Source organism: Centrocercus urophasianus, unplaced genomic scaffold (genome assembly GCF_019232065.1).
Source record: "Centrocercus urophasianus isolate 14NV4802_14NV808 unplaced genomic scaffold, USGS_Curo_1.0 seq_27, whole genome shotgun sequence".
In the NCBI taxonomy this organism is placed as follows: Eukaryota; Metazoa; Chordata; class Aves; order Galliformes; family Phasianidae; genus Centrocercus; species Centrocercus urophasianus.
Window position 1 is genome coordinate 61,041 of NW_024884833.1, and position 68,524 is coordinate 129,564.

Below are 68,524 nucleotides of genomic sequence, written 5' to 3' on the forward strand. Positions count from 1 at the left end.
CGGTAGATACAAAGAGATAGAGGAAGGGACAGTTATTTCAGGATGTTCTTAAAAGAAGTCTAGTGTGTTTACCGTAGGTGAGGTAAGATGACAAATCTCTATACAGTGATCAAGTATTAACCTATTTATTACTAACATAGATAAAGCAATTTCAATAAAGCAGAGCAGACCAGCTTACCATAAGGAGAGACTACGTACAGTTCTACTCTTCCACAGTGCAAATGGTATTATTCTCAAACAGCTCGTTGTTCTGAGTGTGTTGTTAGCTTCGTATGTAACAATCCTATTCTTCAAACAGACACCTCTAAATTCTCATTAACAACTTTTCTATTTTTCAGTTTCTTGACCCCTTGTTGTATTACAAGGACTTCTACACATGCAGAAATTAAAAATACTGTGAAGGTTTCCAAGAAAGGCACTGTCTCTGTTACCCTACTAAATAGACCTACATCACTCATATCACTAATATAATTCACTGAATAATGCCTAGCATTATGTGTAAAGCTAAAAGCAGCTGCAATGAAAGGCTGTTGTGCTAAGCTGGATCATCAAAAAGTTCCATGCAACAGTCAAAATCATACTGATTGTACTATTTTTATTTCTTAAAAAGGTAGTGAAAGATACACTGCTACTCATACCACACTGACTGTTTTAAGAACTCTATAACTAGAGGGACTTTTTCCTTGCTGTGCTAATGTGGCAGAAGCATAGTTATTTTACTACTTACCGATAGTATTCTAGAACGGGTTTTGTTTGTGCATCGTAAGCCTGCAGCCTCTTGGTAACCGTCTCTGGCTTATCATCATCTCGTTGAACAAGGGGCTCTCCAGTAATGTCATCAATGCCCTAATCATAGTTTAAAACCAAATGCGTTGGTTAAAAGCAAACACTAATGTATATTTCTGTTTGTGTATTTTTTCATTTAAATTATGATCAGATTTCAGGTAGTCCAGGTGTAGGTTTCTGCTTATAAAGATAAAAGCTACCATCTCTATCTTACCTGGAATATAAGAAGTTGACTTTCAAGTAAGATATTCAATTACTATAAAAATACTTTCAGAGTATTTACAGAGAACATGAGGTTATCATTATTTTACTGATTAGGTCTCTGGAACATTTGCTGAATATTGAAACATGTAGACAGAGCCTTCTGATATGGTTTTGGCTGGGACAGAGTTAATTTTCTTCACAGAAGCTCATGTGATGCTGAGTTTTGGATTTAAGAGGAAGAAGAAGGTGGTTGATAATATGTTCATGCATAAGGGCAAGCAAGCAAGAAGCTAATTTGACCTTAGTTTGATGACAGCAAAATGGAGAATGGAATTCACAATCTTTTTAAGTCACACTGCAGAAGACTTAATGTTTAGCAACAGATAAATATGACAGCAAAATATAACATGGAAGCCAACAGAAACAATTCTACAGTTCAGTAAGCAGAGGCATGGGCTTACTATGTGACAATTCCTACTCTTGTACACATTTCAGACCAGTTTCGCGAAGGGCTTGAAGTGGTTAGTGTGCTTATAAGTATTGAAACAAGCAACAGCCAAGGAAATCATCAGTCACTGGCACAGTGGAAGATACAGGAACCTCGTTAAGAATTAACTAGTAGCTTTAAATGCATCTCCTTAGCTGCACTGAGTTGTGCACTTAGTTACAGAGTAACACACCATACAGACATGGGGGACTCTCTGTTCCTTCTTACATACTAATTAAACCTTCAATTATTTTCATTTGTTACAAAAGGCAAGTTTAATCTGACATCTGAAGTGGAAATATTAGTTATCTTCTAAGTACAAAGTCTGTTAGACAACAGAAACGTTCCTTCTTCCTGCTTGTTTTTTGGCATTTTCAAGAACCAATGATAAATGTCAGTGTTGAATAAGCTGCTCTGTTTATGAAGGCATGAAGAAAACTTGTTCCAGAACATGTCTGATATTAGAGATATTAGAGATTACATGGTCAAACTTACCTTCTTTATATTATACAATAATTTAAAATATTCAGGGGTTTCTATCTAACATCTGTGAAGGCAACCATAGTAGTGCCTTAGTTGCACCTGTTAAGTATCAGGACTGCAGTTTTGTATGAACTCTCAAGCCACAGTCTTTTAGTTTTGATGAGTGTATGGGAACTGCTGAGTCACGGCCTGAACCTCTGATTGATCACCTGAGGCGAGCACTGGGTCAGCCATGGCAGCACAGGTGAAGGCAGTTCAGTTGTGCTGCCGGAAGGGGTGGAGCCTGGCTCCACTTCTCCTAGACCTATTTAAGAGCTGGCTACCAGTGGGGAAGGATCTCTTCTGGAGATCCGCTCTGCTGGAGTTTTGTAAGTGAGCCCAGGATATGGGTAAGCATCTTATCTTTTCTGCTTTGGTGTAATAACTACATAGCCAAGCACTGGTACATCTCTTAACTATAACATCTGTGCATTCATTGATTGTACAGATGAGCAATTAGGCGGCTGAAATTTTTTCAGAGCTACCAGACAACACAGACAACTGCACTGCACCTGTTCAGTGTCATTTCACAAACTGCTTTAATATGTTGTGATATGCTTCCTTCACTAATTACGTGATAGGTAGAGTGGAGTGCATAGTATAGCTTTCATAGCTGGAACCCACTCTGCTATGTCTGGTAATGCTCTGTTGCTGCTTGTCTATGTTCTTCTGCAATTAAAAGTAACCATAATTTAAATTCCAGTTTTAAACTATACTTAATGTTTGCAATTGCTCACTTTAAGCAATTTCACTGGTATTTCACTGGATTCTTTTCCTGCAACACTGTAACCTCAAAAATACAAAGCCTGCTATAGTTGTGATGCAACTTAATAGAACTTCCAGATAAAATGGGATGCTGCAACAGGTAAGTTATTTAGAGTTAAGAATGATACAGAACTGAGTACCTAAAAAAAATTTAGGGTAATGATGTATATCCATTATATTATTAGCTTACTGTTCTTGTTTTACGACACCTCAAGCTTTAAGCTTTTTGTTCTGTTGAGAAGCTTCTCATATTACCAAGTTCCTATATCTAATTTTGCAATATAACAATATAACAACTGCCCCTCTAAAAATACCCTGATTAAATGGTAATTAATCAGGAAAAGTATCAAGTGGATATCTGTGACTGGTACATTACTTAATGTGCACCCTGGATAGAAAGAATGAGTCCTCTAGAGGATGGGAAACGGCATTTCAGACTGCACAGTCAGTAACTGCAAAGCAGGCTAAGATGACACCCAGCTCACATGAATCAGTGAATAATACGAGCTTATGACACAGTATGAGGAGCTGGCATCATGGTGTTTCATTCTGCAGAGGGCAAGCAAATTGCCCATGAGCTTGAGCTTCTACCTGGGCATTCTCCAAGAGGCAGTGTGTTAGCAGAGAGTTTCTGTGCTCTAAAGAGACAAAACAAATCTTTTTCTTCTGAACTACTGTATTTTGCAATAATGTACATCAATATTTCACTACAATTCCAAATGCAGGGCAACATTTATTTAGCACCAGTATCAATATGTGTATTGCTTACCTGCACTTTGGGGGGACTGAATTCAAGGTTGTAGACTCTGCCACTACTAGGGTGGATCCAACGTGCAGTGAGACGACATTTTATGGTTTCAAATGGTACGTCTAGGTCAATCACAGTGTCTATTTGACACTCTTTATCCAGGGCTTGTGCCTGAGCAACTGTTCTAGGGAAACCTTTATGAAGGAAATAACTCCATAAGTATCCAGAGTTATGAGAATTTGCTGGATTTCAACAGTAGAGAAACTGCTGGTCAGATAGAAAATGTGTATTATCATGCTGTAAAGGCTAAAGAGACATCAGATTTTTCTGATAATTTTTTCAGCAGATTTTTCAGTTTCGTGGCACTATTGTTGAATGTCTTCCAGCTTCCTTTTCCTCAGTTCATATAGGCATCTTCCCAGAAGTGTAACAAACAAGCAAAAATACCCCATATTCATATGTACTATGCACCAATTTACTCACAAAAAAAAAAAAAAAACATACCACAATATGCATATTTTGAACAATAAAAGCAATAGGCAGCTCATTCTAAGAGGAACAGAACACTCGGGACTGCTCTTATTTTCTTATTTTCTCCCTTTGCATTAAAAACAATATATCTACCAGAGACTGTGAGTACACTGAGGCCTTGACTTTGTTGATCCTATTTCTGCATGTCCAGACAGCATCCTTTTATTCTTTCCAGACTCTGTCCCTACTTCCATTACCTGTACATTTTTTATGTATATTCTTATCCCTCAGTTTGACCAGTAACTCTCCACTCAGCCATGCTAGTTTCCTGCCTCTCCCATTTGACTGGATGTGCTGGGAGATGGAGATCTCTTGTACTATGATTCTGTGCTCTCCTTAAATATGCACAAGCTCTACTCTGTTCCTTTGTCCTTAACGACAGCTTCCCAGGGAATCTCATAGTTAATCAAACAGATGGAAGTTCACTCTTCTCAAGTTCAGAATCCTGACCTTGCTTCTTGCTAGGCCCATATTCCTCAAGATCATGAGCTCAACCCAGGCCCAGTGACTACATACCAGGCTGCCTCCAGTCTTAACCTCTTTAATGATGTCATTTCCACTGGTGGATCTATTAGCACTTCTCCCCTGGTTGGTCAGACAGCCTAATGTCTGAACCAGAAATTTGTTTCCAGCAGGATACAGGAGCCTTCTGGATTGCTTGCAGGCCTCCATGTTGCTTTCCTAGCAGGCATTCCAGTGATTCAAATACCCCATGAGGATAAGAGCCTGCAACCACAATGCTTCTTGTAGTTGAAGCACGAAGGCCTCATCAACAGGCTCCCTTTGATCAGGTAGCCTATTATAAACCCATAGGCACAAGATGCCCTTTATTGGTCTAATCCCTAATTTTAACCCACAAGCTCACAATCTGATCATGGCTGTTTCTCAGAAATAGCTCTGCACAATCTCAATTTCATAACATAAAGGGCAATTCCCCCACTATTCCCTGCGTGTTTTTTCTGAAAAGCATGTAGCCCTCAATTATAGTGTTCAAGTTGTGCAATTCATCCCATCACATTTCCATGCCAGCAATTACATCATAGTTTTCTAACTGCACCACGGTTTCCAACTCCTCCTGCTTAGTTTGCATGCTGCATGTGTTGTTGAGGAGCTCTTCACAGCGCCTTTGAGATAAAAATCGAAGGTTCATGGCACTGAAGAAGTATAATAAAGCACTACAGGATGGAGTTTCCCTTTTTCCAGTCAGGGGGAACTTAACCAGACTGCCATGACTTCTCAGATACGATGCACTGTGGATTAGCAGCTTCATTCACCAGTTCCCTCAAGACCATTGAATACATATCATCAGGTCCCATGAACCCTCAGATTCCTTAGATGGTCTAAAAACCAATCTTCTACAGTATATCCACTGTTCTTCTCCCTGACCTTGCTTTTGCCTTCTCTGAATTAGGGAGTGTAACTGGAACACTTGCCATTGAAGACTAAAGCAAAAAAACTGAGTATCTCAGCCTTTATATCATAGGTAATTAGGTCTTCTGTTTCCTTCCAGAGAGAGCCCACATTTTCCCTGGTCTTCTGTTTATTACTAACACAGAGCAGTATGGATGTTTCACTCCCTCTAAACAAAAAGCCACATCAAAAACTTTTCAGCTTTATCTACTGAGACAAGTTGTGGTCAGAATGTGAAAACACACACATCCACACTAGACCCTATCTTTGTGATGCACAACCAACTGTACTCCCAGGGGCTGGGGTAGCAAGAACCCATCAGTCCATGATACTGTGGTAAACGTATTTTCTCCCAAGTGTGAATGCTGAAGCTATAAGCTTACACTGAAGAATCCACATGCAATTTGGTCTAAAGGAGGTCTTTAAGAACAATGACTTATTCCTGAGCACTGGTTTTGTTAGTGATTTATTACACATGGCACTTACTGCTGTTTCACATGCTTGCCTACTTTTCTATTTACATAACTACTTCAACCCTTTCTTCAAGTGTTCCACACTCCAAGGACTGTTTAAAAAAACACTTCTCAATCCATATTTTAAAAGAAGTCTCTGTTATTGGAGGGGAAATAAGAATTAATAGAATTACCAGTTTTGAAATGTTACTTTTCAGTAAAAGGACCTTTTCAACATAAATTAATGTCCATTTAACACTCTGAAAGCAGCATGCATCCTGTGCACTTTGCAGCTGAAGAAACTGGAGCTGCCAAATGTTTCAGGAGAAGCTGGCAACATACACTGTAAAATACCGTGCCTCGAGGGTGGTGCCAAAGGTTAGGTATCCACTGGTGAATCAAACAAACCACGCATTCTAGTGCGTATTTCCTCTCCTTACATAGTAATATCCGATATGGTAACTTACCATCCAGCAGCCAGTTGTATCGATCTAGACCTTTTAGCTCATTCAGCATCAGCCGTGTCATGATGTCATCTGGAATAAGCCTTCCTTGATCAATGTAGGACTTGGCAAGGATTCCAACTTCTGTGAAAGTAAGAGTAGTCATGTCCCAGTACCTGTGACCTCCAGCAACTAAAAAAATGCCAACAACCCTGTAAACACTTCACTTTGATCAGGACGGCACAGATCAGTAAAGTTATTAACCAGACACTGGGATCTGATTTTGCAAATGTATCAGATTAATTTGTTTGGACTGTGGCTCCACAAATAGCAACAGAGGCATTCAGTTTACTTCTAACCCCACAGCCCAAAAATAATTTTACTGCTGAGTATTTGAAAGATAAGTTCCAAAAACCAGGACGAGTCCTTAAAACAAGAATAAAGAAACATTAAGCATCCAAGCTCCGTAATGACGCCAGCCCTCAGATTTCCTGCTGAGGAATTTATTTTCTCAGTTTAATATCTAGTTATTATTCTATGACTTCTCTATAAATGGAAACTCCACAAGTATTTAAGAGAGCAGCACACAATGAGGCACACATGCCAGAACAAGTTTTTATGATTACCAGAGTTACAAGATGTTTATAGATGTTGTAAACTATTTATAGGAGTGCACATCCACTAGTACTTTCCCGTGACGCTGACTACCCTTTAATACCAGTTGCTTAGCCCACCAGCTTGCTAAGATGCCCTTTACACATCACAGATCCAGATATCACACTCTGATATTACATGCATTGTCATGCTGCAGGTCATCTAAGTCATGGGAACAGCCAGGAAGAAATCCATTTGCCTGAGCTCTACTCTGAGCACAAAGTCTTTGTGGCCTTAGTTTATAAAGCAAATAGCTAATTTAATAAGTCACCTCAAATAGCACCTAAGTTGTGTTGTTTTGTTTTATCGTGGATTTGCTTACGTGTTTATTAATGGACAATTCAGATCTAGTAAGCTAAACAAGAGGATGGGATGGACTGACATTACTGATACACAATAAGACCACTTCCAACAGGAAGCAGTAAAAAATGCCAGCCCCATCACCTGATGCAGTATTGAAAGCTGTACAGTGTACAATTGAATATGCACTTGATGCCCAAATCTGTTAGATTCATGCCACCATATTGCTCAAGCCACAATGATCTAAGTGTACATGCAATGCAAACCTGGTGGAAAATGGTAATACCAACATTCTTTGTAAACACAGGTGAGCTGTTGGGCGCAGACAGGTGAAGCATATGGCAAGTTATAAGGCAGACACGTCTTATTATTTGAACTGTGGAAGAGGAAACACAGCCTGTAACTGCAAGCCCCTCATCTTCTAGAGCCAACTATTGCAGGAGGAAAAAATAATCATGGAATCATAGAATCAACAAGGTTGGAAAATACCTCCAAGATCATCCTGTCCAATCCCTACCACCAGCATTTCCCCACTAAACCACACCCCTTTGTACCACACGTGGTACTTCCTGTCAAGACAAAAAAATTGGTATTTGTGCTAAAAGTTTTTCAGAAAATTGGCTTGTCCTAACTGCATACAGCAAACAAGCTTCAGCCACATTCAGACTGCAGGCTGCTAAGCACTGTAGAGACTGTCACCAACTCTCCACTCTCTGACATAGCAGAACATGGCAATAACTGCAAACTGCTAAGGACACTCATGCTCAAAAGGACTTTTCAACAAAGACTGCTTTCAAGAGACAGCAAGTGCTAAAAATAGCTCCATACAGCAACTGGTAATTATATTTAATTTTCCAAATTTTTAACTGTCCAATTTAGCTTTACAGTTCCTAAAGAACTAAGCACTGCAAGACTCCATTATTACCAAAGCTCTTTTCCTCCTTCCCTCAGCTACATTCGTCCAGGCTCTTTGAAGTGCCTCTCATTCCAGCTTAGCCCTTTCAGTATCCTACCCACTCTCACTACCTCAATATTCACCTCAGACATTCGGAGACTGTTTCTGCAAATAGTGGCTTACTTTTAATAAAATTAAAACAGAGCTTCATGTGCAGTAAGTCATGAATGGAAAACTCCATAGTCAATTCCTTTAAGTTCTGTTAGCTAACTCTGAGTGAATTTCAACACCTCCTACATCGTTCACTGATCTCCTCACTTTTCTTTCCATTGCTCCAAAACTCCCTTATCAAATCAATCAGTGGGTATTTATTCTTCTCATACACTCCTCAGCTTGACTCTGTTTACATTCTTTGATCTTGCTTCCAAGGTGCAACACTTTCAATGGGCACAAAACTAATCTATTTCATAAACAGTGTGTTTTCTTTCTCTTTTGGGAAGTCTTCCATTCTCACTGGATCTTACTTAACCTGAAGGTTCACAGCAGTAATAATTTTTGTTTTGTGAATCTCTGAGAGAACTTATTCTGACTCTACAATCACACAAAAGTCTGGATGTGTTCAGATATGCATGCAGAGGTGGTGCTCCTAGCAAATGTTTAACTCGGAGATACCAAACACAGTGAGGTCAGTCAACCGAGCTAAGGCCATTACTCTTACAAAGCGAACATGGTTTGTGTGAAGATATGTGGAAATCAAAACCAGCTGATTTCATAATAACAGATCATTTTTTCATTTTCAAGGATGCTCACAAATTTTCAAAACCAATACCAACAGTTACGTAACCATGCTACTGCTTTGCTGCTGCAAAGGTAGGTGGCCGTTCACAAGTTCTTCCAGGTGCTGGCACCAACACCCTCACTTTACCACAAGCAGCCACAAGTGGTTCCTGCAAGATTTTCAGCCCCACCATCAATAAAAGCAGATCTGCAAGCCAGAGGGTGACCTGTCATCAGTAAAAAAAATAAAAAAAAAAAAAAAAAAAGAGTTGCACTGGAAGAGAGCCAGAGATCAAGACAGGACAACACGGTAAATCAGATTAAGGCAAACAGCTTGAAAACTTTGCCACTCCTTTTCGGAACACCCCCACTGCACACACGTCTGCCCATTTCGGGACAAACACTTCCGACGGAGGAACTACGAGGAACTCCGCGGCCTCACAGCCCCTGGGACAGGCCTCGTGTGGAGCTCCAGGAAACGTAAGCGGCAAGGAGACCGGTGCAGAGCTTTCCGTTTCGCGCGTGCTCTGGGAGGGCCCGGGGCTGGCGGCGGAGCCAACCCCCGCCGCTCACCTGTCTTCTTCTGCATGTTGTCCCTCAGCATATCTCCGCTAGAGAGGTGCTTCATGCCGAAGTGCTTGATGATCCGCGCCGAGATCGTGCCCTTGCCGGAGCCCGGCGGGCCCATGATGACGGCGCGCAGCAGCGGCGGCGGCGCCATCCCGCAGCGGCCGCCGGACCCCTCTCGTCGCCGCGGCTGCCGCGCACAGGTCCCGCGGCCTAGGCCGGGGGGGGCGGACCGGAGCGAGAGGGAGAGCGGCCTGCAGCGGCGCCGCCTACCCCCGGGCGGTGCCTCGTCCCGGTGCTGGGACGAGGGTGGCAGGAGGCCGCGGAGTGCCGGTGACAGCTCTCCCGGTGAAGGAGCTGTCAGCACGGGGGAGAGAAGGGAATGATCTTTACAGCACACAAAATAACCGCCAAAATACTGATACCCAAGCAAGCCGCATTAAAACGAGAAGCATCAGACAGCCCTTAAGCATTATGTCAAAGTAACTTCTCCCTCTCCCTCCTACTCCCACCCCTAAAAAGCAACCACATTAAGGAATTACAAGCACTGATGCTCATTATTGCCCGAACGCACCACATTCATACTTACCAAGAGCTTATGAGAGCATCAGCCCTCCTTCCCTCCCTCCTAGCTCCCCTTCTAGCACCTCCCTCAGCCTGCCCAAGCTTCAGGAGGACCACCACAGCCCTCCCTCACCAAGCCCCTGGCCCCTGTCCTGACCATATGAGTACCTCTTCCCAACCCTTACCTTGCACAGTTTAAATTTCCCAGATTAGCCTTGAACATGACTAATTATCTGACTGTCACCTAGAGATCACTGGACTGTTGACATATACTGCTATCACTACCTCACTCTTCTGCTCAGGTGTCATAAGGTTGTGCTGTGGTCACCTCAGCTCCTGGCTAACCCAACCTCATTCAGCAGCTCTGCTCTTGCTGGTATTCATAAGGCTGCTCCAACAGTATGATAGCAAGTAGCCACATTTTTAAAAAGCTGGGGCTGAGCTTTGTTTAAGATAGTTGAATGTATTCTGCCGCCAGTTGGTCCTCATTTGAGCAATGTTGTTCCAACGACATCCAGAGGCTTCTTCCCACCAATACAATTCAGTGATTCTCAGCAGTACGCAGCATTTTCACTAAAACAGAACATTGTACCAATAGTTGAATGTTCACTGTCACGTCTGCAGCAAGAATAAGCCTTCCTGATAAAGATTATGGAAAGGCTGATTACTAGATCTCCACCACCATGAGCATGGAGAGCAGCAGTGAAAACCAATGTCACAGAAAACAGAACCAAAGACAAAATGCACTTTAATAAAATCCAGCTTTCCTTTTTACAACCTTGTTTAATTGCAGTGGTTGCAAGAAGTCTTCTGAAATAGCAACAGAAAAACCTCCAGATGGGCATGTGGTATTCAGCAACAGTATGAACAAAGCCCAAAAAACTGTCTAGTAAACAAGATGATAGCCTTAATGTTAAAGTATGAAAACACTGGCTGAGTACTTAGAAGTATAAGCATGCAGTAAGCCCCATAACCAAACCTGTTATTACCTCTCTTTATTCTACAATGCAGCAGGACAGAAAGTGTGAAACATTCAAAGCTTTATGAGAGTTCCCTGGGAAACATCTCAGTCTGCCAAAGCAGTAGTTGTATGCACAGGCTGAAACACAATTTTGTAATGTAGATGTTAGAAGCCATGCTATTTTTTGCAGTTAAACGTTTCACATAAAATTATGAAAGGTAGACAAGTTTTGAGTGTTTCTAATACAAATTTTTGGGGACAGGGAAGTTATTGTGTGAAATAAAGAGACAACAAACACTAGATTTGTCAGTGAGATCACTAAACCTTATTTCCAAAGTCACTACGTATAAAAAATGGAAATAACTTATCTATGTGTTAATGAAGGAGCCTGAAGATCAACTTCCCTGCAGGCGCTACTGGACAGTTCAAAGAAAAGGCACAGTGGACAGCTAAAACAATCACACCATCAAAAACCACTAAAAAATGTCTAGATTTCAGAAAGCATAAGCAAAGAAAGAGTGGATGGAGGTGGATTGAGAGGCACTTCACATACAGAGTCTCACTAGCATATAATATTTGCAAAACAACACGTGGGTAACTACATTACCAAGTGTTCATAGTAAAATGAATTCTTGTTCCCTTCTCCTCAGCTATCTTTGCCAGAGTACATCCCTCATCCTAATGGTTTTACGCAACACTTGTGGCATATTGAGAAATGCAAAAGTGAATAAATATAGGGAGGATCTGTAGCAGCATATAGATAATTACAGATAATGGGTAATTCAGTACAGTCCTTTAGTTAAAAAACATGCACATCATTTTTTTCTGCATAATTTTAACATTTCAAACATGGCAATTGTTTATATTAATCCAGACTAAACTACTCATACCTTAACACAGTAACCAAGCTTAATTAATACAGCCTACATTGTATTCTCAATTAACCTTTTTCCTGCTTACAGATCAGATGCTCTATTCACACATGTAGTTTACACACTTATGTCCAGACTATATGCCCTTGTGCCCTTAAGTCCTGATTAAGGAAATTTACCATTTAGCTATCACAAGGGCACCAGAATCTTGCTGTAAACAAGTCCTCGTGTTCTTTCCAAAAAGGAGTCTTTCAGACTTTTCAGTGGCTTTTCAAACACAAGTAATTCTTTAAAGAGACTTATTAAGACTTACACTGTAAAAAGAACTTTAGTCTTATCTTCTCCTTGGAGATCCATGTCCTTTTGAGTTTGGTAAAGAATTCCATTAGTACTGTAACAAAACTCGTTTCCTAACCTTTCCATTTTACATCAGAATGGTTTCTTATGTGAGGAAGAAGTTACACAAGGGCTGTAACAAAAGTAATGAAACCTATTTTAGTTTGTTGGCCCACAATGTCAGATGCACACATTGGTGAAATGGTAACAAAGGTTGAACATTCCCACCAATACTGTTAGATTTTGTTGCTGTATAACAAATGGCAGCAGTGTGGCAGTCCTACAGAATGTCGTCTGACACGGAAGTGCGTATGAAGCAAAAGTGTGTTACTGAATTCTTCTGTGCCAAAAAAAAATGCACCATTGATATTCATCAACACTTGCTGAATATTTCTGGAGATCAAACACTGGATCTGATCAGTGAAGCGGTGGGTGGTGCATTTCAGCAGAGGCAACAGCAACATTAAAGAGAAGCCATGCACAGCTGTTACATCATTAAATGAACAGTATCTTGATCAGATCACCCACGTGAATCAGCAGATTAAAACCAGGGAAATGGGGCTGAATATTGGCTTCAATGCACTGGAAATGATGGCAACAACGTTGGAATATCAGAAAGTCTGTGCTGAGTGGGTCCCATGAATGCTCACACAGGAAAAAAAGAACACTACCTGCGAGTCTTCCTGGAAGTATTGAAACAACAAGAGGCTGAAGGTGACAGATCCCTGGATCACATAATTACTGGTGACCAGATGTGGAGTCATCACTACAAGCCAGAGTTAAAAAAGCAGTTCACAGAGTAGTGACATGTGAATTCCTTAGTGAAGAAAAAGTTTAAGACACAGCTCTTAGCGAGTATGATGTGCACTGTCTTTTGCAATACAAGAGGTGTAATCCATCTGCTTTTCGTAGTACACAGAAAAACTATCAAGACTGCTACACTGCAGCACTGAATAAGTTGAAAGTTCAAACTTCCATTGTCAGACCAGGGAAAAAGACACCTTTCTTTTGTAGGTATGATAATGCCAGACCTCGTACCAGTTCAATGACCATGAAGTACATTTCCAGACTTAGTCATACCACACCCAATGTACAGTGGCATATAGAAACATTACTTTTGGAATGACCTACATAAAATACAATCCCTTTAACATTTCACTTAATATGAAGGATATAGAAATGGAAAAGGAATGAAATTATGTGATTGTTGTATGCCATTTTAGCCTAAATAAGCCAGAACAATCAGGGTTAAGCAAATCATGGGTCTTCCAACACTTGAATATACACTGCATTCACCAAAACTATCACAGGTGACTCTTAATCACCTTCTTTCTGTATATGAATCTTTAGCAGATTCAGACAAAACACCATCAAACTTAATTTCTCACTTAATGCCTACTTGTGTGGAAAATGGCCACCCTTCTTGCAGTCTGAATACAGGCTTGAACATGACATGCAGAAACACTTTCTGTCACTAGATGTCAATGAAACCACGTTTAAAGATACTGCTGCTGCACTTGGATGCACAGTTCTTTCACTCTGGCAGTGCAAGCACCCATGTTATAGCACCTTGTTGCCCAGTCTACATGGTTATATCTGAGCTGCATGTGCACTATATGCTCTCCGGTCTATTTAAAACAGCTAACATTGCATACTATTTGATAAGTGTGGAAAAATTCAACTCCACAATGACATACCTTGCAGATTTTACAGTATTTTCATATATTTTCTACACCTTTTTCTTTTCTTCCAAGTGATGAAGATACTCTGTAACAAGCACCTCCACACATTGATTGCTGATTTGGTTTAGTTTTGGGAGGAGGAGGGAGGGGGATTCAGATCTTGAAATTATTTCTAAATCTTTATTATAATCCAAATCAAGGAAATACACATTCCAATTATCTATGTACCAGTGGCTCTCTTCCGAAGATTGCCAATGGGAATATAAGAAGCATACCTTCTACAGCTGTTCCCCAGGCTGTATCAGAAACAGTTTATTCAACCTGCCCAGAAGCTATGAAGTACCTCCATTTATCTTAAATTGAAATTTTTCAGATAAGGCATTCTCCATAAGATTTCATGTTCACTTGTTTGCCCAATCAGTTTTAGAATTGGACCCAAATTCATCTTCCAATGTAGGAATTCACATGGTAAAATTCTATTTGGTACCCTACTTTTTCAACTGGAAGGCAGGGAATCAAAATTACAATAGATTAAGTCAATAGCACTGGGAGGCCTGTGTTCCTTTTTGTTTAGCAATCCTGCTCTGCAGCACAGAAGGCTGTCTGAACAACTGAAGCTGTTTCTTTTATAGATAGAACTGTTTCCCTAGCTGGCTCAACCTCCACTATTGGAACTGGCTCCCTAATTCAGACCACAATAAAAACTTATTTGGCAGAGGAAGTTTTCAACTTGTAACAATACAGAATATAATGAATAATTAATGACTGCCAACTTCATGAAAGCCTGTGGGAATACAAGAAAAACTGTTCAGAGCAGAAGCTGTGGAGCAAGATAAACAGCATAGAACCAAGGACACCTCTAGAAGAAAGAACATCTCACGGCTCTGATTGGATAAGTGCCTGTGTGAACGGCTGAAGAGAGTTTTGTAGAATGCTCTGTTGACATGTAAAGGTGGATGGGAAAGATATAGGGGCGGATGGGAAAGCTAGAAAAAGAAAACTTGTGACGGTATGTAAGTGATGTGAGAACTTGTAATAAACGATTTGGATCATTCACACCTGAGTCCGTGCATCAGACGCTGCCAAAGCCATGCCTCAAATTCCTACCTTTTTGATATTGGGAATTTACTAAGAATGGCGTTTTTCCCATTTCTTTAAAAACTACAGTTAAATAGTTTTTAGAAGGAATGTTTCATAAGCTTATTATAGACTTGAGGAAAACCAAGACAATTTAGTACTTCAGAACGGGAATTACACAGATTCTCTGAGATCATCAACTTACATTTTGGTGAATTCGACTTATACTTTAAAATTAAATCTTGGGTAAATAACTTACCTTGAGCATATCCTAGCTGAAAACAAACTGTGGTACATCCTCCTTTGCACAAACAAGTTTCTCACAAATCATACTGAATTTCCCACTGACCAGGATTTCTTTCCTTCCCAAGAGTTCATTCTGTTAGTACATGAGGTTATATTACTAAGGCATTCCTCCACAGATGACACAGCAATGGTCACTACACATGACACTACTTTAGGCAATTTGGACTAAGATACTTTTTTTTTTTCTTTTTGTAAAACTCTCTAAAACTGTTAGTTACAGGATTCCTCCCTTAAATTATAGTAATTTTAAACATTTGACAAAAATTCCTACATAAATTTCTCAAAATTTTCAAAAATTCATTTAATATGCTTTAAAACTAGCACAATTTACTAGTAATTTCAAAAGTCAACTATCCAGTCAGTTGAACAGCTGATTTAAACTTTAAATGTCACACCAATTAAACTGTAAAGGACTGAACTTAAAGGAGAGTACCTGCAACAAAACTGTATATAAAATATACTCTCTTATTTTCTTGTCTTTCAAATCTATTCAAGATTGAAGTAGTGTTAGAAGCTTTTTTTTTTTTTCCAAACCATCAACCTTATCACTATTAACCTCCTTCAGCAGGTTAATCCTTCAGCAGGGTTTGTATGAGATAGCCTTTTCCTTTCAAAGAAGCTATGACTTATTTATGCAAAATGATAACTACCACAAAAAACAAACAGTTTCTGTACAGAATTGATGGCTCTTCACTGCTTATACAGATGAATGAAGTATGGGAAAATACACTCCAGACAGTAAAACCACCAGCACCTCAAGGCACATTAAGGAAAAAAATATCTGAGAAACATGATAATTATTAAAAAATAGGCTATCATTCAGATAGTACAGATTTATTTGAAACAGATTTAATCTTCATAAATAACTGAAAGTTGATTCTAAAATCTCTTGACCTGGACAGCAATATTTGAAGAGAACTAAAAAGAAAAAAGAAAGAATTTCAAAATGATGCTCAAGTATTGCAGTTTCCTAATGATATCAGAATGGTTCAATTTTGAACCTTCAGAAATCTGAGAAGTTTTATCACTACAAGCAATTGACTGTTTCCATGAGCCTCTTCAAAATGACAAATGCATCTCAGGCTTCTGTTTATTGTTTTTAACTAGCACTCCAGCTTTGAACAATTTGCTTTAACCAGAGACTTTAAAGCTGTCAGAATGATTGCATTTTCACCACAGGAGGACTGACACATCCCTCCTCCAAGGAGAGGTTGAGTGAGTCTTGACTGTTCAGCTTCGAGAAGGCTCAGTGGGGATCTCATTAATGTACATAAATACCTGCAAAAAGTATGTAGCCAGGCTCTTTTCAGTGTGCTCAGCCTCAGTACAAGAGCCAATGGGCAAAAACTGAAACACAGGAGGCTCCATTGGAACATCAGGAAGCACTTTGTTACTGTACAGGTGACTGAGTTCTCCTCCAGAAGATCTTCAGAAGCCACCTGGGCATGGACCTAGGCATCCCTCTGGACCAGATAGACCCAGAGGACCTTTCCAACTTCATCCATAAATATGAAAATATGAAAAATAAATGCAAATGTATTAACCAAACAAACAATAAATAAATAAATAAAAATTTGTAGGCTTAAAAGTAGAATACGACACAGAGCTGAATGTTAAAATATAGACTTCCCCTTAAAATGATCACAGTGTGTTCATTCAGGAACAAGTCTATGATTTGGGAGCTATGATTCAGTAGTAATCCAAGTCTAGCCATATAAAATTGTCCATTTCACAACATGAAACTGCAGGTCGATAACTGCAATGCAATTTCCATTTTGTTCCATGTTAATCCAGGTAGGCAGCTAAACACGACACAATTCACTTGCTTACTCCCTCTGCTTGGTGAGATGAAAAAGAGAATCAGAAAGGCAAAAGTGAGAAAATTTGTGGCTTGAGATAAAGACAAATTGATAAAGTTAAAGCCACACATTAAGCAAAGCAAAACAAGGAATTAATTCACCAATTCCCACTGGCAGGTAGATGTTCAGACACATTCCTGAAATGCAGGACTTCATCACAACTAACAGTTATTCGGAAAGACAAAAGCCACAACTCTGAAAGTCCCTCCTTTCTCCTTCACAGTTTTTATTGCTGAGTATGATGTTACACAGTATGAAACACTCCTTCAGTCAACTGGGATCAGCTGCCCTGGATGTGTCGCCTTTCAACCTGTCATGTACACCCAGCCTCGACAGTGTTTGAGGGAGTATAAATAACAGAAAATACTCTTTGTGCAAGTGCTGCTCAGTAATATCCAGAACATTGCTGCATCATCAACAATGTTTTGGTCACAAATCCAAAATACAGCAACACATGAGCTATTCTATCCCAGCCAAAAACAGAATAGCTACCAGTAAAACCAAATTTCTTTTTCTGAGGACTGTAAGTAGTCAAATTGTGATAGATCATTACAAGTAGCTTGTAGATCAGTTTATCTAAATAACAAATGAACCTTAGTTGCACCGATAAAAAAAGCTGAGCTACCAAGCAGCTAATAAGAGGACGTCATAGTTCTTGCAAAGCGTTCCTATCATGGCAAAAAAATATATCTAAATAAATGCTCTGTCTCTGGAAAACAACTTATTCAAAAGAAATTGAAGTGTTATTGGTTTGCATGAAAAACATTCAGATCTTTTCTGTTTGTAGCCATATGTATTCATGGCATGTGGTCCATCATTGAAAGGACATCCAGAAAAAAACAAGATTTCATTTTTCTCTAGATAACAGGGATTCTGCACCCACAATGCTGCTTCAGTTTAGATCAGGGGCTATTTCATCTTTAATTCATCCGAATATCCAGGTAGTAATACTAAGTTTAAACTCCACTTTTGCTATCTTGAGCTGCTGTGTACTCCCAGAAGGTGCTTAAGGCACAGACAAAACTGGAACACATCTATTGAGTACGCAAATATGTCAATATTTTGCTCTAGGGGAAGGTCTACATTGAGAACACACAAGAAAATCAGAAACAGCATTGCTTCCTACAGCCAACGTTTCTCATTGAAGATAGAGAGATCACTGCTGGGATCATACATACATCAACAGTCACTAATGGTCCTCAGCATCTCCACCAGCAGCCTCCCACTCACTCAGCTCCTGTTAAGCACAGGTCCTGAGGGCTTTTGTTCCTTGCCTCAGCTATACTGTAGGTTTAGATACCTCCAGATGCACTTCCTGACGGGATACCAGGCCTGTCCCACCTCCTGGATGGGCCCCTCAGACCTAGGATACAGGTTTATCTTTATCCCCATCCACTACTCTTCATAACTGGATATGCTAGTTGGATCCCGGGTCTGACAAACTGCTGTCAATGGACCCAGCACCTGTTCTGTGCTTTGGTCAGTGAAGGCACTGCCTGCCTGTGCAGCACTCACCCACTGCTCCTGGAAGCTGTCAGCTGCTCCCTGCTAACAGTCTGACTTTGTCCATAGCAAAGCACAAACTGTATTAACCAGGGATAAGAGCTAACATGAGTTTCTGCACATGAGGAAACACAAAGCAGAATATATTTGTGGAAAACACCACAGCATTGTGGGCTCCCTCCAGCACAGGATATGAGATCACTTTTCTGTGTTTTTAGTTTTTTGCGTAACACAAGGAACTTCTTCCTGCATGGGCATAAATGTATCCCAGCAATTAACTGTTACCCATGCTATAATCCACACTCCCCTCAAGGACAGCCCTAAAGAAGGAATCTCAAGTGGTTCTTTCATTAATTACCCTTATGACGGTCAGCAATAAATTACTTTAAAAAAAAGTTTGACCGAACGCATTGCCAGAAGCTCATTCGTTCTTATCTGAGAAGTGTATCCTGGTCCCCAAGCCGTGCTCCACCCCACGATTTAATTCTTCATCTGTCAGATAACGGGGATTCAGGCATCCCACAGAAGCTGAGGCTGCAGAAACAAAGCACCACGTAAGAGCGCGGGTGAAAGACCACACCAAACCAGAGGCAGACAAACACCAGCCTGCAATAAAAAAAAAAAAACACACGCACGACGAGCAGAAAGGAGCAATATTTAATTACCGACTCTCGAGGCACGGCCCCGCAAGCAGGACCACGTCTCATCCCGCACGGCAGCGCCGCGCGCACATTGGTCCCAGCGGCGGCGCGGGGCGGGGCGGGGCGGCCGCGCGGTTCGCCGGGCACCACCCCTTCCTCCCTCCCACCGGCGCGTCCGCCACCGTCCCGGCGCCCCGCCCCGCCCCCTGCCCTTTGCCCCCTGCTGTCCCTGCGCTTCCTGTTCACAACCACGTGGGCGCGCCGGGCGGCGCGGGGCAGTGCGGTGGCATGGCGGGCGGCGGTGGTAGCGCGCAGTGCCTCAGCTTCGCGGGGTGCAACTTCCTACGGCAGCGGCTGGTGCTGTCCACGCTCAGCGGTCGGCCGCTGAAAATCCGCAAGATCCGCGCCAAAGAGGAGGACCCCGGTCTCCGCGGTGAGCGAGGCGCCGGCAGAGTCCCTAAGGGTGCGGGTGGAGAGAGTGGCGGAGCCGAGCGTCTGACCGGGCGCTGCCACGGAGGGCGAACCCACCCGCTGCTCGGCCCGCCGCTGAGGAGGGATCCGGACGGCGAGGGCCGGGTGTCGGCCGCGGGACGTGCCCGCTGCGTGCCCGAACGGGATCACTTGAGGGCACGGGTGAGGATCCCTGTCCTGGGAGTCCGCAGCCGTTTGGGGAGCCCCGCGGCAGGCAGCCCTTTGCTCCCATGCGGAGCCCTCGTCCCCAGAATGGATACTGGCGGTGCACGGGGGCACGATGGGGCGCGGAACGGCTGTGTTGTGAATTGCATTTGGGGTTGTGTTCAGTTGTGGGCGTTCCTCTTTGGTAGGTGTGTCAGCGTTTGGGCGTTGGTAATCCAACGTGCAGTTCACTCAGCTTGTTGTGACCGGAGCAGTGAAAGCCTTCTGAACTCCGAGGGCCTAATGTGCTCACGAGGATGCACTCCGGAAAAAGTCCTGTCGCTGCTGTGTGAACTTTCCCTCCATGATAACGGAAAGCAGGACCAGCACTGTGTGATATATTGACACACTGCAATTTCTGCAAATAGCTCTTTCCTTTCTTTACTGTATCCAAACAGCTTGAATAGAAAGAAGATGGATCACTGGTTGGGAAGCAACAGAGATCAGTATCAGGAAGTCCTGCCAGTCACTGACATGGGCATGTGCACTTGGTCCTTGAAACTGGCTGGGTTCTGAACTCTGCATAAATTCAAGCTCTCCTTTGTGTTAAGCCTATGCCAGCCCAGGATCTTGGAATACTTCAGTACAAGCACTCACTTAAGATATGCTTGTGCTTTCCCATGTCTTTCGGCAGGAACCTATACACACAGGAGAAACCAATTAGCACCACACAAACTTCTGTAATATAGACTGTAAGCAAAAAGAGAGAATCACAGAATGGCTCAGGTTTGAAGGGTCCTCAAGGATCATAAATCTCCAACCCCCCTGCTACATGCAGGGCCACCAACCTCCCCATTTAATACTAGACCAGGCTGCCCAGGGCCCCATTCGGTCTGGCCTTGAACATCTCCAGGGATGGGGCATCCACAACCTCTCTGGGCAGCCTGTTCCAGCACCTCACCACTCTCTCTGTAAAGAATTTCACTCTGACAGAGAACCTAAATCTTCCCTCCCTCAACTTAAAACTATTTTCCCCTGTCCTGCCGTTACCAACCCTTTCAAAGAGTTGATTCTCCTCCGTGTTCTCCCTTTAGGTGTTGAAAAGCTGCAGTGAGGTCACCCCGCAGCCTTCTTTTCTCCAGGCTGAACAAGCCCAGCTCCCTCAGCCTGTCTTCATAGGGGAGGTGTTCCAGCCCCTTGATCATCTTTGTGGCTCTCCTCTGGATCCTCTCCAACCGCTCCCTGTCTTTCTTGTACTGGGGGACATCAACTCCAGAGATGTGATGGGAAGAATTAAGTTTTTGTAGTCTTAGCACTGCCATTGATAGTTTTGAAAGTGGAAAACTAGAATATCTCCAGGTAGCTCGTGGTTCCCATGCTTCAGTAGTGCTTCACATCTGAATAGCAGTTCTAAACTATGTTACAGAGGATAGTGGGAAGCTGTCATTAGCTTGTTGTACTTGGGGTTTTACGTGGAGTTCTGTTGGCTAGGATTTGTACGTACATGCAAACATTCCCTTTATTGTAAGCAAAATGTAACTTGTCAACAGCTTTATCCTGGGCTTGGGTGATCAGATGCACCAGCTTCTATCATTTGCTCTCCATTTGCTTAATGCAAAGGAAAATGTTTAAGTCTGGTATGCTGAAGTTTCTTGCTGTTTTCAGGAGTAAATTTAAGTAACTGTAAGATTATTTCTTTGTTCTATTCCTCAGACTTTGAAGCATGTTTTATTCGCCTTATTGACAAAGTGACAAATGGCTCTAGGATTGAGATAAACCAAACAGGTGAGGTCTGTTTTCTCTTCTTCCTCTGTTGCAGTCTTCCAGGCTCTATTACTTGAAGTAAAAATTGCAGCTTGACAGGTATGTGTTTAGATAGCATTGACTCCATGAATTAGATGTTACTAAGCACAGAAGCTTTTTAGTAAAGAAATACATATAAGATCATGCATCTTCAGAGTGCAGTGCACTGAAGCTGAGGGTAGTATTTTGTTTAATATGTAGCATCTCCTAGCAGAGGAAAGTAACTGAACCAAGCCAGTACTTGCCAAGTCGTGTTCCTAAGAGGAGTTACAGTTACTTTGATCAAGAAGCATCCCATGTAGGAATCTCAGTTGTGTAGATTATGTGTAGATTTTCAGGACTGGTTTGTCAGTAAAGTGGATAATATGTCACTGGATATACTGAGACAGGTTTTCAACAGAGCATAATTTCATTCTATCTTCTTTAAAAGATTGTTGCTTTTAAAGATTGTTGTTTAAAAGATAGTTGCTTGTTTCAGCATTTTGGGGATAGTTAGAGTTTCTTAATTTTGGAGGAGGGCAGGAAGGAGGAGAAATGATGTACAAGACAGTCATCTGCCTTGACCCATTTATTTACTGTGGTCTTTGAAGTAGTGTGGTGGTAGTGCTGCCAGTTTTCTATAAAATCTGCTTTCCCTGGTTGTAAAGTGTCTTTATGCTGCAGTAATGGCTATCATGCTGACATTGCTTTAATTTTCTTTTTTTCCTCACTGGCTTCTTTCCCAGGTACTACCTTGTATTATCAGCCTGGTCTTCTATATGGGGGCTCACTGGAACATGACTGCAGCCCTAGCCGCAGTATTGGCTACTACTTAGAAAGTCTACTCTGTTTGGCACCCTTCATGAAACATCCACTGAAGATTGTCCTGAGGGGAGTAACAAATGATCGAGTAGATCCTTCGGTAAGTAATAAAATGTAAGTACTGGAGAAGGATTCTTTCTTTCTAAATAAAGATTAGGAAGAAGTCTATAAAGTATACTGTGTTTTTTTGTGATCTTTTACAGCATGCAGTATTACTGCATCTGCCAACAAGCTGTCTAGATAAAACTACTGAACTGTACTGAACTGTTCCATTTTTGCTCTCCACATTACATTCAATATTCCACTCTTTGACTTCTGTTCTATACTGCTTCTGTTTTCTCATTTGGAAACTCTCTAAATGTCATGTGAGGCCCTTCCACTAATTCACTTCTCCCACAGTTAGGGAAAAGTTTACATCCCATTACATACTGATCTGCTATTAAAAGAAGAAATTGTCTATAAAAGTTGGCTGTGACGAAGAAGGAATCTTCGATCCTTTTAGAATCATAGAATGGCTTATATTGGAAGGGATATTAAAGGTCATCTGATTCTAATTGCCCTGCCATGGGCAGGGTTGCCAACCACAGCCCCATCCAGCCTGGTTTTGAACACCAGAGACGAAGCATTCACAGCCTCTCTGGACAGCATCTTCCAGTGCCTCAACATCTTCTTAGGTAAAACATTTCTTCCTAATATCTAACCTAAATCTACCCTCTTACAGTGAAAGCCGTTCTACCTTGTCCTGTCACTATCAGACTGTGTAAAATGTTGGTCTACCTCTTTCTTATAAGTTCCCATTAAGCATTTGGAGGCTGCAGCGAGGTCTTTCTGCAGCCTTCTCTACTCCAGGCTGAACAAGCCCAATTTCCTCAACTTGTCTTCATAGGAGAGGTGCTCCAGCCCTTTGATCATCATCATGGAATTCCTCTGGACCCTCTTCACATCCCTTCTGTACTGGCGGTCCCAGATTTCCAGGTGGGGCCTTACCAGTGCAGCACATAGGAGCAGGATCGCTTCTCTCCCCATGTGGTCCCCCTGTCTTGATGAAGCCCAGGGTATTATGGGCCTTCTGGGCTGCAAGAGCATGCAGTTGGTGCATGTCCAGTTTTTTGTCCAAAAGACCTGCAAGTCCTCTGCAGGGCTGCTCTCAATGAGTTCTTCTCCCAGTCTGTACTTGTATCTGAGATTGCCTTGACCCAAGTACAACATTTTGCACTTGGCCTTGTTAACCTCAGTAGATTCTCACGTGCCCACTTCTCAAGCATGTGCAGGCCTGTCTGGATGGTATCCCTCCCCTCTATTGTGTCAGCTGCACCACTCAGCTTTATGTTGTGTGCAGACTTTTTAAGGATGCACTCAATCCCACTGTCTGCGTCATTGATGATAAAGATGTAGAGTGCTTTTCCCAAGATGGACCCTTGGAGGACATCATTTCTGATCCCATTCCACCTGGACATAGAGCCACTGATAACAACACTCTGGCTATGAGCATCCAACCAACTCTTTATCCACTAGTAGTCCAGCCTTCAAATCCACCTCTCTCTCCAATTTAGAGACAAGGATCTGGTGTGGGTCCATGTCAAAGGCTTTGCATAAGTCCAGATAGATGGCATCAGTTGCCCTTCCTTGGTCCACCAATGCCATCACTCCACTTAGAAGACCACTGGACTGGTCAAGCATGATCTGCCGTTGGTGAACCTACACTGGCTGTCTCAGATGTCATCTTCATCTTATATGTGTCCATGAGGATCTGCAGCGTTATCTTCCCAGACAGAAAGCTCACAGGTCTAGTTCTCTGCATCCTGCTTTTTCCCTTTCTTAAACATGAGAGTGGTGTTTCCCTTTTTCCAGTCACCAGGGACTTCGCTTAACAGCCATGATTTGTCAGATATGTTGGGGAGAGGATTGGCAACCACATAAGCCAGTTCCTTCAGAACCCTAGGATGCATGTCATCTGGCCCAGTACATTTGTACTCATCCAGTCTCTTCAGGTGATCTCAGACTTGCTCTGCTCTTACACTGGGAGGGATTTTGCTCCTCTGCTTTAGAAGCTCAGGGACATGAGAAGCATGAGAACCTTGACTTTCCATGAAAACTGAAGCAGAGAACTCATTAAGTATTTCAGCATTCTCTGTATCTGGGAAAGCTAGCAGTCCTGTTTCTTTTATCAGAGGGAGTACACTCGCCTTTGCCTGTTTCTTCTGCCTAACATATCTAATGAATCCTTTCTTGTTTTCACATTCCTTGCCAAGTTCAAGTCCATCTACACCTTGGCTTTCCTGCCTCCATCCCTACATATGTGGGCAGTATCCTTATATTCTTCCCAGGTCACCCATCTCTGCTTCCACTGCTTTTACTTTTTTCCCTCAGCCTTACCAGCAGGTCCTTGCTCTGCCATGCACTCATAGAAAGGTGTCCTTAAATGCTGCCAACTCTTTTCTGTTCCTTTGTTCCTAAGGACAGTTTCCAAGGGATCTCATCCAACACTTCCTTAAACGGCCTGAAGTTGAGTATCCTGATTCCACTCTTTGCCAGGCCCACATTCCTAAAGATCATGAACTTGACTAGGACATGGTTGCTGCATGCTGCCTTCAATCAAAACTTCTTTTGCAATTTCCTCCTTGTTGGTGACCACCAGGTCCAGTAATGCTTCACCTCTGTCCAGTATTTGAACCATGAAGTTCTCATTCTCCTGGATTCTCCTGGGCTGTTTGCAGCTAGCTCACTATGTTGTTTTCACAGTATTTATCTGGGTGGTTGAAATCAGGGTAAGATCTTGTGAGTGTGATGCTTCTTGCAGCTGAAGCAAAAAGGCCTCATCAGCAGGCTCGCATTGATCAAATGGCATTTAGTAGACCTGGAGCAACAGGTGCCCTTTATTGGTTCAGTCCCTGACTTTAACCTGACGCTCTCAACCTGTTCATGACTGTTTGTCAGGGGCAGCTCTTCGCAGTCTATTACTGAGGCTGTTATGTTGACTGCATCTTTTTCACCACAATGAAGAGATTTCTTTTCTTAAATAAGTCAGAGAGGAAGAGCAATCCAGTCTGAATGTTGCTTTCAATTAAGTTTGGATGCTCATCTAAGTCGCTGAGTTCTGATTGTGGGAATTAACCCAGAATAGGGAGGGTTAGAATAGAATATGTATATTAGAATATATAAAGTATATATATTAGAATAGAATAGGCACATTGGCCAACAATTAAACAACCTTACTTGAAAGGAGTGTCAGAACCAGAGCCAGTTAGTTTGTGCTTGAAAGGGGCTTACATCTGCCTAAGCTCAGGCACAGAATGATACTGGGGTTACAGCAACTAAATTCCATTAGTTTACAGTGTGTTTGCAGTAGATGTAAAATGCAGACTTGTGTGCTTTGCATTGTTATGCACGTTGCAGAGCACAACTAGTTAGTTTGGATCAGCTAACAAATAGCAGTAAATTGCTAAATGGTGATAATGGCTTGATAATGGCTCCTAAAACTGGTTGAAGTCTGGCTTATGTCTGTTTAAATTATCTGAATAAATTTCAAACTAAGTGCATGTTTGTCCTGGTTTCAGCTAGGACAGAGTTTATTTTCTTTGTAGTGGCTAGTATATATATACTATACTATATATACTAGTGCTGTATTTTGGATGCTGGAGAAAAATAACACTGATTACCCATCAGTGTGTTAGCTGTTGCAGAGCAGTATTTATACAGAGCCAAGGACTCTTCTTGTGCTGTTCAGTCAGTGAGGAGGCAGGCAATGCACAAGAATTTGGGAGGGGACACAACCAAGACAGCTGGCACAAACTGACCAAAGGAATATTCTATACTGTAAGATGAACAGTAAAACATGGGGGAATTGGCTAGCAGGGCGGTTATCGGGAGAGAGGAGCTACTACTGCCTAGGAACTGGCTGGGCATTGGCTGGCAGGTGGTGAGCATTTATGTTATATATCATTTATTTTATGTATTCTTTTATTATTTTCCCTTCCTTGTGTATCCTATTAAACTCCTTGTGTATCTCAGAGTAGTGAAGCACTGGAATATGTTGCACTGAGAGGTGGTGGCTGCTCCATCCATGGAGACATTCAAGGTCAGGCTGGATGGGACCCTGAACAACCCGATCTTGCTGTGGATGTCCCTGTTCATTGCAAGGGTGTTGGATTAGATTGCCATTAAACGTCCCAACTTAAATGGTTCTGTGACTCTGTGCTTCAGCTCATGAGATTTCTTTTTTCTTCCTCGTTCTCTTCCTTATCCCACTGAGGGAAAGTGTGTAAATCTGTGGTGCTGAGCTGCTTGCTGGTTAAAACAACACTAACTTAAAGTGTTTTTACAATGTATTTTGTACCTCCCACTTCTCTGTAGGTTGTTGAAACTAAACACGCAATTTTAAGTGGTACCTTAAATGATTTTGGTGCTTAAGTACCTGGAAACTTGATTTCAAATTTATTTGGGCTTTTTATTGTTCAGTAAGTAGAAGGTGCTTTGCAACTGGGTGAAAATGTATTTATGCTTTTCTCAAAATATTGGTCTCAGATTGGTCTATCCTTCTGCACTTTTTCCTCTTGTCCAAGGGGAAGAATGGAGGGAAAACCAGTGTTAATACTTTGTGACTAGTTTAAGATGAACAAGGCATTTTTCCTCTCATTCTTCATGTATGTGCCTCTTTAGTTCACATTCATAGATATGAAAGGCAAGGCACTTGCTCACCTGTGTTGGAGGTTATGTTGTCTGTTTGGTTGGATTTTGAAGTTTAGCTTAGTTTGTAAGAAGGATATTGTATTTTGTTAACATATGTCTATATTTTGAAGTTATGTTAACTCTGTAAGAGGCATCCTTGTCTACATCCGTCATCTGTGGGTAAATGGGCAAATTCAGATCTACACATATGACAACTTACATACAGATTTAAACATGATTGCTCATGTACTATCCATTTTGAGCTCAAAAAAATAAGGTGGTTCTGCCAGCCTCTCATCCCTATCTCCTGCTTTCAGCCATGCACTGTTGTTGATTCCAATGCTGCAGACACTTTTCAGAGCATTCGCTAAGCCAGTTCCCTAACTAACTGGCAAAATAGCTGACATTCCCTGCATCTTCTCAAGGAGGAATCCAGAAGTGAAGTGGGCAGTGAGAGAAGTGGAGTCTCTGCCTTATGGTAGCAGTGAGCAGTTAGGCTGACCCAGGGGCATTCTGAAATCTACTGTCATCCCTGAGCTCACTACTTTTACAGCTGTGAAGTTACTTTCAAAAATACTTGTTGGATGCAATAGCTGTGCTGTGGGTTTGAAGTCACTCTTTGCAGGACTTCCTTTGGTCAGAAGGACATAGGTAGCATGGTAATCTCCTGCAGCGGGGAGTGGAAGTGGTTGAGGGAAGAGGAAAGGTATTGCTGAAGAGTGGCTTGTGGAAGGAAAACTTTCAGCTGAGTTCATTGAGTCATAGATCAGGCTGGTTGGTGGGGTACAAGTATAGATTTGTTTGTTTGCATACACTGATATTCCACCCATGGCATGCAATGAAGAGCATTTTGGCAACTGGTTTCTGTAGTGATAATTGTGCAAACAGTGATCAGGAGGATACTATGGCTTCTGGAATACAGGATAATGTGCACTTGTGCAGGTTGGGAGTGGCAACATTAGTGTGATACTAATCAAAATGAGTGAGAGGGATAATGCTCTGTTAGGAAGAGATCTCCACATGGCTTCAGAATACTAGCCTGAACCATTCACTGGTAACTTGTGTTTAAATTACGTTTTTTTTCTGTGACCACAGGTGAGACTTGACCCTGAACAGTTTGTGGGACCATTTGTATGAGACTGACATGCATAGCTGATGTAGTTTTGAGTTTCTCTGTATAGACAGTACAGGGAGGGTGGGAGGGATATCTTTCTAAGGCCCCTTTTTGACAGGAGTGGTAGCAGCATGCAGCTCCTCACTCCTGTATTTCCATTTCCTTCTCTCCAGTGCTGTTACTGTGACAGATTCAGAATGCTACAGTTGGTTTGTCTGTAACTGTTCTTAATGGTTGAGTTTACAAACATTATGTCACGGGACTTTCCACAGAAATGACTTTTCTGATGGCTTGAGACTGGTATGTAAAGTTTGGGCTTGGGAATGATGAACTTCAGTGTTAATCAGAATTAAGCAGTTGTAATTCCAGGAAAGCAAAAGTTTTTCCTACTAACTCCTCTCACCTTTTTTTTTTTTTAATTTGCTGAACTCTGGTGCATTGCACACAATATAGGTCCAGTCACCAAATGTAATGTGTGTATGGTACGGGTAAACAGCTCTGCTGTTCTGTTCAGAGCTAATAACTATATAGGAAGGGAACAAGCACATACCAATATGTCTTTGTTTTTTGCACCTTCTGCTAGCTAAGGGATTCTGCATGTCACTAGAAGGTTTTTAAAGATTTTTTCTTTTAGTTACTGTCAACTTCTTTAAAGGAAAAGGTTCATCAACTAATGAACAAGCAATTTGGATGTAGCAACTTGTTGGCATTTGTGGTGTGGTATGCCCTCAGTTGTATGATGCTTTTGTTGTGGTACACCTTGGTATTGTGTTGTTTGCTGCAGAGATGGAATAACATCCTTCCAAGGGGAACTGAAAGGTAGTTTTATGATTGAGTGATAGGCAAGATCCTGGAAAATAGTGTTTTGAATCTCAGTTCTGCTGTTGTCTTCACTTTCAGTTAAGTAATCACCACTTCTGCATGATCTCATCCTTCTCTTAATCAGAATAGTCTTTTCCGCTATTCACATACTGCCAGTTATCTTCTCTGCTCAGGCTGTAAATCTGGAACAGAGATAGTCTGTTACTGTGCATTTGTACCTGATAGGTATCATGTCTGGACTTCTCTGGGGACAAAACACTGCAACAAGTCTTGAAACTTTTGGGAACAACCAAACCAGACTTAAGATTGAACCAGTTTTCAGCGTTTCCTTAACAGTCTTCTTCCAGGCAGTTTTAATCCAAAGAATTGCAAAAGTGGATATGGAGGAGAAGAAGGGAGTTTCCATCTATGCAGTAAAGCTTTTCTTTTTTCAATTGTATGTGCATTTTTAGAAGAGAAAGGGAGAAATATTTTTAACCTTACTCAAACCAGACTGGTATGTTGAAATTTAATCACCTGTGCCAGCAGTATTCACATGTGTTGATGGGTGTCCATATGCGTGTTATTAGAGGATTTTCCTTCAAAAGTCAAATCAGTGAAATTAGTGAATACTGCTGAGGGGCAGAATTAAGGTAGTAAGGGGCTGTACCATGTGCTTCTTAAATACATAAATCTCTGTTTTACAGATCTTTTATGAAGACATTAAAATACTGATACATACTTGATATCATTGAAAGCAACTCAAAATCTCTCTCAAGTATGGTGACCAGCAAAGTTTGGAAAATGAGAACTGTAGCAACTCGGGTGGCTCTAGCAGGTTGTTTTCAGTACTTTCACAGGGCTTGCACTGTCTGCAAAGCAGAGACGTGAAACTCAGGGGTCAACAATTCTTGCTGAAACCATGGAAAGAAGGATGCTTTATTTCTGCATCTTCACAGTGCTGTGTACAGTGAACCTGTTTCTTTCTCCACCTGAATTTTAGTTCCTCTTTGGTCATGCTGTCCTGGTCCTATCTTTCCCAAGTTTGTCTTGCATGATTTGCTATTGCTCTGCTTAAATCAGTTTTGTCACATTTAGTGCTAAAGTTTCAGTGGAAGAAAGACATCAGACAGTCATTGTGGTCTTAGTTTAGGGAAACAGAAGGAGCAGTGGCATGGAAAATCTAGCTGAGACCTAGTTCTAGTGAGTAGGTGGTTCCAAGGGAAGTGAATGATTTTTCATTCGCTTTAGAGTCTTCTAGTTACCTAGAAGCTTCTGTTTCCAGAAACAGATGAGAAGTTCTTGACAGAAGAGTAAGGTTGCTCCTTGCCAGTTCAAGGGGCTGCTCTGAAATATGCTCTTGGAATCATCATATATTTCAGTTGTCAGAATTTTTTCATAACAGCATAAGATTTTTTTTTTTTTTTTTTGTAACCACAGTCAGAGAAACAAGTGAGCAGTTCTAGCTGAACCATAACAGAAGTCAGACTAAGGAAGAAATCCTGAATAAGAAATTCCATCTCCATAGTGCTGTTGTAAATTTTGTAAGTAGTGAAATCTTGTGATAATTTAAGAGTAAATGAAGCTCTCTGCCTTCCTATGCCTGCCCAAAGAGTGCATACCACAGGGAAGCTTCATCCTTGTTAGATATCTCATATGACTTTTAAGTTACTGACTTATGTAATTTCAATAAAGGGTCTGCTTTTAAAACTGTGTGTTCTGTAGGTTGATGTCCTTAAGGCAACGGCTCTACCACTACTGAAAAAATTTGGAATTGATGGTGAAAGTCTGGAAATCAAGGTATGAGAGTATGTTTCTTTCTTTCTAAATGTACATGGGAACAATGCTTTCAGCTGCTTCATGGGACTATATGCTTGCTTCCCTCTTCTGTCTCTAGCAGATATCTGTTCCTATCTAAATAATATATATTATTATATAATAGTATTTGTCTTGTTCATGGTATGTCTCAAATAGCATAGTACACATATAATGTTTGAAGGTCTGTAGTAGAGTAGAGATGCAAAGGCTGTATGTAGAGAGGGTGACAAATGCAAGTGACCTTTCTGAGTCTTGGGGATCTTTGCAAATTAAAAAACCTTTCTGCTTTCTTGTTCCTGTTCACTTAATGTAATTTCTTCTTCTTTACTCCTGTTCTTCCTGCCCCCTGCTTAGGGCTAGGAGGTAATAATTCAATCTTTTGTCTCCTTTACCAGCAAAGGTACTGGATCTGATTTTGGTTAAGGTTTATTTCCCATTTGGAATATATAGTATATAGTAAAGAAATTTTTCTGTAAAGACTACTTTTTACAGACATAATAAATTTGTGTGTAGAATAGGCTCAAGAGTAGAAACTATAATGTTTCTAACTAGAAAAGACTTATTTAAAATGTATGAAAGCCTAGAATCCACTGTTAGTCTTTGCTCCCACAGTTTCTCCCCTCATCCTGCCAGTGGCCCAGGATCTGTTGCAACATTGCTGACACAGAATCATAGAATCACCAAGGTTGGAAAAGACCTAAAAGATCATCCAGTCCAACCATTCACCTATTCCCAGTAGTCCATTCCAGTGCCTGACCACCCTTTCTGAAAAGTAATACTTCCTCATGTCCAGCCTGAATCTCCCCTGCCGTAGCTTGAAACCATTCCCCCTGGTTCTATCACTAATGACACGAGAGAAGAGGCCGACCCCCAGCTCACTACAACCTCCCTTCAGGAAGTTATAGAGAGCCATGAGGTCTCCCCTGAGCCTCCTCTTCTCCAGGCTGAACATTCCCAGCTCCTTCAGCCTCTCCTCATATGGCCTGTGTTCCAGACCCCTCACCAGCTTTGTTGCCCTCCTTTGAACACGTTCCAGGGCCTCAATATCTTTCTTGCAGTGAGGGGCCCAAAACTGGACACAGTACTCGAGGTACGGCCTCACCAGTGCTGAATACAAGGGAACAATCACCTCTCTCCTCCTGCTTGCAGCAGTGTTTCTGATGCAAGCCAGGATGCCATTGGCCTTTTTGGCCACCTGGGCACACTGTCGGCTCATGTTCAGCCGAGCATCAATCAATACCCCCAGGTCCATTTCCTCTACGCAGTCCTCCAGCCACATCGCCCCAAGCCTGTAGCGTCGCCTGGGGTTGTTGTGGCCGAAGTGCAGGACCCGGCATTTGGCCTTGTTGAAACTCATCCCATTGGCTTCAGCCCAGCTCTCCAGCCTGTCCAGGTCCCTCTGTAGGGCCTCGCTACCCCCAGGCAGATCCACACTTCCAATTTGGTGTCATCTGTGAATTTACTGAGGGTGCACTCGATGCCCTCATCGAGGTCATCAATAAAGATATTGAAGAGGACAGGCCCCAGCACTGACCCCTGGGGAACACCGCTCACGACCGGTCGCCAGCTGGATTTGACTCCATTCACCACCACTCTCTGTGCCTGGCTCTCCAGCCAGCTCCTTACCCAGCCAAGAGTGTATCCATCCAAGCCTCGGGCTGCCGGCTTCTGCAGGAGAATGCTGTGGGAGACAGTGTCAAAGGCTTTGCTGAAGTCTAGGTAGACCACATCAACAGCCTTTCCCTCATCCACCAGATGGGTCACTAGATCATAGAAGGAGATCAGGTTGGTCAAACAGGACCTGCCCTTCATGAACCCATGCTGGCTAGGCCTGATCCCCTGGTCATCCCGCACATGCTGCATGGTCTCCCTCAAGACGATCTGCTCCATAACCTTCCCTGGCACCGAGGTCAGGCTAACAGGCCTGTAGTTCCCCGGATCCTCCTTATGACCCTTCTTGAAAATGGGAGTCACGTTGGCAAGCCTCCAGTCTTCTGGGACCTCACCAGTCAACAAGGAGCGCTGACAGATGATGGAAAGCGGCTCGGCTCTCACCTCCGCCAGTTCCCTCAGCATTCTCGGGTGGATCTCATCTGGCCCCATCGACTTGTGACAGTCCAGTTGGAGCAGTAGGTCTCTGACTGTTTCCTCCAGAATCACAGGGGGGTTAGTGTGCTCCCCAGCCGAGATTACCAGGTCAGAGAGAGGAGTATCCTGAGGATAACTGGTCTGACTTTTAAAGTCAGACGTAAAGAAGGCATTCAGAACCTCCACCTTTTCCTTATCCTCAGTGGTCACATTCCCAGCCTCATCCAGAAAAGAGTGGATATTCTCCTTGTCCTCCTCTTACTGTTAATGTATTTATAAAAGAGTTTCTTATTCCTTTTCATCCCAGCAGCCAGGTTAAATTCAAGCTGGGCTTTTGCCTTTCTGATTTCACCTCTACACATCCTAACAACTTCCTTGTATTCATTCTGAGTGGCCTGTCCCTCTTTCCACAGGCGGTAGATTCTCTTTTTCTCCCGGAGCCTCAAGAATAGCTCCCTATTCATCCACACCTGTCTTCTTCCCATTTTGCATCTCAGGGGGACTGCCTACTCCTGTGCCCTTAAGACTTCCTCCTTGAAGAGCAACCAGCTCTCTTGGACCCCTTTAATCGCTAAGACTGAATGCCAGGGGACTCCTCCTATTAGTCTCTTGAACAATTCAAAGTCCACCCTCCTGAAGTCCAAGGTAGCAGTTTTACTATTCCCCCTCCAGGCTCCACTATGAATCGAGACATCATCAGGCTCTGCCTGGATGGTGTGACAGCAGTCCTGGTCTCCAGTTCCCAGCTGTCATATCTATCTAGTCTCTGTCCCTGGGAGTGTTCCCAGTGCTCAGAGTTGGGACTGCCCCCTGGTCTGCCCTGCTTCTTGGGTGGAACGTTGGGATCAGCATGGGATGGAGAGGCTTTCAAAAAAGAAGGGAATTTGTTCATTTTGATTCCCACGTAAGCATGTTAAGCAACAAAAAGATAACACTTTCTTCAGCAGTGAGATAGATATTTAATGGTAGTGAACTAGTGTTGCCTCCCTGGTAAATATTGTAGGGTTTTGGGTTTTTTTTGCCTGATTGTCTTTGTTTTTGGTAGTGGTATATTTTTTTTTTTTTGCTGGAAATCCATGCCTACTGCATTTGAAATGAGAGAAACAAGGGGGTGGGGAGCGGGGAGAAGTAAAAGAAACCATTTGTTGCTTATAGGTTTGGTGGAAAAAAATCTGTTTCTGGCTTTAGGATGTCTTTTTCTTACTTGTGTTTACTTACTGATAATGACAACATTATATTTTAAGTGAAATTAAATCTATTATGTCTGATTGAATATATGGATGCCTACCTGTACGACCTGGTCATGGAACCTGCTTTGGCAGGGGGGTTGGACTCGATCTCTGGAGGTCCCTTCCAACCCCTACAATTCTGTGATTCTGTGATATATTCTTTGTGTTCTTTGCAACCTGTTTTCTTATTATTTTCAGATCAGCCGGAGAGGAATGCCTCCAAAAGGAGGTGGGGAGATATTATTTGCTTGCCCAGTGAGAAAGGTCTTGCAGCCTGTTCAGTTCACTGACCCAGGCAAAATCAAGCGCATCAGAGGAACTGCGTATCCTTCCCTTATATTCCTTTTAAACAAGTGCTTTTAAGGGAAAAAAGTAAGTCACCTAATTTGAAATCCCAACATCATACCTGTGTTGCTGAGTATACATGCAGATAACACAGGGCCGCTTTTCATGGAGTGAGAACACAGATTCCACCAGCATGTCTCAAAAGCACTGTGTTCAGAACACTGTTGTTCAAAATGTATCAGTAAACAAGTAAATGAAAAGTGCTGTTATATTTTAGATCTAAAATATTTTCAATAGCAAGAAATTCCTTCTTGTATGTAGCACTACTAATAGGAATGTTACCTTGTCGTAATCCAGTAGGAACAAATGTAGTTTTGCTATACATTGAATATTTGGCATCTTGGTTGTTAATGAGCAGAGTGCAGAGCGTTGAATGGGAAGCATAAAATAATTTGTTTTACACCTCACTGCACATACATGAACTGATCTTTTTGTTGGCTTACCAGAAGCAATTTGATAGCTCTTTGCCTGCAACAATGCCATTGGAGTGGGAAGTAGTGAGGGATTTACTCCCTCTCAAAGAAAAGGGCATAATATGTAATATTTTTTCTGTTGTCCTCTATTTTTGGCTTGTTACCTCTATGGTATATGTTATGAACCTACTCTTATAATAAGAAGATGCAGAAATCCCTTATAGGCAGCATATACTAAATGTTCTAATTGATGAGCTTCAGCTCTCTTGAGCATTGTCCAGCTTGTAGTTTGAATGTAGTCTAGATTTGATCACTCACAAGAAAAGCAGGAATTGGGGCTGGTTTCCTGCTCTAGACACATTTCTGCTTTTATCTTATGTCATGCTGTGTAATCAATAGATACCAAGATGTTATAATCACAATATAATTGTATAATCAACAGATATCAAGATGTTATAATCACAATATAATCAAGAGAGTTAGGCAAAGTAGACAGCGATCACAGAAAGAGAATAGGTGGAAGAGCTTACCCTTGGGCTGAGCTCACCACAAAACACCAAGAGAGGTGATCTCCAGAAGAGATCCTTCCCCTCTGGTAGCCAGCTCTTAAATAGGTCTAGGAGAAGTGGAGCCAGGCTCCACCCCTTCCGGCAGCACAGGTGAATTGCCTTCACCTGTGCTCCTCTGGCTGACTCATGGCTCGCCTCAGGTGATCAATCAGAGGTTCAGGCCGTGACTCAGCAGTTCCCATACACATGCTGTCATAGATGTATGCAAGAATGGGATGCTTTGACTTCTATTCCAACTGCATATTTGGATGAGTGCACCACTGCCAAGTGAGAGCAGCTTTACTGTGTGCATGAGCTGTAGAAGAAGAAAGGATGCAACTCAGAGTGCTTGTAGTGGCTGTTTTCATGGTTTTCCATGAAGAAAGTCATTCTATTTTGTCCTCTTCAGCTCTATAATATATAGTTCTGTCCTCTGTTTCTATGTGAAAGGGGAAGCAGTGGCTTTGTGACATCTTTCCAGCTTGACTGTAAAACACAATACTACCCTGTGCCACTTTCAGTGGATTTGGTTATTGTATGTGAACAACTGGATTTTTTTTCTCAGAGGTAAAAGTTTGCCTAGTAAGGTAAAAGTTTGCCTAGTAAGTCAAGTGTAAAGAACCAACAGAAGACATTTTCTGACTTTCTAGAATGTGCCATCAGCAAGTATGATATCCTGTCCTCTCAGCAGAATAGTCCTGCTTCACTGACATATGGGTTTACCCATCCTGCTTTATTGCAGACTTGCCTACAGCCTTGGGGCCAGTGCACCTGTAAACTTAGCAGGAATAAAAGGAAGCCTGAAAAGGACCCCCAGTGGGTAGTTGTTGTCATTGATTCCTCATTTCCTGCTGTTTGCTGTTTTGAGACTTGGACCTTCAGACAAGTGCATTCACTGCCCTCCATCCCTTCTCCAATACTGTGGGCTGACACTGGAACTCCTCAAAACAGACTTTTGAAATAGAGCGGTGATAAGTCTTTTTTTGGGGGATGTGACACCAAGTGAGAAGTGATCCTATTTTAGCCTGATCACTAAGTGATCATTCAAGCAAGTAGAAAACAAAATGCTTAGAAACAGAAGTCCTTGGATCTTTCACGTGTGCTTTTTTGATCCTTCAAGACGCTTCTGAACAGATCTGTTTACTTACTGCTGGGGATCTTGTGTTGCAATAACTTCTTATAATCATATAAAACGTTGAGTGCACTAACTTCAGAATGATGAGTTCTCTTTATTGTTTACCAGTTTCACCCTTAAGATCTTGAAGTTTTTCATCTGCCTACTCCACAACAGCAGACAATAGAAATTTGTAGAAGATAAAGTTCCCCTCAGGTAGCAGGATAATGGTTTCTCTGTGTTGCCAGGTGTAACTATAAACAGGTGGCTGCTTAAATGCAGAGCATGAGTGTATTAGTTGAGATGGAATTTTGAGTACAGATGTTCTTAGCTGTTTGAATATCTCTTGAGAAAACTACTGAAGTAGCACCTGAGTAAAAGGGCACAAAGGATGTGCAGAAAGATGATGATTTCTTCCTTGGAATGGTTATCTTGGAATGCTGAGGGACTAGAGCACTAGAGACTTTAAATTCATCAAAGCATTGCAAAAGAGCAGGAGACAGCAAAGTTTTAGCCTTCTAAATTTTTTTTCTTTTGTAAAACTTTTGTTTTATTTTCAGTTCTCCAATTTCTCCCACTTTAAGGTGGAAGGAAAGGATTTCTTGCTATTAGTTCAGAATAATTTTGCCCACCAACATCTTTTCCTAGGATATGAAAAGCAGACTATCCAGGATGATAGAATAGCAAGATAAAATTATTGAAGGACATCTCTAAGTCCACTTTTTACCTCGCAGTAATAGTCGGTGTTTCTGTAACTCAATATATATCTCAGTAACTCAAGATATATCAGTGAAAAGACTGTAGAAAGCGCTTAAGTACATGATCTGTATGTACAGTCTTTGCTGGGAAAATGAGCTTACATTCATGGATGGATTATCCTGTTTGACCAATCTAGTTGCCTTTTATGGTGGTATAACTGCATCATTGGACAAGGGAAGAGCCACTGCTGCCATCTATCTGGACTTCATTAATGTCTTTGACACAGTGCCCCACAACATCTTTCTCTTCAAATTGGAAAGATATGGATTTCATGGGCAGACTGTTCAATGGGCAAAGAACTGGCTCCAGGATCAAATCCAGAGAGTGGTGGTCAAACGCAATGTTTGGATGGAGATCAGTGACAAGAGGTGTCTCACACAGATCAGTGCTGGGACTGATACTCTTTAATGCTTTATCAGTGACATTGACAGTGAGGTTGAGTGCACCTCACTCTGAGTCTCTGAGTCTCTGAGCAATCTAACCTAGCAGTACATGTCCTTGTTCACTGCAGGGAAGTTGGACTACATGACCTTTAAAGGTTCCTTCCAACTCTTAAGGATTCTACGTGTAGGACAAAACTACATTTTTTGAAAGAATGCATTGGGACTTCTTGACTATTTTTGCCAGTCTCTTAATTATTTTTCATTATCACAGTTCCTTAGCTCAGAAATACAGATATTCTGTCAGAGTGTCTCCACAGATGGCAAACAGAATGGTGGAATCTGCAAGGAGTGTCCTGAATAAATTCCTCCCAGATATTTATATCTACACAGACCATATGAAAGGGGTCAGCTCTGGAAAGTGAGTACCCAGTATTTACAGGAACAAGAAATGTAGGTGTATATATTTTTTTGCCTGCTAGCGTATTCTGATCTGTAATTTTACTGAGCTGTAAGCCATTATTTTCTATTTCTGACATTAAATAAATATTCCGTATAGAAAAAAAAAAAAAAAAAAAAAGGAATGAATCACTATTTTTACTCAATGCTGTGATAGAAATACTGTATTTTTCTTAAACTAACAATGTAATTTATCATTACTGCCACTAAAGGTAACCTGAGCTCTATTCTGTTTTAAGCCTGTTTACAGAATCACAGAAGTGAGTGCAGAATGCACTGATGTGATATGAAAACTAATGTTTGAATTTTACTCTAGACTATCTGATGGAAATGGTAGTACTAAGGTTGGAACCTGAATGTTTTCTAAACTATGTTATTCTCTGCTTTACTGTGACATAAACAGCTGTTCTCTCAACAGCATACTAATGTTTCAAATTTCCTTAGAGATTTGCTGGCCAGCAGAACACAGAAGTGATGCTCATGATTCAGACAATTTTATTGACATTAGCCAGTAACACTATCTGCTTGTCACTTCTTTGAGATTGGGATAATTAATTTGTATGTCATCTTCCTGTATATTCAGTTCCCAGCGTGCATGTTTTTTTTTTATTGTTTCTGTTCTTGGAAATACCATCTTTGAGATAACTTGTTAGCTTCATGAGTCTACACATCTGAAAATTGTTAACTAATTCTAGAGTGTCTTTCCTGATTTCTCTATCATATTTAATATTCCATGTTAGTAAGTCTTGTTGGTGCAGATAGTTAACAATAATGAAAATTTTGAAACCTTTTTTTCTGAAGGTGTAAGTTTTTGTTGTTGTTGTGGTTTTGGCTTGTGTGATTGTTTTTTTCATATCTACCAATACTGTGGAAAATTCAGGTGAATTAAGGCAGCACCAATGTATTTTCTGCTTCCATGATTAGCCTGTGTAGAAAAATAAATAATCGCATGGGAAGAAAAGGTGAGTTCCCCTTTTCACACTGCTGGTGCATGTTAATCTCTACTGCTGCTTTACTACCATATTCAGCATAAGTATGGTGCCAGCACAGTCCCATTTTGGCAAAGCTTTTTGTCTTACTAGCTTCCTGTTGCTTCTACATGTGTAGACAGGATAAGGAAGGAAAGCAATGCATCTAATTTCCATTGCGGTCTCTGTTCAATGAAGAGTTAAAACAGCGAGGACTATTTCAGCACACATTTGCCCAGGCTAGACAAAGCCCTGATTTCTGAATGTAGGGTGTTGTACCCCGTCCCTCGCACAGTGCCAAAGCTTCAGGAAGTAGATTTGAGCATTTTCTGACATCTGTGATGTCTCTCTGAACAAAAACTTTCTGAATTTTCTGAATTTACAACAGAGTGTTCATCTTTGCAGATGTTTCCTAACACTGTTTGCACATGCACAAGACACTAGCTGATTTTGTTTTGGCAGTTTGTCACATGCTACTGAAGGCTAACAAATCTGCCACGGGATATAGTTATTATTACTGTCCAAATTATAGCCCCTAAGAAGCAACATCTTTTGACTCTTGGTATCTAAATCTTTCTTTCAGAGGAAAGGAGGAAGAGAAAAACATCTTTAGCATAACTTCTGTGTTGCTGAGCAAGTACCAGTAGTTAAATATGGGTGGGAACCTCCAGTATCTGTTCATTCCCTTCCTACTTAAATTCATCTGGCAGAACTGTTCTTTTCTGACACTGGGACAGTTTGTCTGTACTGGTATTTAGGCTTTGTTTTTGTGGTTTGTTGATATTGGTGATGTTCCTTACCATTTTGGGTGAATGGAGTTTTTTTTATTAAAAAGTTTGGGTATCGGAGGCAGTATGAGTCCATAACTGTGGGAAATGTTGTATGTAGAGAAAAGTCAACCTTATTTTGAATGGCTAGCTGTTGGTGTTCTTCCAGAACATAAAAATACAAGGATCTTACACTACTTTTTTTTCTAGTTATAACTTTCTGACTTCTCAGCTGTACACTACCATCTGTTACTTTCTTTTAGCAAAAGTATTTTTTAACACTGATAAAAGCATTTTTTTAGGATGCTAAGCTCTGAGAAAAATGCATAGGTTGCTCCAAAGTGATGCCTCCTATTTATTTACAAGGAAACTGCAATAGATACAAAGAGCACAATAACACTATTTGACAGAGCAGATTCTCAGCTACAAAGCAGTAGTTTGCAACGTAGTCACTACCATTAACCAGCTTATGCAGTTTATTTGATCAGTGCATTTCATTTTGTGGTATGACGGCTGTGCATGGGCATCCAGAATGTGACTTGTCTTTCATACCGCTGTCACCACTGCCAGTTGGAACTGGATGAGCTACAAGGTCCATTCCAAACCAAGCAATTCTGTGATTCTATGTTTCTATGAAATGCAAGTATTGTAATTTATTTTTTTTTTAATTCACTGGTACTGTAGCTATTCTTTCTGTATATTGAAGCTTCCATGCTAAAAGGTGGATCGCTAAAGAAAGTTAGTTTTGTACTTGAATCTTACAGAGAAGAAACTTAAGGTACTTCAGAAAATTTCAAAGATTAATTAGTAAATGAGATTATTTTTTTTTTTTAATAGAAAGTTTTTAATAGAAAATGCTATTTCTGCATTGGCTTTAATTTCTTTCTTTTTCTTTCTTTTCTTTTTTTTTTTTTTTTAAGAGTTTGAGCCAGAAATATCCAGCACAGTCTATCTGGGACTAGTGATACTAGATTTAGCTTTTAGATACTGTTGATGTTTTTTCCAAGGCAGATGAAAAGTCTAGAATGGGAATTTTGTCAGCAAGTTCAGATTCCCCATAATGTCCAATGAGTGGAGCTCTTCGCAACTTGAGGACAACCTTGATATTTCTTCTTGGTTTGTTATTTAATTTCGTTGTTATATCCAATGTGTTTTTCTTTCAGATCTCCAGGTTTTGGCATATGCCTTATTGCAGAAACCATCAATGGCACTATTCTCAGTGCTGAGTTAGCCTCAAACCCTCAGGGCCAGGGAGCAGCTGTGCTTCCTGAGGAACTTGGACAGAATTGTGCTAAGCTGTTGCTTGAGGAGATATACAGGGTAAGTGGCCAACGTGTTTTGCATGTACAGCTGAAAGGGAAGAAGGCAGTTATATATTGCTGAAGGAATAGGTGATTTCAGGATTCGCTCAGGCTGAGATCCAGGCAGAAAAATCTTCCAATGGTGCCAATGCATTCTCAATACCAGTGGGAGTGCTTTATAAATGGTTCATTTAATGATATAATGACTTACTCTGTCATGTTATTTCCTGTGTCCCATGTTATTTTACTGTGGATCATAGCAGAAAAAAATTTTGTTTTCATTGCCTTCTGTTTGCAATAGAATTCAGTTTGCTTCGTGTGGTTTTTTTCACTTTTAACCATAGAAGAGAGCTATTGAGCTAGTGGTGGAATTGAAGCATTGTGAGTGGGAGAAAATGTGAGAAAGAGGAAGGAAAGGGGGGGAAAAAAGCAGCTGGTTTCAATGCTGGCCATTTTATTGCAGCAATAACAAAGTTCAAATGTACTGAGGTCTGTTTGTGATATAAGGAACAGAATGGTTTGTTGAAACTAAGATAGTATTGGCTTAGGAGTCTTATCTGCATCACAGTTTCCCACAGCATGATTTTTTTTATTACAGTGTTTGTTTTCATCTGTGGCAAGACTTCTAGTGGATGCCTGGCACTCAGTCAGAATTAGCAATTAGTGAGTTTCTGATCCAATAAAGAACATATCTGCTTTTGTTGTGTATTGCCATAGATGTCAAAGTAAGCAGCTGTTGGTACCGACAAACCAGATATAGTTTTTAGGAGGCAGCCATCTGCAAATGGTACCCCAAAAAAATTGCTCTGAACTAGAATAAAGAGATAGGGCCTTACAAAGTATTAAAAATGCCATTAGTGTGATTCTGTTTTAGGTAGTGTAGTCAATTAGGAAAAGGTGTTTGAGGTACAAACAGGGTCAGGCAGGTCTTTGCACAGTGAAGTGATGGGGCATGAGGTTTCTGTGTCCTTGAAAATTAGATTCTCAGTGAATGAGGTTAGCTGTGCCTTGCTATGGAACAGTTGGCATTCTGAGAGGCTCTATGCTGTATGGGCCATTACAGAAGTAAGTGACAACTGCTGAACAGTTTGTGGACTGTTTGTTGTCCTCCACTGCAGCATCTCATGGTGAAAAAGTTCTCTTCTGTTATCCTTTAAGGGCTATTGTACTGCTTATCTACTGGACTGTTTAGATCCTACTCAGTACTCATGAAATCCCTGCTGCCTGTCATAAGCAATATTGTGGGGTTCATTTTGTAATTTTCAAAATATAACTTGAACTTATGACTTTGTGTATGATACACACTCTAACAGAGTATTAGCCAGGAATTAGAAAAATTGGGATTGCTCATTCATTTTATTCTATTTTCTTTTTTTTTTTCCAAGCTTGGGTCAGTTTGATCCAGTGTTGACCCCACTCATTGCAAAGTGTGCTGTGTTTGCTTGTTTTAGGATACTGTTTGGGGATTTCTTTCTTTTGTTTGCTTTGTTTTGCGTAGATAGCGTATGGTAAAACAGTGAAGTTGGGAGGAAAATGCATTGGAGAACAGGCTGCTGTGAACAGGCAGTCCTTAAGTCCCGTTCTCTTTGCATTGGTACTCTGAATGCTTGAGGGAAAACTGCTCTCCCTTTCTTTGCTTAGATTGCATGTGAACTGAATGAGACTGTTGCTCCAGCTGTGTCTTTGCCTGTAGACACTCTGGGGGCTAGAAGGCTTATCAGAAAAGGGCATCCCAGTAGTAATGAAGATGATTCTCTGCAGAGGATTTTAGTTGTCAGAATCACCCACAAAACTGTTGGAATACAGTCCTGCTTAAAAGGGCTCAGAGGCATCTCTTAATGTGCTTGCTTAATGCTTGCTATTATGTGAGCTTTACCATGTTGGAAACCTAAGGACTTGAGCTTTGCTATGTGAAGTGCTAAATTGCTCCTTTTGCTAAGCATTAAAAAAGAAGTTGAGAAGGGCATATATGATTCTTGCTTTTGTAATATACCTTTGTAGATGAAAGGATTTCAGAGCCAATTGACTAACAGTAAGTGGCACATTGTTAATTACAGCAGACCTGAAGGAGGAACATGGAATGGCTAGCATTGTCTTTACAGATCTGTGTGTATTTCTTACCCAAGTTTAATTGTAGAAGATCAATAAAGAAGGCCTCCTTTCTTGCCTTGAGAGGCCAGGAAAAGCTAGAAGAGAGTTGAATGCCTGTATAACTTGTGATCAGGAGAAATAGGGCTAGATGTAGAAGCAGTTGAACTCTGAGCTCTTCTTTGAGGAAAGGTTGAATTGCTATGGGAGCTTGGGAGGGCAGAAGGGGTAAGGTTGTTGTTTTATGCAGCTAGAGCTAATATCAATGAAATGTTTAACTAAATGCTAATTTTCAAGACAGTCATACTCCGATGTGACAAGTCTCAGCTTCTTTCTAAAAATGGTTCTGCACCTCACCTAACAAATAATACACCTCAGGGTTGATTAAAGCATGCATGTATGTACCTTATGTGTAAGAGAAAAAAACAACCTTATCTTATAGTGTTACCAGTACTATAAGCTTGGAAGAATAATCCTCCTCAAACACACTTTTGTCAATGATCCAGTTGTTTGTGCTTCTGCATGTAGACAGTGATACTTATGCTGCAGCATTTCTGCATTTATGTATATGTCTCTAATTATATCTTGGATCTGATTCTGTTGTCCCCAACAATAATGGAGAACCTGCCATAAACTGAATTAACGAGCTAGTAGCTGCATCCTAGGTTTGTAGTGAGTGCCAGCAGTTTTGGAATAAAGTCAGTACTTCGATTCTGACTTTGTCTATCCCATTTCTAGTGGTAGTGTTTTTGCTTTGGGTTTGTTGTTTTTTGAGGTATTTTTGTTTGTTTTTTTTTTTTAACTCAAGTAAACAGCAGATTGAGAGCTAAAAGATGGTCTCATTAGGAGTGGTATTTCTTTCTGTTTCATTTGACATGTTACTGTTCTGTCAGCATTAGATTACAAGAAAATCACTTAATTTCCCTGTATGATAATTGCTTACATGGGAATGGTCATGTGGCGATGCATTGCTAATGCATAATAGTAGGGATGGCTAACTCATTGCAGCAACGGAGACTATGAAAGCAATAGAAGAGAACCTAGAGGTTGGCAGCCGACTGAACACGGAATCATAAAATGGCATAGGTACAAGGGAACTTAAAAGGTCATCCAGTTTCAACTGCCCTGACAGGTTTGCCAACCAATAGACCAGGCTGCTAAGGATCCCATCCAACCTATCTTGAGCACCTCCAGAGACAGAGCATCCACAGCCTCTCTGGACAGCCTCTTCCAGTGCCTCAACATCTTCTTAAGTAAAACATTTCTTCCTAACATCTAACCTAAATTTAGTCTCTTACAGTTAAAGCCATTCTACCTAGTCCTATCGCTATCAGACTGTGTAAAATGTTGGTCTACCTCTTTCTTCACCATTACCCCCTTCTCTCTTCAAATCACATTAAAAGCCCTGTCCATGAGCACAGACAGACCCTGGGACAGAATTCTTTTCCTCGTGACCTAGGTGGACATCATCAGGAGCCATCAGGTCAGGTACAGAGTAAACCGCCTCATGGTCAAAAAAGCCAAAATTCCTGTGGTGTTACCAACCTCTCAGCCATGTATTTATCAGGTGGGTTTTCCTGGTCCTTTCTTGGTTTCCTCCTTGCCCCTGAAGGCATACAGGAAGACACCACCTCTACTCCTACTCTGTCTACTAAACTGCCTCTCTCCCCTGAAGTCACTTTTGACAGCTCTCAGGCTCTCAGTGACTTCATTGTTGCCAGCCTGAACTATCAGTAAGGAGTAATAATCAGAGGGGTGAACTGGACTAGGGAGTCTGTATCCTGTTTACGCTCCCTGATGCTCTTCAATCTCTCCACCTCCTCCTTGGGCTTCTGCCCCTATGCTGAGCAGATCACCCATAGGCTCACGCCTCACACAGGTGGTATCTTTGCCACCCTGCGGGTGCAGCAGCAGGCTCAGGCGCTCCCTGCAACCAGAGACCAGAACAGACATATTTTCTGGGCAGGCACTCAGTCTGGGTAGCCGCATTCTCTTAGACAGGAGCTTTCTGTGTAGTGGCACAAGATTTGTTGTCTGAGAGGCAGCTGATAGGCGAGCCAATCCCCTGAATGGGGAGGAGTAGTCTGCCCTGCCTGTGTTAACTGCTGCACCATGCTCTGTTTGCCCACTGCTTTTAGCACTCGTGGGAGCTGTGCTCCCTGCAGGCTGCTTTTCTAATTTCAGGGTATGATGCTGCTGCTCTTGGCCCTGCCCCCACAGCTGCTGCTACATGGCTACATGGGAGGCAGTTGTGTCTGGCAGCTTCTCCCTGACAGGAATTCAGTTGTCCTGAATAGGCACAGTCAGTTCCTTGCTTTAGTGTGGAATGCAACTGCACCAGAGCTGTCTGCCTGCAGAGAAAAATATGAGCCAGCAGTGTACACTGCTGAAAGTTAAGAAGGCCAATGGCAGTCTGGCCTGCAGTCTGATCGTGATAGACAAAGGGGGGGAATGGCTTTAAAATGAAAGAGGAGAGATTTAGGTTAGGTGTTAGGAGATTCTTCACTCAGAGGGTGGAGAGGCATTGATACAAGCTGCCCAGAGAAGCTGTGGATGCTCCATTCCTGAAGGCATTCAAGGCCAGGCTGTGTGGGGCCCTGGGCAATCTGATCTAATGAGTGACAGCCCTGTCCTCTGCAAGGTTGGATCTTGAAGGTCCCTTCCAACCCAGGGCATTCTGTGAGGTGAGTGTTCCCTTGTACACAGCACAGGGGAGACTGAGCCACTAGTTCATTGTTTGGTTTTGGGTCCCTCATTAAAAGAAGGATGTCAAGTCATTGGAATGCATTCAGAGAAAGGTAACTAAGCTGGTGCAGGGACTAGAAAACAAGACATACAAGGAACGGCTGACAAAACTGGGGTTGTTGAGTTTGGATATGAAGAAGCTGGAGGGACTTTATCACTCTGCAGCTATCTGAGAGAAGGCTGCTGTGAAGTTGGTGCTCGTCTCTTTTCTTAAGTGACAACTACTAGAACATAAGGGAACATCCTTAAGTTGCAGCAGTAGAGGTTTAGCTGAGAGATAAGAAAGATCTTAAAGGACTTTTACAACCCTTTTTTATATCAACAACTGTGTGATTCAAAGTGTTGAATTTTATTTTCAAAGAACAGTGAGACTTGTCATACTGAAGTAAAACCATCTTGAAAATTGCTATCAGTATCTCTCACTGGAACAGTCCTTTTTTCTGCCTTGATATAGTTCAAGGTCACATCATTGTGTTCAAGTTGTCACATCATTGTGTTTTCTTAGTCAATCCCAAAATTTATTTGGAATTCCAAATTCAAAAAAATTTCCTTTTTTGAATAGTTTTATTTCTTAAAAAATTAAGTTTGTGCTTTGCTCACAAAGCTGACTGCCAGTTAGCAGTCTCTGTAGTTTTGCTTTCTCCAGACAACATGTTCAGTGGGCTTAGGATTAGTTTTAATTCAGTAAGACAGTATTCACAGACTGCATTGAGGCTTTGGATCTGCAACAAGTGAAATGCAGAAGTTCATGTCATCCTTTTGCTTAAAAGTTATCTACTAAAGTTCAGAAACATGCTTCAGTTTTGTAATGCTTGAACAGAACAGGGAGAGATGAGAGAGTTCTTTGTTTTGCCATTGTTGCTGGGTTTTGGTTTAGCTATATTTCTTTCCCAGCCTGACAGGTGAAATGAATTTGTTATTGTTACAAAATCTAGATTTTTATATTTTCAACCCTTGAAAACTGAGAGCGGTAATTCAACTTTTTGAGTATATTTTTCCTTTCTATTACTCTCTCCTTCCATCTCAATTTCTGGTTTGTATAGAGATTAATTATTAAAACATTTTGGTTTACAGGGAGGTTGTGTTGATTCAACAAACCAGAGCCTTGCTCTGCTGCTCATGACCCTTGGACAACAAGATGTTTCCAAAGTCCTGTTAGGACCCCTGTCTCCATACACGTAAGTTGTTTTTTATTTTTATTTTTTCCTCATTTTATTTACTTAGTCTTTTTTAATTCTATATCACACAGCTGTTTTTTCTGTATGAAAGATGTTGTCTGTGGCTGTGAGTAGAACAACTTGTATTTGTCTTAAAATGAGACAGGTAGTGTAAGTTACCCAGTGTAAACACAGATTAAAATGTTATTTCCTTACCGTTTTGTATTCTTCCTGATTCTGAAGCAATTAAAATTCCAGAGATGAAGTTTATTGTGGATTCTTGGTCTTGTATGTGTACAACAGTTACCTTTCGTTGCCTAGCATACACTACCTTGTTTTCCTAGTGATTTCTCTGTAGCTGGGACATTAAATGGCCTGTTTTGAGTGGCTTGCCAAATGCTAAAGCTGTAACTGTCTCAAGGAGACAGCTCAAGAGTTCAATTTCTGGAGCTATGTGCAGCCCTAAAGTGTTAGTCCTGTCAGGTAGTGGACTTCTGTGATGCCCTTTAATCTTGAATTTTATTAAAGATTTGTCTGTCGCTAGTAATGATTCAGAGGAATAAATTTCTCACAGTTAGTTGAAAGACGGGGTAGGTAAGAGACATCCAATACCAAAAATTTCATTTATTCTAGAAGACTGACTTGGTCATAGCTATTCATAGAAACTGGGCAGTTTTCCATTAAGCAAGATGAGAGAAAGGGAGCTTATTTGACAATGGCATCAAACAATAAGACTATGAACTGTCCTTTTTCGGTTATCATGGTACCGGTGCTGTATACGTGAAAGGTACAGTACTGTGATAACTGAAGAATGGTGGTGCCATCACATGAGATCTAGAAATTGCCTAACTTCAATTTAAATACCCAGTCTCTTAGACCTGGGTAACAACATTCATCAGATTTTTTTGGGGAGGGGGCGAGGGAGCAGGTAAGCCTCCTTTTGCACAGGAGTGAAGTAATCCTGTGTGAAGTAAGTATCCAAGTGAAAGGCATCAAAGAAGTACATAATTAAGCATGTGAAACAGAGTGATGACTTGCATCATTCAGCCTTTTTTTTTTCTCCTTGATACAAGTTGTGTGAGCACACCACTTTATTTTGTAAGCAGACTGATTTCAAATGGGTGGATTGTCACTTCCGCCAGGCTAGGAGTGCATGGCAGAGATGAAGGTCAGCAGCAGACATTCTGGAGCATCATGTGCCACAAGAAATCACGCAACTCTGGAGCGCCCTCATGCCCTCACTAAGGCAGCTGGTAAAGGGTTGGGAAACCTGGCCCTCAAGCAGCTCATCAAATGCACAAGTTTTTCAATTGAATTATGCTGCTGTCGTCCTAATCCCTTCTTCCCTTTGTCAGAGCTATGATGTCTCGGCGTTTAACACTTAAACCTTGCAGGTTCCAAAGCTATTTATAAGACATATATAGTTGAGTTCCGTGTCTAGCACAATGTAGCCTAAATGTGACAGTTCAGCTGGTGAATTAAAACTCTGTTAGGGGGATATGACGCTCTGGAATACACCCACCAGAACAAGGAGATATCTTCCACATTTGTGTATTTCCCTCAGAGCCATTGCTAATGTGGAAGCTATGCTAGGAACAGGGCTGCCCAGGGGAGGATCACCAGCCTCTTGCATTATATTGCAGATTTCACAGCGCTTGTCTGTTGAGCTGCTCATAATTCTGAGTGCTCATGGTGTTGCTATCTCACCAAGGGTGCATGGTAACAAATCTTAAATCTGGCAAGAAATGAGGGCTTTGCAGTTTGATCTGGTCTGCATGCAGATGAATGTGTGTGGACCAGGGTGCACACAGAGGACAGCAATGGGAAAGCACTGCTGCCAGCTTGTAAAGCCTCAGGGAGGAAAAAGGCACATGTGCTTCAGCATGAAAGTCCCCACAAACTGCATCTGAGAACTGCTCGCAAGCTGTGGTGTGCAGGGCACCAAACTAGCGGGGAAAAACCAGACAGAGCTGGGCACAGGCAGTGAGACAGGGAGGAAGAAAAGCAGCCGCGGCCCAAGGGAGGGCTCACCTGGCAGCAAACAGGTGACAGCCACCTCCCGCTGTGGCCCCTCAGCTGGGCTAGGTCTGCTCGCGAGCGCTGCCCACTGCCACGTTGAGCTGACCCAGAGCTGCCTGCACAGCACTCTGCAAGCGTCAGCCAGAGGGGAAGGGGCGGCTGCAACCCGTGCTATTTCACTTTTTTGTCACCCTCCTCGGGGCGGGCTGGGGTCTCCTCTACTCCCCTCCCGCCCCCTCCCTCTCCATTGGCTGGGACCAGACGCTCCAAGGGAGCAGAGGCCTCAGGCCAGGCCCTGCAGGGTCTGCTCTGGCACTCTCGTGTCGTGTCGCTGATGTGTGCCATGTGTGGGCTCCCACGTGCGCTGCTATGTGTTTGGGGTAAAGGAACAAAGCAGGCCTTGTTGGCAGCCAGGTCTTCTCAAGTGGTGATTAACGAGCTGGTCACTGTGCCCTGACAGCAAGCTAGAACACATGAAGTGATTATGCTGCTCAGTAGGCTTCTGGGATAAGAGAGCACTTCTGCAAGCTTACTTTTCTATATATATGTAATTGTAGTACGGTGGTTGTTAATTCCAAGGAGTCTGGCGCTGAGGAAGATCTCCGGTATGGTTCTGTTAATTGTCCTTCAGCTTAACAGAATAAAGACTCCAACAAGATAAAACTGCTATACTGCTCACTCCTTCTGTCACTCCTCCATTTGGCTCATGTGTGTTTGATGCAGCTGCCTATTATTCAGGATGTAGACCTGCCCACAACTTTATCAGCCTCAAGCTAATAGCAGCCTACTTTCTGCTTCATTTTGTCATCTGTTTCTTCCCCCTCTTTTTCTCCTGTTTTTCCTCATGTTTCCCACTGCTTACAAATTCTCCTGTCTGATCTCCATGCAGCCTCCCCCTCTCCCGTTCCTTTAAGCCTATTTTATTTTCCCGGGGGCTTTTGCTTTTTCACTCTATCCAGAAGTAGAGGCAGAGCAACAATAGTCTACAAACGTAGGAAGAGAGGTCCTCCGCTTCTGTGCTGCCCTTGGCACTTATGCAGTTTATTCTGTATCCTTGCTGTTCAGTTCTGTGTTCCTGCTGTTTTGGGCTTGTCTGTTTGCTTGTCACACTGCCAGAGCTCTGGGAATGGGCCCAGCTAGCGAGGAGGCTGATACAGAGCTTGTTGCCTGTCAGCTTTGCTGACGCATTTTTGCCAGTGTATGCCCATTTGCCTACTTACAGCCTCCCTTTGGAGTTGAGGAGGCATGGAAGAAAAGGCAGTTTTCAGTTATTCCTTAAAACTGTTAACACATTCAGGAGATGTGAGAGCTAGTGCTTATGTGAAGGCTGGTCACTAGCCCAGCAGGATGGAGTGAGAAGTTGTATATAGCAGGGGGATCCACCTGCCCACATTCACCCTACAGAGGTATTCAGCTGATTGCTTCAGCAGCAAATCACCAAGCACAGACCAGTGTCAGTGACACTAGCCTCTGTTTGCCTGGCTCCTGCTGTTTCTCTCTTCTCCCACACATACATCTATGTGCAAGAGTAGAACTCAAGTGGGTAACACAGTTCCTGATTATGCAGCACCTACTGTGCTCTGTGTTTAGAGGCTCCTGGATTTCTATGTATAGAAGGTGCCAGGAGCTGTGTGATGTTGCTCTGGGGACTGTCCTCTGCCCTTGGTCTCCTGCTTCCCATTTTGTGGGTACTTTTTCTTGATTTGATGTCATGATGTAAGTGATCAGCTTGTGATTATGCTGTTAGCATGCAAAGCAGAAGCTTTTTGCAGTTTGCCAACTATATAGATGTGTGGACTGGATGTGCACATTCTTTTTCTTCACAGGCTAATCTTAGTCTAAAGTCGGAGTGTTTTCTTGGATTTTTATTTTGTTTGGTTCAGTTAGGTTTTGTTTTGTTGTATTTTTTTTTCGTAGGAGTGTTGCTATTTTTTTTCTGTCAGACTCTGCTCTGACAGAAAAAAATCTGAACTGTACCTACTTAGTCTCTTCATGCCTCTCATTCTGAAATTACAGGAAATTGCTTCCTGCTCTTGAAAATCAGGAGAAAATAGGATAGATTAGTTCAGTTGGAAGGGACTCACAGAGATTGTCAGTCCAACTGCCTGATCACTTCAGGGCAAACCAAAAGTGAAAGGGCATTATCCAAACGCCTCTTGAACATCAACAGGCACAGAGCATCAGTCACCTCACTATGAAGCCTAAAAGTATGTCCCCAAGGCCAAACTCTTAGCTATCTCTATTTAATTTTTTGTTTCTGCTTTAAACTTTGGGAGAGATATTTTACTGCAGGTCGGTACGGTGTTCTTAGGACCCTAATGCACAGTCAGTGTTGTGACTAAGTGACCTTGCCTGTGTACGCCTGTTCTTTCTCTCCTCGTTTTCTTTCCTTATTTTGTCTTTTTTGTCTTGCTGTTACCAGGCATTTTGTCTTGCTGTTACCAGGCATTCTGTCCCTCTCTGCAGATTACTATACAGATTACTATACTCTCCTATACAGAGTACATGGTGTTTTCAGTAGGGGTCACTAGCAGCAGTGCAAGTGAGAAAAAATTTTGGAGCCTGTGGGCTTGTTTCTCTGTACAGAGCAATATTCTTATGCTTATTGTGCTCATTGGAATTGACATTAGTAGTTACTGCTGTTGTGCTTTTTGTTTTGTTTCTTAAATTCTGTTGTTTTCTCTTCCTCAGAATTGAGTTTCTGCGACACCTGAGAAGCTTCTTCCAGATCATGTTTAAAATTGAAATGAAGTCCCCTGAAGAAGAATGCAAGGGCGGGGAGAAAGTCTTAATGACATGTGTTGGCACTGGATTTTCCAACCTTAGTAAAGCAATAAGATAAGAAGCTTATCTGCAAACTTTCCAAAATGAGATATCAGAAAACATTGCAAAAATTTGATAAAAAGTGTCTTCCCCTGTACTTATTCTGGCACCAGGAAAACCAGTGCAGAGGTACTCAATCTTACTTCATGTAAACAATAAAATTATTTCAGGCTGTTTAGACCTGTGTTCTTTTTGAAGATGCATTACTGCTGTGCATGAAATGACACATTTTGTGCACCTGCATCATTTTAAAAGAGGGATTATAGTGGATGACCACTTTTTGGATTGACAGGTGCTGGAAGTTCCTATCAGAATGTAAATTCTTACCCAATAAAAAGTTTTTGATAGATTCAGTGCAAACCTGATGAAGTTAATACTGAGCTCTTTACAGAAGGAAAGAGGTTAATGCTTGATTTCATATTATACTCAGTGTGGAATAAAACAAAACTGTGTTAGAAGGTGATATTCTTATAGAGCAAGTACCAGTGACTGTGCTACAATGATCTTAAAAATTCTATCCAGTGCCACTGAAGTGGGTATGACCTCTATAATATGAAAAGTTTTCATTGAACTGAAGAAGAACTTTGATTTTTTATTTTTTTTTTAATATAATATATTTGAACAGTGCTTTATGAACTACTGGAGGCCATACATCATTTTTGTACTGTATGCCTTTCTTTTTTTACAACCTATCTAAGCATATTTTGAAAATATTTTGTCCTGAACAAGGTTTTCTTCCTCTTCAGAAACCAATGAAGATTTTCTCAGACCTGTAAGATGGCACTTCAAATGATAAGTGGCTATTTTGAAGTGTTACGTGGAAAGAACAGTTTAGGGAAGTGTTGGAGGTCGGGCCATTTTTACCACTTAGTACCTTCCAAAACTTTTTTGCAGCAAATCCCAAGTAATTCAGGAAAAAGCTAATTAATATTCTTGAACTATTTTTTATTTTTCAAATTACTGCAGAAAAAAAGTCTCTGGGCAAAGAATAATTTCTTGCCTTGCTTCCCATTGTTACCTGCACAACAGAAAGCTGGAAACTCTCCAGATAAAAGTTATGCTAAATATGGGGACCCACTGATCCAAAAAATGAAATGTACAAAGGTGAGATGAGTAGTTACCGGAATGAATGTTTAAAGCCTATGTTTATTAAAGGTAAAATTTTACAGCACAGCTCAGATTTCTGAAATAAATCTAAATATACATTAGGAAGTACTGTCACAGCTTCAAAAGCAAAAAGCTGTATTCCAGTTAAACTTTGAAAGCTCTTAGCTTTTGAAATTGTGACAGCATTTCCAAATGTTCATTGTACCAAGCTAAGAAAGGGCAGTGTGTTACCCAGGTAGCAGTACTGCTAAGAGCCCAGGTACTCTTAGCAGTAAAGTAATTAGGTCATAAAATTACCCATGCTTAACTAAACCTCAGTGTTGAAGTTAGGCTGCTAAACCTCAGCCCTGCTGAGAGAAAACAACTAGATTGCATAGCTTCACAACAGACTGCTAGCTATGACTCAGAGTTGCTGGTTGCTTTACACAGAAAAACACGTATATAACAGGAAGAAGTCTTCCAGAACAGCCAGTCTCTGGAGAAACAGGAACAATTCCAAAAGAAGTTTAGCTAAGAGCTTCCTTAAAAATTATTTGATCTTTATGTTGTGTGAAAAATAGTTACGATATAAGTATACTATAGATAAGATCTGTTTGTTTACAGGCAGAATGGTGATTAACACCTGTTTTGACTATTCCCATCTGTTTTGGACTGATCCCATATGCAACGGGACAATGGGACAGGTCAATTTTACAGAAAATTGATTTCTAACAAAGAGACCATTCATGTTCTTTATCAACACAGACTTTGTGGAAAGGATATTATGAGGAGATACATTTTTAATCTCAGTCCATTGTGGTAGGTTTAAAAACCTTAGGACTTGAACTTGATCATCTGTATCAGAACAATTTTGTACTCCTTGAGCTATTTGTCAATCCAGTTTGTGCTTTTAGATAAACTATTCTGATGATACTTCTTCAGCTGTGATTGGAAAATTTTCTGCTTGCAGAACACCATAAGGATGGACCATAGGGAATATAGCTGTGGGAAGGAACTAGTTAATAGAAGTATTTTGTAACATGCATTTTAACTGCACAGGACAAGGTGAAGAAGCTCAGAGAAATGTTTTGACAGAAAAGTATTAGAGCAAGTCATTATGTGGAGAATCTTTTTCTTTCAACTTGTCTAACAGGAAAGGCTACTGCTGTTTGATGCAAAAACTATTTGAAAAATGTGATTTTTACATGGTATCCAATTCCATTTTTGTGATATGTATTGTTAAATGCTGTTCAGTTTCTGAGATGGATGGTAACTTTTCTGTATCTTCTGTGTTTACATGAGAAAATTCATGGTAAGTTGCTGTAGAACAGATTCTGGAGTGGCAGAGATTATGCTGAAGGTGAAATTGCTTCAGTCCCAGCCAGTGCACTTTTGAAGGTGTGTGGCTGGAAGCCAGTGCAGTAAATGTCTGGGAAAGCACACAGTGAATTGCAAGGCCAAAACAGTAGGTACATGACTATCCTGGGTAATATTTTCAAAACTGTGATTATGTTACTGCTAGAGCACAGATACTCTCTTTCTTCTTCCCTTACCTCACAGGTGATATTAGAGTCTAATGGATTTTGTTTCAAGCCACTGAGATGTATTTCTGCTGTTTGCAAGCTTTGACGTTCACTTCCCAGTTTTTCAGTCATGCCCTTGAGGCAGCAGCAGGAGGGAAAAAGGCAATAAGGAAAAGTACCAACCTGCAGAAGGCATAATTTTACATATAATCTTCTTGCTCTGTCTTTGATATTGTATGACCATCTCCGCACATTCGTTTTGCATGTCTGATAATGCATTTGTGTGCATTAAGAAGTGTATCATCAGCAGGTCAAGGGAGGTGATCCTCCCCTTTTTATTCTCTGTCCTGGTGTGGCAACATCTGGAATACTATGTCCAGGTAGGGAATTTCTAGAGAGAATTCAGGAGAGGGTTACAAAGATGAGTTGTAGCCTGGAGCATCTCTCTTAGGAGGGAAAACTGAGAGACTCAGGACTGTTCAGCCTGCAGAAAAGGATGGAAGACTTACTGTGAAGGGTAACATAGCACTGGAACAAGCTGTCCAAAGAATCTGTGGAGTCCCCTCTGGAGATACTTAAGACACTCCTGGAAGCTTTCCTGTGCAACCTACTGTAGGGAACAGTGTTTTAGCAGGGGAGTTGCACTCAGTGATCTCCAGAGGTCCCTCCCAACCCCTATGATTCTATCATTTCTACTTAGTCTGGAAACCAGGGAATACAGAATAAGACTACTACTGTGTCAAAGCAACCATAAACAAAAAAGAAAAGGAGGGAAGGGAAGGGCAAGGAGGAGGGTGAGGGGGAGGATAAGGGGGAGGGAAAGGGGAATGGGAAGGGGAAGGGACATCTTCTGTAGTTACTGTTTAGGTCCTAGTAAACCTGAAAGATGAAAAGGAAAAAAGACAGTCCTGCAAGGAATAGTGTGTGTGTTGGATTTTGCTGTGACATCATTGTACAGAATTGTGATGAAGTAAAGTCATGCACTCTGTTAGAGCATCACAATGCCCAAGCAGTAATTGCAGTTGATAACTTACGACATTACAGTAAGACAGGTTTGTTAGAATGATTGGTAGTATATCTGTAGCAGTAGATGTATGTATGTATGTATGTAAGTATGGGTGGTAATCTTTCTCCTGAAATTACTATATATATTCACCAAAATGAGTACCCTGACCTATTTTTCCTGTCTGCTATGGAATATCTGCAAGTTGGGTCTATGTCAAAATATGCAAAATATTGATTTATTTATTTTTTATGTTACCAAAGTTTAAGTAGAAAAGAGATTAGAAAAAAATCTTAAAGCTTGTTTTGTGTTTCAGCACTCGGAAGATGCCTGATTTTGTAGGGTTTCCTTAAATATTTGCATATGTGTTTGTATTTAGAAATGCCTCTACAGATTCAGAGTGTATCTGAGGGAAAAGGTTTCTGCTATGAAATGTTCTGGAGCATCAAATGTAAAAATCTATGTCATAATTCACAACGCAAGTATCTTATCCACTATTTTCACCTTGTTTTTTGTAACTTAAATTGTGTATGTGATGTACTTTCTGAGTAAACATCTCTTATAAATCAGAACTCAGTAAGGGAGCCTAGAATACGTAATTTGTTTGTTTGGAAATATGCTTGTCATGTTGTTAATAAAAATACTGTTTCTTAATCCTTGATGTCAATAGCAAATTTTCCCAAGAAACAGTACCAAGATCTTGTTCTAGTTTGTTCTAACGATGTACAGATTCAAAGTAAGGAAAAACTGATTTAAAAGGATCTGGATTTTTTCATGGTACATAGAACATCTATGAAGACCAGCCTACAGATCACAGTTTCTTAGCAACTTTTTACTCAACAGGAGAGTGACAGTCTAAAGCTACAACATCTGGGCCTGACCTTTTCACACGAAGACTGGCAGCTGCCTCAATAGTTTTTCTTCTTGATTTTCAGTTTCAAAGTAAAAATGAAGAATAAACTTTTTTTTTTTAGAATTCAGAATAGTTCCACTGGAAGGGAAATGCAAAGATCGTCAAGACTTTTGAGCCCTGACAGGCATAGGAAGGCTGCTCCAGTGTTTGACTACCCTCACATAAGAAATTTCCCCTAATGACCTTCCCCAGGCAGCTCTGTGCCATTCCTGTTCTGCCTTTGGTTCCCAGAAGCAGAGCTGGCACCTCCTTCATGGAGCTGCAGGGAGCGCTGAGGTACCTCTCATTCTCCAGGCTGGGCAGTGCAAGTGCCCTCGGCCCCTCTCACAGAGCGTACCTTCCTGCCCTGTTACCAGCTGTGCTGCCCCCCATCTTAAGATGCTTTCAGGTATCTTAATATCATTTTTATGTTTTGGACCCAAGAAGTGCACGCAACGTTTGAGGTGAGGCTAAAGCAGTGCTAAATATAGGAGAATTACTTCTCACCATCTGGCTACACTGTGTTTAATGCATCCCCAAATGTAATTTTGCTCCCTTGGTGCCGAGGTGCACTGCTGGCTTATGCTGAACCCAGTGCCATCAGCAGCCTCAAGACCCACGTCCCTTCTTGGTGATCTTCCTGCTCCAGCCACTCAACTGACAGTCAATGCCTGTGTCTGACCCTGATTCATCTGATATGCAGTACCGTTCAGCCACTTCGTCATCCACCACAGCATGAACTTGTTCATCTCATAGTATAACAATCTGTCTAGAGTTATATTGTGAGAGATGACATCAAAAGCCTTACTAAAATCCAATTACATCCACTGCTTTCCCTTTATCCACTTATTGGGTGACCTTTTCAGAAAAGGAGATGAAATTACAAAGCAGGACTTTTCTTTGATGAATCCATGTTGACCATGCCTGAGAAGAGAAAGCTCTTCTTTAACTGATCTTCAATGTCCTGTAGAATTATCTTCTCTGTAACTTGTCTTGGCTCTGAGTTTAAACAAGAAGTCTTATTTTGGCTTGTAGATATAAAAAAACATCACAAGTAGATGGCTTTAAGACTTGAAATTTAGAGGTAAGAGGTGTTCATGAAAAGATGTAACAAGCAGCTAAAGGAACTAGAGAATCCTATTAACTGCTTTTTCTATCTCTCCAGACCTGTAGGTTTAAGCAAAAAGAGTTGAGCTATCCGTTCAGAAACACCTGAGTAAATTTTACTGTGTAGAATTTTATGTGTTTAGGCAATGGCATTTTCTCCAATGACGCAACTTTCAGAGATCTGCTACGAAAGAATTTGACTGAAAATTTTGTTTTCACATCTATTCTCTCGTCAGTAAAATCCTTAGTTTTTCCTCCAACTTATGTCTTCCCCAGGCAAGAACAATATTTTTAATTAATGAACTATTTCAGTGGTTTCCCTGAGGCATTTGGTATATAGATATAAATAGGTCTATTGCTGATCTTCATGTAATGAAATTCCTGGCTTTATAGATTTATCCTTCTGTTTCAAAGTCTGCATTTTGGAGAAATGTTTTTGTGCCTGATGTAGATGAAAATGAAGTGGCTTGCATTCCACAGGGAGCTGAACTAGAAAATCCTGAGATCTACCGATTCTCAGTCTGTGCAATATTTTCTTCACTTTATGACCAGTACAAACAGATTGTGTCTCTACAAGCCTAAATCTCCCTGGCTTATTTCTGCTCTTACACTGCTTTGGTCTTGCTTCTTTCTTGGTTGGTTGGTTCGATTTGGTTTATTCATAGGATTTCTTTGTGTATCTTTGTCCATATTAGATTCTTTTTTAGACTAAACCCTGCTGCTTTTACTTGAGAAGGATTTCCTCCATGGTACATCCTACGTGCTATCTGCTATCTTTCTCTATTAGACTGTTCTTCCTGCTTCTTTTACCTCCATGGCTGTTTCTCCATCACACAAGCTGGAAAAACAGCCTCCACAATGCCATTGTGGGGTTTTGAGTTGCTGGACAGAACTCCTCTTGGCACTTCCATGGATGTCTCTGCAGGCTGTCTCTCTGGCCACTCACCCAGCTGGTATACCCCTCTTTTGTCCAGCAATTAAATTCTAAAAATGCTGTTCACTGATCTGCTTCACTGCAGAGACTTTAATTCAGGGTTTATAAAATGGAAAAGCTACTAAATACATTGAGTTGTGTATGGTTAAACGTATCTGATGTGGAAACCAAGGGTTCTCCTCATCTCTTCCATCTCAGAAATCTCCTTGCAAGCTTGTCATCTTGAAGTAAAGAGAGCTTAGAACAAAGAATGCATTGTTAATTACAGAGTCTGGCTCTCCTGTATGTTAGTATGTTCTTCCTCTTTCAAAAGAAATTATAAGGTGCAGAAGGATCTCCAGTCTTAAGCAGAAAAACTGAGACAAGGCATTTCCATTACACAGATTTTATAATTTTGTTCTAGCATTTAATTGCTTACTGTTTAAAAAGAAGTACGTATTTCATTTGGTCAGTTCTTATAATGCTAGAGAATGCTTGGATCCCTTATGTTTCCACTCCATGAATGGCCTCAAAGTTAAAATATTTCTGGTTGGGTATCAGAAAACCTTATCAGAAAAAACGAGGAAAAATGAGTCGTAGATGAATCTCCTGAGATTTAAAGTGGAACAGAAAAGCAAACTACCAATTAGCAATAATCAAAGATTTCTTTCAGGCTATCACTAAGATGTGTAGTCTCCTTTAAAAGCAGTGCCACATCACACTACTAAACTGACACTGGGCGTAGTAAGTCCAGGAGCTACAGGTTGCACAAGAGATAATCTTGAAATCTAGCTCACTTACTTAGCTTACTGAGATGAAAGACTCAGTTCTTTTGGGACCCACTGTGAAGAAAGCATACCTAGGGCTGTGTTTCCTGAGCAGTGTTGTGGGGTTTTCTCTCATTAGCACTATGTCTTCATTAAGGTACATACCACTGCTATTTGAAACACTATTTCCTATAGAGAAGAAATATTGGCTTATGAGTAGGAATTCTGGGGACCAACATAACTTTTCAGCTCTTTACTTTTGAAAGGAAGCAAGGCAGGAATATGAATTAGGAAGAATTTAAAAAAAAAAAAAGGAAAAAAGGAAAAAAAAAGGAAAAAAAAGTCACAAAGATACAAAACACACAATGAAATAAAAGAACATAAGTGTTCTGCTGCTTCCAGTATCTCCTTGTATTTAAAATAATTAAAACTACTTTAGAATATTGCTGCAACATTTTGTAGTGATTAAAAATAATTTGCAGCATTTGGTAGAATATTTTCACAGCACTTGTTCATCATAAACCAAGAAATGCTGATGGTAAGGATTTCAGTAGCTATGTCTCAACCACCCTCCTCAGGACAACCCACTTCTGCTAGTGTGTTCTGCCAAATATTGAGCTCAGCAAGCTGTGAGAGTGAATAATACGTTAGTTTCACTTTTGAGGGGAAGAAGAAAAAGCACGTTTCCAAGTAAAAGCAGCCTTCCTGGCAATCTTTTCAGCTTGCTTCCTCTATCATTAAGTAAACAATAGGCCCATAGAATATCTGTTACTGTCTGCATCATCTTTTCTACACAAACTGACTCACGTTTTCACAATTGTAATGGCATATTCTTTCTACTTATCAAAAATGCCTCCAACCATATTGCTGGGCTTTCCATTACCGTCCGACTCAGTTATGCAGTAGCAGGGGATGCAGGACATCAGAAATCCAGAATATGACAGGATCAGTTCAGAGGGGACAGCTCTCCCCTGGGGGACATTGTGTGTCCCAGCTCCTGCCCTGGGAAGAAAGGTGCCCCAACACGTTTCTGTGGCTAATCTGGTCCAGGGAGCACCTGGCCCAATGCTGCTCCACACTGCATATGGCATTCAACACACAGCAAAAGCAGCTTTCCTTAATTTCTGTGGACAAGGATTACTTCTGTTCTTCCAAGCAATTAGGAGAACACATGAAATTGGTTTGGTCCTTCACACAAGCTCCACTGTGGAAATTATGTATTTGGAAAATGCTGCCTGTAATGATCAAGTAGAGCTGAGTGCTGCCTCTGCTTCTATATCTCATATGCAGCTACCCCAGCAGATATTTGATAATCCCTCATAATCACAGAATAATGGAATGGCTTGAGTAGGAAGGGACATTGAAGTTCACTCAGTCCCTAAATATTGCCATGGGCAGGACTCCCACCCACTAGATCAGGTTGCCCTGGGCCCCATTCAGCCTGGCCTTGAACACCTCCAGGGATGGGGCATTATCCACAGCTTCTCTGGGCAGCCTGTGCCAGTGCTTCATTGCCCTCTGAGTAAAGAATATCCTCCTAACAGCTGAACTAAATCTCACCTCTTTGAGTTTAAAATAATTTCCCCTTGTCCTATCACTATCAGATGATGTAAAAGTAGTCTCTGTTTAAGGTCTGCAATGAGATTTCCTCCGATGACACATCGGGAAGCCCAGCAGCCAGGGGGAAGTGCCCCTGCCTCTAGGCAAAATCCTATGCTTTGTGTGCATGTCTCATGCAATGGAATACTTGTCAGAACTGCTCATTCAAAAATCCTCCATCCTCCAAGAAATGGAATTTGTAGAAGCAATTTCTGGATCCAGAAGTGCCTTTCCTGAGAGCTTGCACATGTGCCTCATTTCTATTATACTACAAAAAGTAGAATGAGGAACCAGTGCTTTTCAGTGCAATAGCAGCTGGGTGCCATTCTTTGGAAATGAGAAACGAAAACTAATGAATGCTGATTTGTAACTTTAATTACAAACAAAAATAAATAAATAAAACAGCAGCCAGTTGGCTGGAGATCAAGTCTAAAGCAGAAGGAAAAGAAGAGGGACAGAGTTTGCTGTTGTTTGTACCAAAAAACTCCAGAAAAGCAAGGAAAGTTAATAATTAAAAGTATGCAGAGCCTTATGCCACAGTTGACTAGTTAAAGCAGGGCACGCTGGACGTGAGCTAGCAGAGTGCTCTCCCATCCCAGAAAGCCCACTATATCCCAGGCTGCATCAAAGGAAGCATGGCCAGCAGGTCAGTAGTGGGATCCTGCCCCACTACTCTGTGCTAGTGATGCCCCACCTAGAGAACTGCATCCGGTATGTGGAGTCCTCAGGACAGGAGAGACATAGACCTGTTGGAGCGTGTCCAGAGGAGGGCCATAAAAATGATACAAGAGATCGAGTAACTCCTTCAGGAGGCGAGGCTGAGAGAGCTGGGGCTGTTCAGCCTGGAGAAGAAAAGGCTCTGGGAAGACCTGCTAGCAGCCTTCCACTACCTAAAGGGGGCAATAAGAAAGAAGACAACAGAATCTTTAGCAAGTTCTGTGTGATAGGACAAGGGGAAACTGCTTCAAACTAAAAGAAGGGAGATATAGACTGGATATCAGGAAAAGAATAGCAAGGGACTGGAATGAGTTGCCCTGAGAGGTGGTACACGCTCTGCCCTTGAAGACATTCAAGGTCAGGCTGGATGGGGCTCTGGGCAACCTGATTTAGCTGTAGATGTAGTTAACTGCAGGAGAGTTAGACTAGATGACCTTCAAAAGCCTCTTCCAACTCAAACAGTTCTGTGATCCTACAAGTCTGTTCCAGCAGTGAGTAGGGGAGCAGACCTTCCTCCTTTAAACTGGCTTGCCCAGGTCAATGGCTGTGCACCTTTCTGAATCCAGAGAACACAACACCCAGACCCACAGTGGTAAAGAGTGTTGGAGCATCAACTCCTTTCAAAGATTAGAAGCCCCCTCACTGACTGCCAGCATCCTACCTGCTCCATTTAGATGTCACAGGCACTTCCATAGACATTAAAACCAAGGTAGATACAGTGGGTTATGTCTCTGAAATGTAACAGAAGCTCACATAAGCTAGGATTTTTACAACGTCTGACTTTCTCCTCATTACCTTCCCTCTGTGCCATTCTTTATTGTCTGATGGTGTCCAGTGAGTGGGTGAGAACATAATATACCACAGAACTTGTGGAAATTTAACACCTGTTCTTCTGCCTGCCTTAAATGAAACTGGCAAAAAAATTCAAAAGGAAAACACCTATGTTAAAGATGTTTAATTTTTGTGCAATTTATTTTTACTCTAAAATGTTTTGATGTTGCAGTTTGTCACAGTATGTGCATTTGATACCAACCCTGATTTCTAGACACCTTCCACACTGATCTAATTTTTCAGAAATATTGATAAAGCAAAGCATCTCATAAAGAGTGAGTGATTGTTACTCAGCACTTGTGAAAAATCAGCACTTTATTTCAAGTTGAAATAAATTTCTGAATTTAAATTAAATTATGTGCATTGTTGTTTGTTGTTTTTGTTTGTTTGTTTGTTTGTTTGTTTTTTCCAGGACAGTGAACCCAACTTGCTATTGCCTTGTACTTGCAACTAGATGTAATACTGAGAACAAAGAAAAGTGAAATTGGGTAGTTTTGCTCTGCTAATGCTAAGATGGGAGCATCAAGTAGAAAAATCAATTATCTGAAATCAAATTACATGTTTTACCTTGAACTTGCTGCAAGCAATTTAAAGAAATTTAGAAATAGTTCATGAATGGTTGTTGTCCATATAATTGTGCTTATATTAAAGGTTCTTGATTTTCAAGGTATCTGGTGGTTGATATGGAAACCGTAGGCAGTTAGGAAAAAGTACAAGATGAACCTGATTCAGTTTTATGACTTCAACTTTCATATGGCACTGAGGCAGCCTAGTTATTGTATCTTATACACAGAACTTAAAAGCAAAAAGAAACCAAAGAAAAACAAAAAGCAAAACAAAACAAAACAAAACAAAAAACAGGGATAAAAAATAATAGTTTGATCTCTCCTAAGAGAAAATTCCACAACTTCAATAGTAAACAGTGGGAGAATTTAGTTATCCTCACTATCACCAGTTCATCTGATTGCCTTTTATCCCTTTAATTTCTAGATGTATGATATTCACATCCTGTTACACTGGTGAAAACAGATTAAATTACAGAAACAGATTAAATAATAATAAAAACAGGATGAGAAATTACTATTTGGCTGAAATGAAGTTATATAAACAGAAGCTTTTGGAGTTTCCTGACTTTCACAGGTAAGTGCTGCCAAGAAAGTCCAGGAAGCTTAACATTCAGTAATAATGCAAAGCAAAAGAATCTTATTATAGATTCAGTTTGCTGAATTTTAAAACCAGATCTAATGAGTTAGTAAACATTTAAGTTCTAGAAGCCTTAATTTCCAGAATAGTTGAGAAGTTCCCACTTAATTGCCATTAGATATCTTGTAATATGAAAAATATCTAAAACATGTACATATGTGAAAGTATCTGTTTCAAATAACAGATTTATTTTCCACAAACTGATCAAAGTCCACTTGAGTCATTATGCACTCCTGAGCACTGTGCAGGATGAGAATATATGTACTTAACGTCTGAAAGAAGAAAATGTAGTTTTTAAAAGGAAAGTGGGCTGTTTTCCATGTTTGAGCAGTGTAAAAACATTTAAGGTAATTCTGCTTGGATATATTAAAAAAGAAAAAAATCCCAAACCTCCAAACCTGGTTCACCACAATTATATTACAGGAGGTTTGCAAATTAGTAGCCACTGTTTCTTCCAAGAAATATTCAAGTGAGAAATTCTATTAGTATTAATTTTTTTCCTGGTTGTAAGTAGACCCCAAAAGGCACAACTTTAGTTCTTCACTGTTATAAGTACATCCTATTTCTATAACCAAAACACAAATAAAATCACATCTCATTGTGCTAAGCACTAGTTAAATACAGAGGATATCCCACTAAAAAGATAGGATAGTATTGGGAGAACAAAACAAAACAAAAGTTAACTCTACACAAGCTGAACTTGATTAGGAAGTAAAGTGAGTCTGTACAACTCAATGGAGACCTACTGTGATGGGCTAGAGAAGAATCTGTGTCGCAGTCACCAGGAGTTTTAACTGCAGATCCACTGAGAACACTGCACTGGTGTTTGCACTGTCTGTGTCTTCTCCTTCAACTCAGACTGTAGTTTTAATAATTCAATTTTATTTTGTTCTGTGCACAGATTTTGTTGAGGAACCTCAGACTTTTCCCACTGACGCGTTTTCTCACTGTACTGTGCTGCATATGTTATCTGTTCTCCCTGGCACTAAGCAAAATTCTGAGTGTCACGGTGACAATATTCGTAGTACCTTTCAATGCTTTTCATAACAAGCCACTTCCTATCAGTGAACTCTATTTCAAAATTCATTTTCAGAAAGTTCTATAGATAGCACGATTGCTTGCCACTGCCTGCCTGCCTCCTTTTTACATCCACACAACTCTTGGCAGCTTGCGATGTTTTATCCTATAATGGATATAGGAGTCTCTTAAAAGGAGTCCCCAAGCTATTGCTAAATTGTGACTCAGCTGATTTGGCATTAAATGCTTTTACTTGAATTCAGAGCAGACCAACCTTTGCAGAGCCACACGGCTTCCAGGATTCAGTGGGCTGGGACCATTAATAAAGACACAGAGATGCTGTCCATGGTGTGGACATCGCTTTTCACAACAAGCAATCAGCTTCATTAAAGATGAATTAAAAAATTATGTGGTCTATTTGCATGAAACCTGACAGAAGCTATCAAAAACAACAATAGCAAAATAATTCAATTTGAAAGAAACACATGAAAATGTTCTGCACTACATTTGTTTCATCTGTGTATATACCATCAGGGCACAGTCAGCAATATGGAAACAGCCCTATGTCACCTTCTTTTGATCCATGATTTATTGCCACTGCACATCCCGCACACACCAGTCCTTCCTACAAAATAGAAATCTGTCAGGTGAAGCACTTTTCCTGAGTAGAGTAGGCTATGAAGTGAACTTCTTTGCTGCCTTCTGCTCATTCCATTTAGGGATTTCTGGAGGAAATCCCGGTGAGCTGCTGGAAAGCTGCAGCTCTCTGCTAGTTCGTAGAACGCTACAGAAGGGAAATGGGGCAGTTACAGACACATAGGAAGGAGGAGGGAGCATTATTTAATTTTCTTTGTTCTGTCTTAAGGAAGATCTTGTACTGCTTAGTCATTGTAGCATTTAAGAGCATTCCAGGTAGTCAATGGTGTGAACTGATGCCTGTTCTTGTGTGGTTTTTTTAATTATTATTATTTTTTCTCTGGGATTGTTGTATATTGCTGTGCTTTTTACCTGATTGAGAATACAAGACTGTTAGAGAGGGAAGTGCCAAAGCAGTGCATCATCCACCAGTGGGTAAGGTAGTATTTAGTGTTGGGTGAATTGCATTTTGCATGCTTAAGGATATGAATATGTAAGGATATTCAAAAGTAGACTTTGCAGAAAAGTATTACGACATTTTTCTAGGAGCTCCCTACCACACCTCACTTATCTAGACAATGCTTAGAAGAGGACAAAATTGGGCATACTACTAGGATGGCTTTTTTCTTTCTTTCTTTCTTTTTTTTTTTTCCCCTGGAAGTATTCACTCATATTACTCAAATAAATAGCTTTCAGATAATGACTATGAATACTGAACAAGTTTCTTCTAAGAGTGCTCTTCATGCTCTGAAAAAAAAAAAAAAAAAAAAAAAAAAAAAAAAAAAAAAAGAAACATATTTCTGACTAAATGTTTCTCAAACAGGCTAGACCTACCCACATAGGGCAAGGAAAACCATTACAACTTACATGCTCATCTTAAAGCATTTTACATCCTGAAAGATTTCTAAAGAAGGAAAAATGAAATGTACACAGTCTGCCTCCATAGATTCGACTTAACTGAGTATCTTTTCAAGCCTTGTTCTAATTCATGAAGTTTTTGCAAAGAATCCTCACATTGTCCTGAATAAACAATGAACATTTTATTTATTTTCAGCTGAAAATGACAAATCTAGTTCCAGTTTTGAGAGTTTTTTAAGTAGTTGCAATAAAACTGTTTTGACCATGTTTATCTTTTGAATATGAAAATGAAACAACGTCTATTTCCTTGTCTGCTTTCTAACTTCAGATCTTGGAACACGTAATTGTGAAGAAAGTAAAACCAAGTCTCTTGCAAAGATAGCAAGCTCTGTAACTTGCTTTAGAAGCAGACTAATTCTGAAGGGGAATTATTACTGTAAAAATAAACATTTCATATGTAATTTGTGGTATTTGTGTCCATTACTTGGGGATTTATTTAATAAGCTTCTCACCCAGAGCATTTTACATATCTATTTAGTTTAGAATTCTGTTAATATGTCCGTGTCAGTAGACACTACACATATTTCTGTTTGACTTACTTAATATCAAAAAGTGGAACCAAAGTTGTAAACAGGATGAAGCTAAATGGTATTTCACTCTTTTTAAAAGTAAGTTGCCACACATCACAGGCTGACATAATTGTACCAAAGTGTATTAACGCACAAAGGTATGTGAAGTATATACAGTTGTTTAGCAAAGACAAAAGGAAAGGGAGATGCTTGAATAAGATGGAAATTTGAGATGCTGTGTTTCTGGTGAAGATGCCTTTGAAAGGGCTTGCTAAAAGTGAAGAGTTCAAAGTAACATGCAACCCTGAATTGACTGCAGGAAAAAAAAAATAAAAATTCAGAGAATAGTTTTTCTTTCTTTCTAGAATATGCTACATTGTATTTTATTAAAACAGAAGACAAACAAGAGTGAAAATGCTTATTGTCATTAGATAAGCTGTAATGTTGGGAGTCCTAACATAGGTGGGTCTTCAACAATCTGTCAACTGATTATGTGATCTATCAGCAGAGAATTTGGAAGGTTTTGATGGTCTAACCAAGCCTGCCACTACTAACATGTTGAAACTTAGTAAACTTAATCATTTATTTCCCATCCACTTTTGTAAAATTCTTTGCATTTTCAATGTTCTATCAAAATTGACCTTGATGAGTAGTTGTGTGGGTATGCACTGATGCACAACCAACATGTAACTCTCCTAAATTTTTCATTCTGGATACCAGTGCTCATGATATTTGGGAGGCAGTGATACATTTTGAAGTTTGTTCCTTCCTGTCTGTCAGAAGCATTCAGAATGACAGCAATAGATGCTTGTATGATTTTTCCATGCTGCAGCCAGGAACAAGAGAAAGGCATTAGAAATGAAAAGCAAACTTTTACAAAATATATTACCACAGAGACTTTCAGTGAGATCAGGAGCTGTACATACTAGGAGGAAAACAAGATTTAATCACTTCTAATCCACAACCACCAAGTATCCTGTAAATTGCATATTTAAAGAAATCAAATATGCAAAGTAATGTGAACACTGAGTTAAAATCCAGTTCTGAATTTCCCCTGATTTCTGTAAGATGATGCTACATGACATAGGCAACAATTTTCTTCCGCTTAAGAGCAAATAATATATATCAGAGATGACAGTGGTAAGTTCATCCTTAAAGAGCAGCATCTTCTTTGACAGTTCGACATTATGTTGGCAGGTAGGTAACGGCTTGCTTTGGAGTGAAGAGCACATGTCTGCTGGTGGATTTGAGTCACCATTATCTCTGATCAAATTGTCAGTTCTCTGCCACCCCTTCTCCTCCCAACTGTTTTCTGTGAGAGGACTTCAAGTTCCTGTGGATCAAATCCTCTGGTGCTGGCTTCCTTCTACTTCTATCCCGAACTCATCACTGACACTCACTGACACTCTGTCCTGCCTGCTTGCCCCAGCAGACAGCCTGGAGCTGCACCAGCCGACCCCAGAGCTGAGAAGCAGTACCAAGCACATTCGCTTCGCGTGGGTAAGACACTAAGGTACAAACTAACTGCGCAAGTTACAGAAAACATTTTAAAAGCCACTTTTTTTTTTTTTTTTTTTTTTTCCGAAGTTGTACTTTTTACTGTGAGCTAAGACAGAAACAGCGGGCACAGACACCGCC

General features: G+C 41.0%; 2 protein-coding genes and 1 long non-coding RNA gene across 5 annotated transcripts in view; 1 reads left to right on the forward strand and 2 right to left on the reverse strand.

The window, feature by feature from the left end:
• AK3 (adenylate kinase 3) overlaps positions 1-9,706 on the reverse strand; it is a 10,620-nt gene extending 914 nt beyond the window's left edge. Inside the window, exons 1-4 of the mRNA XM_042826719.1 lie at positions 9,548-9,706; positions 6,373-6,492; positions 3,534-3,706; positions 728-846 (exon numbers count right to left, since the gene is read on the reverse strand). Of these exons, the coding sequence (XP_042682653.1) occupies positions 728-846; positions 3,534-3,706; positions 6,373-6,492; positions 9,548-9,695 (560 nt within the window). The 5' untranslated portion in view covers positions 9,696-9,706. The remainder of the gene's footprint in view (positions 1-727; positions 847-3,533; positions 3,707-6,372; positions 6,493-9,547) is intronic.
• Positions 9,707-9,822: 116 nt separating this feature from the next.
• LOC122164707 lies at positions 9,823-16,814 on the reverse strand. The gene is made up of 3 exons (XR_006170299.1): positions 16,618-16,814; positions 15,293-15,412; positions 9,823-12,407 (listed from the first exon to the last, which is right to left on the reverse strand). It is a non-coding gene; the product is annotated as an uncharacterized LOC122164707 (long non-coding RNA).
• Positions 16,815-19,610: 2,796 nt separating this feature from the next.
• Positions 19,611-56,431, forward strand: RCL1 (RNA terminal phosphate cyclase like 1). 3 transcript variants are annotated; one of them, XR_006170281.1, is made up of 10 exons: positions 19,611-19,775; positions 21,671-21,742; positions 22,486-22,661; positions 30,870-30,944; positions 34,478-34,602; positions 38,134-38,259; positions 41,196-41,352; positions 47,241-47,344; positions 52,034-52,294; positions 53,132-56,431. XR_006170281.1 is itself a non-coding variant. In XM_042826812.1 (9 exons), the coding sequence occupies exons 1-9, from the start codon at positions 19,631-19,633 to the stop codon at positions 52,182-52,184; spliced, it is 1,131 nt and encodes a 376-aa protein (XP_042682746.1). In that variant the 5' UTR covers positions 19,611-19,630; the 3' UTR covers positions 52,185-52,343. The 3 variants fall into 3 exon arrangements, 1 of the variants encoding a protein (XP_042682746.1); XR_006170282.1 differs by having other exon boundaries at positions 54,812-56,431; XM_042826812.1 differs by lacking the exon at positions 53,132-56,431 and having other exon boundaries at positions 52,034-52,343.
• Positions 56,432-68,524: the final 12,093 nt, after the last annotated feature.

Excerpts from the sequence above, each read along its gene's own strand:
- RCL1 (XM_042826812.1), top strand. The coding sequence starts at position 19,631 with ATGGCGGGCGGCGGTGGTAGCGCGCAGTGCCTCAGCTTCGCGGGGTGC. Across the intron at positions 34,603-38,133 it reads AAGCGCATCAGAGGAACTGC|ATATTCTGTCAGAGTGTCTC; the intron begins GTATCCTTCCCT and ends TCAGAAATACAG. Across the intron at positions 41,353-47,240 it reads TGCTTGAGGAGATATACAGG|GGAGGTTGTGTTGATTCAAC; the intron begins GTAAGTGGCCAA and ends TTTGGTTTACAG.